This window comes from Camelus ferus, chromosome 30 (assembly GCF_009834535.1).
Source record: "Camelus ferus isolate YT-003-E chromosome 30, BCGSAC_Cfer_1.0, whole genome shotgun sequence".
Classification (NCBI taxonomy): domain Eukaryota; kingdom Metazoa; phylum Chordata; class Mammalia; order Artiodactyla; family Camelidae; genus Camelus; species Camelus ferus.
The window spans coordinates 23,362,508-23,434,596 of NC_045725.1; the positions used below are offsets into that span (position 1 = coordinate 23,362,508).

At 36.2% G+C, this 72,089-nt stretch overlaps 1 protein-coding gene across 1 annotated transcript; it reads left to right on the forward strand.

The window, feature by feature from the left end:
• Positions 1 to 2,366: 2,366 nt before the first annotated feature.
• Positions 2,367 to 25,400, forward strand: LOC102522812 (glutamate decarboxylase 1). Its single transcript, XM_006182805.2, has 14 exons — positions 2,367 to 2,436; positions 2,861 to 3,103; positions 5,635 to 5,725; positions 8,535 to 8,647; positions 8,961 to 9,076; positions 10,741 to 10,820; positions 12,878 to 12,932; positions 13,447 to 13,563; positions 14,367 to 14,431; positions 14,534 to 14,612; positions 17,163 to 17,312; positions 21,879 to 21,986; positions 23,303 to 23,392; positions 25,062 to 25,400. The coding sequence occupies exons 1-14, from the start codon at positions 2,367 to 2,369 to the stop codon at positions 25,233 to 25,235; spliced, it is 1,551 nt and encodes a 516-aa protein (XP_006182867.2). The 3' UTR covers positions 25,236 to 25,400.
• The last annotated feature ends 46,689 nt before the right edge of the window (positions 25,401 to 72,089 follow it).

A 72,089-nucleotide genomic window follows, 5' to 3' on the forward strand; every position in this document is an offset into this window, starting at 1 on the left:
TGTGCTCCTGGGAATGGGGTCAGAGGGGTTCAGAAATGATGATCATTATGTATTTTTGGATTATTTTAAATTTTAGAGTTTTCAATCCAAAAGCAAAAAAGTAATTCCTGTGTTACAGGGAAGTGAATCATACTATTAATATACCAATACATTTTATCATTTTTACCCTAGAATGTTAATGTACCTCACATTTCACTCTGTAGATAAAAGTTGTCACTGTTAAAGGGAAATTGAAACTCATTTATTTTTTACATTAAATCATTCTTTTAAAAAGCAAGTGATATTTAAACACAAATACACTACAATTATCTCTCAGTTAACTCTCTAAACAAATAAAAACATTGTATCCCTGCCCTTTTGACAAATAATGGAATTGCTCCAAATTCTATCATCAAAAAAAGGACCTTGAAAGAGTCTATGTTATAAATGACAGAAGTTACACATCTTTACTGGTCAAATTCTTTTTCATCACATACAAGCACACTGGCTGCAGGTATTCTCTTAAAGTAGGTATTATTTTTTCCACTGTACATGGATTTCAAGGAGTGTGGATATAGCCTGGCAAGTAAGTTGAAATTTTGTGAGAAGAAATGAAAATTAAAAGTGCAGACTCTCAAGTCTTTCTTATTTCCTGTGATCATTGATCATTAACATATTTTGACAGAAGCGTATTAGCAACGTTGTCTTACTTATGCATTTAAAGCAAGCATTTTGTTATTAAATATTAATTTAAAGGAGTTTAGGTTGTAGATCCAATGTGCAGTTGAACTGTTTATAGATTATAATTCTTATGCCAATATATCAGATCTTTTGGTTTCTACATTTCTTTATAAATGTTCTGTAATACTATTTCATGTATAGAATTTTTTTAATTTCATGTTTTCATGTGATTTTTGTTTGAACTAATTATTTAAAAGAAATAATGCTTCTGAAGCTTTAGTCACTTTAGAATTTATTTATCATCAATTATTACTCATTGTCTATAGCAGTGAAACTTAAAAAAAAGCAATTTTCCTCTAGAAAAAAATTTGTACAAAGAGTTAACCTAGTATGTATCTACTGGGTCAACATGCAGTATGGAAATTTGTTTTAAAATACACTGCATTCTTTGCTAATCATCTCACATTTCTGTAATTTATGCTGTCTTTTCTTATACACAATTTTTTCATGTATCAGGATTTTATGGAAAAAGCTGTAATAGAACATTTTATTTGTCATACAGAAACATTTAAAAATGCTTAAATGTTGTATCAGTGCTTAAAAATTAAATTAATCTTGCTACAGTCTTAACAAGTACAATCTGGATTACATAGGGAAACCGCTTATTTCGTTTTAAGAAAGATCCTGTGGAACTGGAAACAATATTACTGAGCTTATAAAATCAAGACTATGAAAATTTGCCACACATCATTCTGTGACTACTTTGTGTTTTCTCTATATGGCTACAGGCAAGCAAGTTGATTTTATAAATTATAGTTTGTACTTTCTTTTTTCCCCTGTATTGCCTAGAACAGAAAAGGATGCTCAACAATGACTTATTTGCTTGATTGGATATTTGGTTTAATACTTTTACTGAAAAAGACCTCAAGACATTATTTTCAAATATTAGTTTTTAAAGCGGATAGGTAACTTAATGGTCTTTGGGTTCAAACACTTGTCTATGAATTCTAGTTCTGCCATATAAAGCTATTTTTGTTAATAATAACAGTGTCTACATCATAAGCCTGTATGAAGATTGAATAGAATAATACATGTGAGATACAACAACGCCTGGGTCATAGTATGTGCTTAATAAGTGTTAATTATTGCTATTACTTAAATTCTTTAAATCTGTTCCTTTATCTTCATACTGGGAAAAATGTCCTAATACTGTAGGATTATTGTGAGGATTAAAATGTGTGTGGAGCATTTAGGATTCAATGTGTAGCAGACATTGTTAGATGTAATTAAATGTTACTATGTGTGCAAGGCACTTAAGGATCTTATCATGTAGTTGGCATTGCTATTTAGAGTTAAATATGATAGGTCTTAATTACTAAATTCCTAACCCTCTACACTAAACTGATATGAAACTAATAAGTAAGAATTGTATCATTTGCACTCCATGTGGTTATAAAAGAGCCTTGCATAATTTCAGTAGAATTATTGCTTCTCTCCAGCTTAGACCTATCCACCAGAGATCACATGTGAATGTAAACAAAAATTTCAGATGACATGAATTTCTCAGATGCATCTGATTACAGATAAAAGCAGTAAATACATATTATCAGCAAGTTTTGATGATCACAAATATTTCCTTTTTCAACTTAGACAGGAAACAGATGAGAAAAAAATCTGTTCATCCTTTTCAATCAACTGACAAAGATATGAAAAAAGATGCTCATACTGAGGATTTAATGACTAATTTACCAAATTTATCAAATGCTTATGCTTCAGGTATGTATACCATTAACAAATATTATTAGCTTTATTCTTTTTATAAAATTCTACATCATCTATGTATTTATTGAAGTAATTATCATTTCCTTAAAATCTGATCCTTTAACGTGCTTTTAAAAGCATAATTACCAGCTCATTTTTTGACAAGACTGTCAAATAAGTTCCCTCTGGGAGACCTTGAAGGGGCAATTCCTTGGTCCAATAGCATTAATCAAAAATGGCTTATTTTTCATGAAAACTGTTATCCAATGGGACTTTTAATGATTATTTGTAGGATTTGGACAAATGCTACTTCAGTTTGCTGTTTGACATAGCCTTTTAATGTCTTTAATTTTTAGTGTTCAAAACCTACCCCATGGTGATTTTCTTTGGCTCTTTAGTTACTGACCTCACTATTTATCTCTCTTTCTTCCCCCTCTAGATTTATTGCCGTCCAAGGATGGCAAAGATTTAACGAAATGCTTTCTGTTACAAGTGGTAAATATTCTTTTGCATTACATCGAAAAGACTTTTGATGTTAAGAGTAAAATATTGGACTTTCATCATCCTCATCAACTTCTTGAAGGCTTGGATGGGTTTGACTTAGAACTGTCTGACCACCCTGAACCTCTGGAGCAGTTGCTTGTTGACTGCACAGATACCTTAAAATACGGTGTTAAAACAGGTGATTTTCAAATTTTTGCACCCAAGCTGGAGACTGAATTAATAGCCTCGAGTTTACATTTGTGTTGAAAAAGACTCCAGTTTTATTCATTTTTATTTAAAACTTTTGTTTAGTTTAAGTTGGTGGTGTCACATATGAATTGCTCATTAATTAACAAAGAAAAGTAAATAAAATAATTTTGGGTCAGGGACTTATATCCCAATGGCAAATAATGTACAATTTTTATTTACTTCTTTTCCTTTATTTATTTGATTTGATCATATACATTATTGATGCTAAATTGGTTGTCTTTCTAAATCAATAACATAGAGTACTAAAATTATATATATGTATAATTTGTATATACATCCTATATTTTAGAAATTGTGTTTTCTGATTAAATTAACATTATTATAACTTGATTCTTAACCACTTAAAGCAATGACACTTCCAGGAGCAAATGGTATTTGAACAGGCTCTGTGAACTCATTTTTCTAAAATCTTTAACGTATCCCAGATAACACATTGGAAAGAACATGATCTTTGGGGAAAAAACAAACAAAAAAAGGCTCCAAATACGAACTATATCCCTGGGCTTATTATTTATTTCTTATAATATGATCTTGAAGAATATTTCATATATTATTTTAATAATTAGAAACTGTGTATGATGCCTTACCTTGTATTTAGCAGACATCAAATAAATGGACACTTACAGTAATGTATTTTTGACATCCCAGCAACTTCAAGCATCATAAATATTTTATCTTTAGACCAAACTGATCAACCAGATCAACAAACAAAAATGATTTATATTTGAGAATGCTTATTGCTGCCTTAGTTTTAATAAAAAACCAAAAGTGTCCTCATTTTGATATTTATCTTATATAAACATTTGAGAGGAATACTATGCAGTGGTATCATTTGAAGTCCTAGAAAAGTCATGGGAAATTTCTCATAGAATTATAATCATTATAAAAAGATATAACACAAAATAATGTGCTCAATATGATTTCAATTAGATTTAATTATATTTTAAATTCTATGTGGAACTATATACAAACATATAAAACTACCTATTTATAATCAATTCTTAAGTTGTATTTTGCAAATACATTTATTACAATATTGGAATAGATACATAGATCATCTCTATACATGTATATGAAAGTACTGTTCTGTATGTACTGGATTCTGTGCCTTTTTATAACATGTATTATATTTACAACCAAAAAGAAATTAAATAAGACAAAAAGAAAGGCTCATAAGATTCTAAAATAAAAGACATGTTTAAAGACTGAAATTCAGTTATATAAAGTAAATGTGAAGTTGAAATAAGTTTTAGTTAGAAATAAAAATTGCCAAAGGAAGTCCTGAAAAATAGGACAATTGGGAAGCATTTATTTGTTTTTGGGAGAAGCACTTCTGACAGATTTAAGTCAAGTGCTTTTTCCTTCCTTTAACCAGCATTGCAAATGTAGACAGGATTTATAGGGCCCATCTCCCAAATCTGTATTTCCTGATATCAAGTGCGAAGGGAAAAAGCAAAGATGCTATGAAAGTGAAAAGTAAATAATAAAAGGGAACACTTTGCTAACACAGTCACAATTTCCAGACATTGCATTCCGTCCAAGTCAATGAATATTTATTGAACCCCTACTTGTCAAGAAACTATGTAGGTTCTATGGGACTGGGGACGTTGAAACTGTGGGTAATTTGTTCTAGAGGCCAAAAGAGACTCACAAAGAGCTGTCATGCAGGTCATCTTTAAGATATGTTATAAAAGAAGTGCATTTTCGAGCTAAGGAAGGGAAGATTAACTTAAACTGAGTTGAATATAAATTGTTCAATTTGACAACCAGTTTGGTGATTCTTTCTTAATAGTAATCTCCAAAAGTCATTGTAAGAGGGACCTGATACTTGGTCCAAAAAATATATATAAGCAGCTTTTGAGGGAAAATTCTTCAATCTTTTAGGTGGTCCCTCTCCCGTTCACCCAGGTAGCTTTATATACCCCATCCTTGGCCTTTCGATTTTAACGGACCCTCACTCTGCCACACGAGCCCTTTCTCAGTTCAGTGTCTTCTCCTGAGCTGCGTGTCACACTCCGTAAGAGCCGCCTCCACTCTTTGGAAACAAACCTTAGATCTTCCCTGAAACATCACTTCTTCCATGACGCCTTCTCTGGTGTTTACCTCTCCTGCTCCCCTGACTGCCTTGGGTCCCCTAGGAGTGGTCTCATAATATCCTGATCTTTCCCCTTGTGGTGCTTTTTACTGTAACTAAACATATTTGTGTCATTATTTGATTTAATGTTTTTTCTTGCACCAGTCAGGGAGATCCACATGGTAGCAGCTTCTGTGCCCATGTGCCCCCAATCCGAGCACTGTCCCTGCATGTGACAGTTGCTCAATAATGTTAACTAAATGAAATAATTAAGATGTTCTTGATCCATGAATCCCTGTTAACTGAGAAACTGCTATAAAATTTAACCGCTTTTTAGCGCTATGTTTTAATTTTGACCCATTTGCAATTTTGTCTTTTTTTCCTAGGACATCCTCGCTATTTCAACCAGCTCTCCAGTGGGCTAGATGTGATTGGACTTGCAGGGGAATGGTTGACAGCCACTGCGAATACTAACATGTGAGTATCCTTCTGGGTCTGAGGAATATGAGACTATTAGACACAAAAGCCAGAGTGAAGATGTAAATTGTGGAAGTGACATTTTGCTGGATGTTTGCTATATCAGAAACAAATAGTTGATACCCAGAGAGAAATGCAAAGAAGCTGCTTCCCTGTTCCCTGGCTAACATTTTAAGATTTACCTGGTCCTCTGGATGGTCTCTGTCTGGAAACTGTCAGGATCTGAATTTCCTGGTAAGTAGTAAAGCTCAGCTGATTAGTCTGAATTATTAGTGTGCAGACTGGGAGTCCAGTTCTAGGACTGGAATCATTTCAACACTGCCCCAAACAGCCCGGAGCAAATACTCATCTAAAAGACACACACACAAGTATATGAAAAGTTGCCTGAATATAGATTAAAACTTCGATCTGCTTGAAGGTGAAGAAAGTAAACTAGTAAAGAAAAGTTAAATCAAACTCCAATGTGATTTCCTTAAAAATTTCGACCTTTGCCACAGCAAAACTTTTGGTTATACGAAAATTCGGTACGCTGCTGCAGTGTTTTGAATGAAAGTTAATTTTAGGACAACATATTTCCAGGTTAAAAGGAGTAGGGAAATGATTGGATATCAAATGGAAAGAAACAGTCTGTAGTCGGATGTTAATACAATTGAACTAGCAATCAAAAGAGATAGCCAGTAGAAATTTAAACTTTAAAACCAAGAACTAAACATTTATGAGGAGTGACTGCTTTGCTATGTGGAAAAACTGTGGTTTATTTTAACTGTTTAGTTATCATTGGGATTTTCATGATGCACAGGATTTTATAGATGTGAAATACATATAAAATAACCTGCATAGTTTACTGCTATTTTTAATTTTTATTACTTGATTATGGTCCTTTATTTAAACATACATAGAGCAATACTTTAAAAAAAAAACTATGTCTTTTGAGACAATATGTTATATTTTAAATGTTATATAAATTATTACAGAAAAATCAATTTATAAATCTAACTCCGTTGTTTGGAATCTCATTGTTAAGAGATAATCATTCTCTGTGTGAGGAAAACATAGATTCTTGGTTTAAACAGAGAAATAGTGGAAAGAACACATGGAAAATACAAAGAGAAAGGATTTAAAAGAGGATTCTTTACCTTCAAATTTTTCTGCTTTTAATGAATGGATATCTCTTACCATAATCTGAGATAGTGGAAAAGCATACGGGATGGAATTAAAGAGAATCAGATTCAAACCCTAATACTCTGCAGAGCCGTGGAGTTTAGTGAGTCTCTGCTGCCTGAAAATAACGTCTACTCCACGGAACTGAAATAGGATCAAACAGATACCGTGTGTCGAAGCTGAAGTTGACATAATCCATTCTGCCAGAAATGAGCATCATTGAAATGGACTTCTATGAAGGCCTGCTTCCTAAACTTTATTCCTCTTGGAACTAATAGGCAGTGGATTCTCTTTGTCTGGGTCTTTGTGCAGAGCCCTGGGCAAGGACTTGTGTATTACAGCCTTATTAGGGCATGTAGGCCAGAGAAGCAGGATGGAGGGAAACTGAAGGGAATCAGGACAGGGCAGAGCGTAACATGATGGGCATTTAAGACCTGGCTACCACTTAGTACAAGCAGAAGTGAGTGCATGATCTCCTGAGATGTAGGGTCCCGCCCTTAGTGACCCCCCCCCCTTGTAAATGGCTGCTTCTAGAATCAGTCCTTCTGTAGGAAGCAAGGGGGAAGAATTTATTCCCAGCCAGGTAGCTTGTGGCTGAAGGCCTGCACGGTAGAATATTAAGCTCCCCACACATCGGTTGGGCTTTCTTGGGACTCCCACCTGATTCCATGGCTCGTCATCCTAAGGGCAAAAGGAAGCCCCTAGGCTGGAGGTCAGTGACTGGACGTGTGAGTGGGAGGCGATTGGGCTGTGGGTGTGTCTGAGTGGTGGCTGGCCCTGAATAATGTCCAAAGACCTCAGAGACAGAGAAAGCCGAGAGCATTTGAAGTGACACATACATGGTGCCTGATACCAGTATCCACGTGTAATTATACCTAAAGAGGTCTTTAAATTTTTTTTTGAGGACTAATACAGACTTCTTGAGACTAACTGACCCCACTCTTTGCTTTCAGAGCCCATTGCAAATTCTTACTGTTTATTGCATAAGGTGTGTATAGAGAAAAGCTTAGAGCTGTCTCTTTTTAATCCTGGCTGCTTTCTGTGGAGCTGACTAACTTCACAGCGCAGCGTCCGCATCATGGTCCCCTCTGAGTTCTTTTCCACAGGTCCCACATTGATTGTCTTGTCCCATCCGCTTGCTTCAGGCTGTTATTGAAAGCATAATAGATTTTAGCCTTTTTGTTTGTTTTTGGTATGTTTGCTCACAGTACAACCTTTAAGTGAAAAACATTTATCAACCAGTTTTTACAAAAGGTTCTTCCCTTCTCTTGAAAACATTGTAGCTTTAGATGTCTGTCGTTCTAACTTGCCCTCTAGGAAATGTATGTATATTTTCTTGATCACTTGGCACTTTCTGTCCTTAACAGTATTGTGTGTGTGCCGAGTTGATGACGGTGGCTTTCAGATTCCTTTTGGTGGAAAAGAAATTCCCAGCTACTGCACAAAACAACGGAAGCCATGATACTTTCTTTGTAGAACTAGTAATTGATCTGGAAGGACAATTCAGAACATAGAAGATGTAACAATTTCTCTCACAGTCTACTGTGGGAGAATACAAAAATGTGTATAGTCTCATCTAGCACGTGCATTTATTTATCCTCTTCCATGTAACATAATTCACAGTAGAATTTCTATACGTGTATTATAGGTTTACATATGAAATAGCTCCAGTATTTACTGTCATGGAAACAGTTCTTCTCAAGAAAATGTGTGACATTATTGGCTGGGGAGAAACAGAAGCAGATGGAATATTTTCACCTGGTAAGAAAGCATTTTCTAAGCTAAAAGAAATATCAGAAGACAATCAAAATATATTTCAATGTGACTATTTTTGAGAGAGAATGCTCGTAAGCCATGGTGTTGGTTATAATTACAAACCGAGTTTTTAGAAATCTACAAGTGGTGAGTTGTGTTGTTTGAGCTTTCTCTCAAGACTTTCAAGGAAGGCTATTTTAACAATCACATCAGTAATTTGACACCACTTTAGTTTCAGAAAACACTCAAATTGTCATGACTTCAGTCAACAGTTCTGATTTTTGAAATTAGATTAACAGTCACTATTTCTCTTCCATAGGTGGGAGTATATCAAACCTCTATGGTATCCTAGTAGCCCGTTATAAGAAATATCCAGAGATAAAAACAAAAGGCATGACTTCACTTCCATGCATTATATTATTTGTTTCTGAACAAGTAAGTATCAAGTCTAGATTTTTCCAACTTTTAAGAATTTTCTCAGATATACTGATAAAGTAATTGAAATCGGAGAATATTTGCTTCATTTTTACACTAAATATATTTAGTAATCTCTGTGTCTGGATCTACATATTGATATGGAAAGGGGGAAAAAACCCAACTTTCCAGTCTATATAGACTCTACAGATTAGCAATAAAAATAATTCAAGATTAAAATTTTATTTCAATGTAGGAGAAACTAACAGAATAAATATGATTATAAATATAAAACATTCTGCTATCTTTACCAAGAGAAATCAAACCATAAGTATTTCAAAAATTTAATGATTCTCTTTAACACTGAATGAAGGAATAAGAATGTGATTAATGTTTTATTTTTCAAGTTAGGACCAAAGGAGTTGATTGAAAAGAAAGCTTTATTTTTATAGGTCCTCAGCCAAATATTTCTGATATTGACAATATATCCACCAATGTCTCCTTTAGTTTTAATGTTCCAACCTTGTGCACAGTATAAAAACTTCTTAAAAAAATCAGTTCCTTCCTCTAATAAATCTGATTTTTTTCTTTTCTACTGTGGTAACATTTATCATCTTGAAGTGTCACTGCAGTCCCAGCTTGAGATTTCTACCTAAAAGTACTTGGAGACACAGGGTTTTCTGTAAAATGTCCCTAGGTTTGTGATGTCCATCCTTCGCCAAACTCAAACTGGTGTTATATGGGTGCATATATCAAGCTGGAGACCGCTGCTGCGTGTTATTTACTATATGACGTTATTTAGTATAAATAACAGTAATGTTATTTATAACATTATGTCATTATAAATACTTATAATTATTATAATATAGCTATTATAAATAACTAGTAATACTATTTACTATAAAACGTAATATAATTGAAGATGTTTGTTTACAAATGTCACTTTCGCCATCATTTGCATATACTTTTTAAATATAATGAGCACAAGAAGCTGAAATTCCATAATGTAGGTTAAAAAAAATTGTTCCCTATTTAACCTGTGTATTCTCCACTGACATGAAAATGTGGTTGAGGTTTTAAATTTCTGTATTTTTTTCTCTCATATAGCTGGTATTTTCTTGGCAACTAAAAATAACTCAGGCCAAGTTCATCTTTTGAGCTGCTACAACCTCCATCTTATTGATACTGTTTATATTACGTAAATGTTACCAGGAGATACTAGCCACCAAGAAGGCAAGAAATCAGTTGATGTCAGAGTCAGAATTAAAAATTGGAAGCCTAAGAATTGACTCAGTTTTTCAGGCTTAACTCTGTAAAATACTCTGTAATGCAAGACTGAAAGCTGTCCATAATATGTAAGGGTTTACCTGGAGGTATAGTCACTGCATTTATAAATGACATGATTCATGTGTATACAGAGAACTGGAAGGTTCAGACTCCTCCTGCATGGGAAGAGCTGTGTTCTGTGACTGTGTGGTCTAGAAGGAGGTACTACAACCTTCTTCATCTCAGCAAATGTTGTATAAGGGTCTGGAAATATCCCTTGGGAGCTGTACTTACGTGTATGTACATATATCCCTGCACAAACTCATTCAAAGCTATGCGTAGTGCCAGTGATGCACTAGTGTAAATGGCGCTCTAATGCAGGAAAATTAATGCCTTTCCTGTTTTCACTTCTGCCCAAGGGTCATTATTCAGTAAAGAAAGCTGCAGCAATCCTTGGTATTGGAACTGATCACGTAATTGAAGTAAAATGTGATGAAAGGTATGTTTCTTAACACATTCTCCAATTGTTTTATTAGCATTATGCTTCATGTGAAGATTCAAATCTCCTGTTTCTCTTATTCCAACTTTTATCAAGAATACTCTCCCAGATTAGTTTCAATAATTTTAACTAGAGGCAATTATGACAGAAGCACCAAAGTTATCCTATTCTATTGTTAAGATTTTTTTTTTACTAGATATAGTCTTATACAAGTGAGATTGGTGCATATCTGTCCCTTGTTTTAGGTATATTGAAATATACCTAATGTATATGATATTTGGAGATGAAAAATTCAACTGCATTAGAAATCTACAGAGTGAAAATAAATTTCCATTTGTCTTGAATCCCGCTTTTCATAAGTAAACTATTTAAAATACATATATTCTGGAAGATCACTTTGATGCATATCAAATTTATTCATACAATTATGCCTATCAAATTCTATCTTGTAATCTGTAACTTATTCTTTTAATTTTTTTGGCTTTAGAATATATCATAGAAATCTTATTCCATGAATTCATACAGACTCTTCTTATTCTTTTTGAATTTCTTCAGAGTTATCCGTTTTATAAATGTAACATAATTTCACAAACCTTATTTAAAAGGATTTTCATATTTTAATTTTTATTTTTTAAATAATTTTAAATATTTTAATATTTAAGGACAGTACTTAAATGAATATAATTACATAAATATATCTGAGTGTCTGAATATTTCTCACATGAATTCCTAGGGATTGAATCATTTGTTCAAATAATATCTGCATTTACAGTTTCACAAAGATTTTTATTTGCCCTTTGAATATTTTTGAGGCAAATGATGCTCTTATCTACCATGTGAAACCTGAAAATTGTCAGTAGTTCTATATTTGAAAATTCTAATGACAAAAATGATGTTTAGTTGTTTGGAACAATGAACATCGAATATACTGACCAGCCAATTGTGTATGATTACCATGATCTGTCTGTTCATGGGCTTTGCCTGTTTTTTATTAGTAGTTTATTATTTATTGGCTTGGGAAAAAATCTCTATATATTGAGAAGTTCTGAACTACAAAATACATGAATATAAAATATCTTGCAAATGTGTTTTATGAGTCTGTTATTCAATACTTTATCTCAGTTGTTTGATTTTCTTTATATATTTCCTGAGAATTCCTCCCCCACATATTTTACATATTTTTTACTATTATGAATAAGATATTTTCTATTATTTATTCACAACAATTAGTTTAAAAAATAGAAACCTAGTTTACTTTTGTAATCACCCCGTTGCTCAACAATCTTATTATTTTCAAAAGTTTTTCAATAAACAGTTTTAGGTATTCCAAGGCATGCACACACAACCATATGTACTCAAATTAAGGGTTTGTGTTTTTTTTTCCTATTTTAATTTCTTTCTATCTAGCTGGCTAGCTATCATCTATCTGTCATCATCATCATCATCTAGCTAGCTAATAGATTATTACCTTAGAAAATGGTACTATAATACTGGTGGTAGTGAGCATCCTTATCTTATTCCTGACTTTAATAGGCATGCTTTCAGTGAGTCATTAATAGATATGCTGACTTTTAGTCCAGTAGCTGGACAGAGTAGGAAAATATTGGCTTTTTTTTCCCTCAGAAATTTGCTGTGAAGAAATGTGAGGCCAACTGAATTTGTGCCACCATTCCCCCCACCCCAATTTAGATACTTGACTTTTCTACCTTGATGTCAAGAAGTCTTAACTTTATAATTTAAAGTTAATAAGGAGAGAGTGAGAAAGAGATTATTATTCTGTATCTTTCTTAGAAAGACCAGATACCTTCTGATTTGTAAGTAATGCAGATTTTAAGGTGACTGAACAGTAAACTAAGCATTCTTTAACTCAAATAATGTGATATTTAACATTGGTTTTAGGTAACTGAACATTTACTTAAACCTGTGTTTATACCTATAAATACCTTTGGGAGACACTAAAAACTAATTTTAAATCTTGAATATTATTTTTCTTCTAATTGGTAGAATTAGTATGTCTGTTCACTCATAATAAATCAATATGTATTTGCATTTTTAAGGGGAAAGATGATTCCAGCTGAGTTAGAGAAAAATATATTACAAGCCAAAAGAAAGGTATGTTTTGCAGTTATATATTTAACAAGCAAAAGCATCTTAATTTTTTAAACCTATTTTTATTAGTGGAAAACACTTGATAAGGTAATTACTAAAGGAAATAAAATAATCCTTAAATGTAGGACATTTCTTCCAAAATTGAAATATTTAAGTAACATTGCAGTATTTCTCTGATAATTTTGTTTCTGTTAAGTATCCAAAAAAAGCTATCAAGATATTTACTCATAAAGGAATTTGGTCATCTGCATTGTTGTGGTACAATTTTTGGAAAATAAATTCGGAAAGAAATAATAAATAAGACTCAGAGGCAGTGCTCTTTGTTCATCTAATGGTTAAGCTACTTTCTCCTGTACTGGAAAAATCTCCAAATATTTGAAATTATTAGGTGCTTAATACTCTTAGTCAAAGTTGCCCAGCTTCCTGATGTCCAGCAGTGTAAGGCTTAGATAACAATATTAGCATCCCTGTGGACTTCATGAAATTGTGAGAATGATACAACTTTTGTCATCACCAGGGCCAGACTCCTTTCTGTGTCGCTGCCACCGCCGGCAGCACAGTGTTCGGGGCCTTCGACCCCCTCCACGACATCGCAGACATTTGTAAGGTGCACAGACTCTGGATGCATGTAGATGTAAGTCACATCCATCAGTCTGGACCATGATTTCCCTTTTTAAAAAGTGTATCCTGGGAACAGTCCTTACAATTTTCTGACTGGCATTTCAGGCAAGATGAAAATTTCTCTGTAAACCCAATTTTTATAATGAATAGATATCAAGAAAGAATAGTCTTACTTCCCTAAATGATCTTAAAATAGACTTAATATATTATGGAAAGAGCTACAAATATATCAGGTGTTTAAAAAAAAAGTCTAAACCTATATCAATATTCAGCTAGCAATTTAGAAAATCAATTCAAAGAAACAGTTGAAACCTGATTTTAAATAAAAAAGACTTAGCCCGTTACTTTAATATACATTTCTTAATTAATAGCTATTAAGGAAATTAAAAGTTTGATGTTCTTAGTTTAGTACAGTGACTTTGGGCAAAAATGTCTTTGGCTTTGATTAAGAGTTGGACAAATTTTAAATTTACATCTTTAGGTAGATATTTTCATTTTTCTATAGTATTGCCAAGTTTGATGCCAACTTTAAAAAAAAATCTTGTCTCTGGAAATTATACAGCAGGTGTCTCTTTCATTTAATTAGAAACCTAAAACTTTACTATGTCATGAATAGACAATGAGAATTCAAAGGAGGAGATTTTAAAATGCATTGTTCTTCTAAGTAGGGTAATTATAGCCAAGTTTATAATTATCCAGCGTAGCAATTAAATCTTCATCAACTTTTGAAATAAATTTAACATAGGCAAAAGCAGTCGGTGCTATTTAAAAAGAAAGAATCAATATAAGAACACATATCCTTTGTGTCTGTTGTAGGCAGCCTGGGGAGGCGGACTGCTGCTGTCCAGAAACCACTCCTATAAACTCAGTGGCATTGAAAGGTGAGACCTGGCCCATTGCTTGTACCAACAAAAGAATGTATTTAGGCTTCTGTTTTCTGTTGCTAGAGTGTGAGCTCTAATTGGAGCTGTTTTCTCACCTAGGGCTGACTCTGTGACCTGGAACCCACATAAACTCATGGGTGTCCCCCTGCAGTGTTCTGCTGTCCTGGTCCGGGAAAAAGTAAATGATTTCAATCTTTAAGTAGTGATGTGATGGATATCTTGGTAATGACTAGCTTCCCTGTGAATGTTTAAAACCAAAATAGTTAAGGCCTCATGGGATTAGCATAGTGCAGTGCAATTTGCCCTACTGAGGAAACCTTCCCCCTTGATCTGTAAGTAGCAGCCACTGCATAATTAAAGTGCCATAAAATCAGATGACTATAGGACAAGTAGTGAGTCAGCATGTGGGTAAGACATGGGATGAGACCATAGACTGCGATGAGGTCTCTAGAAACCCTGGGCATTCACGTCCCACCTTTTTAAAAACACCACGAACAAAACAAAATATCTCTTTGGGGTCAAATATGGTCCCCTGGCTGATTTGTTATCTCAAGAGTGTAGGGCCAAAACAGGACTCATTTTAAGTGTGGATAACTATGAGTAACTGTGATATATTTTTAGCAGATAAAGCACAAAGTTATGGGTTGGATAAAATTATTTTCTGCTTATATATTTGTGTATTTTATCTCCATCAACAGTAAATGCAACTCTATACAAGGAGATAAGCCCATGATCTCCTCCAAGGGGAGATACAGTGATGAAGTTCAGCTTGAGTATTCCCATCTCTGCTGAGTTGTCAGAAGTGCAGACGCACTTTATGTAGCTCTCATTTATGGCTTTGTTTTCTTTCTCTCTTATTCACAAGCAATTCAGTGGGTTTGGGTTTAAAGATAAAAGTGTTTGTCTTCCCATTATAAACTGCCTGAGCTGGCATTCCTCACTTACTCTTGAGTATTAAATACCTACCTCATCTCCTCTCGTTCTAAAAGAGTCTTTGTTCTCTCCCAGCCTAAGTCATACTCAGAGCAAGTCAGGCTGGAACTGTTACCTCTGCTTCAGACTCTGCTCAGTTGACCCCATGGCAACAAGACCCCATCGATAAAATGGCAGCTGCCATGAGTTGGAAACCCGCAGGTTCACAGGCTCAGTTTTCCTGTCTGTTGGTGTGTGTTCAGTACCTAGAAATTACAGTGTGGCCACATTTTTTTTTCCCTTTAAGAAGCTTTTGAGTTTGCTTCCCCTCCCTGTTGCTGACAGATCTATGTTCAACTTTCAGATTCCTGATTCTTTAATGTTTAGGGCTCAAATACAAATTTTTTGCAATCTCCCCTGATTTCTTCTCCCACAATGAGTGTGTGAAAGTTACCCCGCCCTCACCCCCCGCCTCCGTCTCCTGCAACCCAGATTGTAAATTCCATCAAGGCAGAGATTTTCCCACCCTTTTCGGTATCACAAATCCACTGTCCCAGTGCATGACAGGTTGTATGCATTAGAAATATCTGTTGTATTAATGACTAACTATTGCTTACCTTCACATCAGAACCAGTAGTTAAAGCTCATATTGACTATACTGTTTTAAAATATTTTAAATAGTCTCCAACTCTTATCTAACAAACAATTGAAGTGGGAGTTTCAAGTAAACTAAAGAGAAAATATTTTCATTTGTAAATAGGACACTCAAAATATACATACGTAAAGTCCTCTCCTTTGCAAGGTATCATTTCTATTCCATTTCCCCCAAATGCTTCAATAGTTACCTCCACATCGTGGTCCTCTCCCTACATCCATAAGCCTCTCCTAAAAAAGAGTATGAGTTTTCTTCCTTTAGAAACTGAATTTCCACAAACTCTAAGACAAGCTGCCCTCTTGTTAGCTCCCAAATTTATCACTGTAAAGATATACGGTCTTGAAAACTAGTTACCATGCTCAAGTTTCAGTTTCTTCAATCTATAAAAATGATGTACGAACAGTACCTATGTCATAAGTCTTCCGTGAGGATCAAATGATACAATATTTGTGAATTGTCCAGCATAGAATAAGCACATTGTTATGTGTTTCTTATTCAAAAAATTGTATTTGGTATATATTTAAACTATATCCTGTCAGTGCACACAGATTTAGCCTTTGTTACGCTTAGCAACACACACCTTTTGAGAAAAGACTGTTTTTAACCTGGTAATGGAAAACGTTTCTTTTCTCCAGTGATTTTTTTTTAACCATCCAAAGCGAATATTTCTCGATTCATCAACACTAAGGAGGAATGTTTTCAACATCTTTTATATGAGAGGAAATGGCTAGGAAAGTACCAAATTAAATAAATGGATTATTTTACTCTCTACCTTTTGTGGCCATCAGAGCAGTTTATTTTACTGGCACCTGTATGGTTGATTCATGAGAGAGTTTACTGGTGAACTAGTCACTCATTAATAACTTCAATGCATGATAGTCACATAATTTCAGAAGAGCAGCAAAGCTTCAAGGCTTTTAAGAAAAGTTAAAAGAAAAATAGATAGGTAGTAATTCAGTTACACCATCTACTGTTCCAGAGAAATCCAAAGAACAACTGAAGCCACTAAAATACTAAGGAAGTAACATATTTTTATACAAAACAAACAAAAATTCTACTTATATGTGCATGTAAAGCAGAAATGTGAAGTGAATTGAAATAGTTGTGGTTTCTTATTGAAATGTGTATGACTTACATAGTAGCTATGTTATTCCTTTTCAGGGCCTCCTGGCAGCATGCAACCAGATGCGAGCTAGATACCTTTTCCAGCCTGATAAACTCTACAACGTTGACTATGACACTGGGGATAAAGCTATTCAGTGTGGCCGACACGTTGATAGCTTTAAGCTGTGGTTAATGTGGAAGGCAAAGGTAGGGATTTGCCACCTCTTTTATTAGGTCCTATTAATTTGGATACACAGTATAAACAATTCCATTTTTTAGAACTTTATTTGGGTGTCTTTTCCCAAATTATTTTCTTAAGCATCTCTCGAGGAAACTGCTCTATTTTTAATTGCAGATGGCAAGCTTGGTTTCTCAGGTCAGAATTCTAACTGAGGTGGAAAATTTGTTGGCCTTTTCTACCATTACTACGTATTCTACCAAATGGCAGAAATTAAAATCTGTTAGGAATATTAAATTGTTTGTTGCTTTTTAAAAACTGTGATTTTTTTCCTTCTACTAATTGGAATTGGAAATAGGTCAAGCTACTTGAAGTCAATATAGATTCCGAGATGTGAACATTCTATTGCCTGAATGTTCACTCTACCTTAGAGCCAAGGGCAGCAGATACAGTCTCTCCAAAGATCATGACCAGTGTAGGATGTGTTCTGCACCCTCCTTATTTACAATTTTTAACTTAATCAATTGACATGCTTTTAGGAAGCTGTTTCTATCGTGCCTTCCCAGTCCTTCGTAGGAAGACGGACATTAGGTTCTGTGCAGGTAAAAGCTTTGACATGAACTAACAGCATCTTTAATGCATTGGGGTCCCAGTCCTCTACAGCATATCTCCCCCTCTGTGGATCCTAAGGGACTCTTCTCAGCTGTCAGTTTCAGGGGTAGTCATACTTCTCCAGAACAATTGGTTAGGTTTTTATTTGGTGGATATGGAATTGCTAGCATGAAACTCAAATAGACAAACAGGTTCTGTAACATGAATCACAGAGGCAGATTCATGATCCTTCTTTAGTTTGTCTGTAATCTGTTGGCAACATTTTCTCTTCTAACTTTAACTCTTTTTTATCACCTGCTTTTTCCTAACCTTATACTAACCTTGTTCAAGATAAGCATTAAAATACCACCTCAAATACTGTATATACATTAGTAACTCACCTTCAATCCTTTCAATAATAAGGCATTGAAATAATGAATACATCAGTTCAACAATAATGGATCTACCATTTGTTGAACATGTATTAGGCTAGAAAGCTTTAAATGTTATTAAGCTTATGTTTCCCAACCTTTGTGCTGAGTGAGTGTCATTAAATAGGTAAAGAAATTAACTTGCTGATGGATAAAGAGAATTAAATCTTTGGCTGTGGGTTCTGTCCGGCAGAAGTCCCACCAAGACGGAAGGAATTACTCGAGGATTTGTGGAAAGTCAAGAGAGCTAGAGGGCTTCAGAGACCAACTCTTTGAGCCTCTCAAACACGCCCATGTTTATTGTGCACAATCAAAGAAAAGAGCATAAACAGTTGTGTCATGGAATGCAGGAGCTTAAGGAAAAACAGGATCAGGAAGAGATCAGAAATTCCACAGTGGGCACAAAGGCTTAATGTATCCTCAGGGCAGTCATGGGGAGAGGGGAACAAGGTACATTCTTCAGACATGAGACATAAGCAGACCACCAGAAAACCAGTTCCTTGTCTTGGGAGTTACAGACTATCTAAACAGCAGAAAGCATGCCCAGCGTGTATAGCTGAGGGCATGGTCCTCGCTTTGCAATGAGCAGAGTAAACCCTGAACTAGGGACCTGTGCTTCAAACAAGCCATGTCCTATGTTTATAGCAAGGGACACACTATGGCTATGCCACTGCGGAAGCAGCCCTAGGCTAAAACCTCAACTATGCAAGCAAGACATTGTCTCTGCTTTTTACAGCAAGGAGACAGGCGTGCAGATGCACAGACGCCTGCCAGCAAAGCACATTTGTTCTTCCTAAAGGTCACAAGTGGCTGGGGTCTATTAGAATTTATTAACCCAATCATGGGCTCCCACAGCTGGCATTTCACCTAAATCCAAAATCTATTTTTTTCCCCACAAATCCACATCGTCTTTCTTAATATAAAATTCACGTAGGGTAGTGATGAAGAAACAAACTCATCATCTTTTGCATATGGAGATGACTTCATAAAAGTGGTGCATAAACAGTTGTTATATTAGCAGAGCCATTCCTGTAGGAGTAGGAAACGAAATCTCAGTGTACCAGGGGAAGGGAATTCTTTTCCCATTAAAGATCATTTCTTATACACTAGAAGTCAGGTTCAGGTAAATATCCACGGTGGACTTGAAAGGGAGTGGAAGTGCAAGTTTGTAGCGTGATTTCCAACTATTAAACATTTAAATATTTGATCTGTGAGCCTCCATCAGTACTCTTGACAAAACGATGGGCATTAAGAGCAAAGTCTAGAGATATAAATGAAAAAATTGATATTTTTTCTCACTTGTGATAATTATATAATGAATACGTCATTGATGGTAGAGGTGAAATTTTTATTGAAATGCAAATTTCTTAAAAATAAAATTAATTACATAAAATACTGTAATAGGTTATAAAGATAAGTAAGATCTACAAACATCAGTTATTCTTCAAGAGTAACTATAATGTGAAATATTTAGATGGATTTTCTTTTTGGATGGATTTTCTACATGGATTAGACTGGTTTTATATTCATAAAATGACTGTTTTGGCCGGGAGAATGCTATAGGAAGCTGAATTGTCCAAGAGCCCCATCTGCTCCTCTTAAATTAATAATTGCATTTGCCCTGAGAAACCTTTGCTTCCCAAAGGTTTCTCCCAGTCCATGACTGATTGAAAATGGCAGGGATTCTAAGGCATTCCCATTCCTGAGGGACAGGAGGCTCTCCTTGATGGCTGAGTTGGTGAAAAGGGTTCCCAAGGGCCTTTCGGAACCTCACTTAGTCATCTAGGGCGCTTCCACCTCGCCTTTCCCCACCTTCTGCTTTCACTTAAGAATCAGACTTCTTCACAATCTGAAAGCTCTCCCGGTCTAGCTGGCTCCTTCCCTCTGTCTTTCACACAGGTTCTTCCACTATTAAAATCCTTGCACCTTTAACCCCATCTTGGTGTCTGCCCTTTGGAGGACCTGGGCTAACAGTCCAATTAAGTTCAGAATGGAAGTGCCTTTGTCTTTACTATTCAGTCTTAGTAGATTTTTTTTTTTCCAAGAAACTTAAAGATATATTTACAATGAGGATACACATCCTGATATTCTTCATTGCCAATTTAATATGCACTGAAGGCCACTGAAAGTTCTGTATGGAAAACTTCTAGAGAGTAATACATTCTATGTCAAGCATTTCAATGGTCTTTGGTCCTGTTTCTTCAGAATCCAGAGTAGGAATATTCTTCATCAATAATTTCTATTACATTTTCTGCCGTATTTTCTTCTTTTAACTACTTACAGCTTCCTCCCTAACCAGATTGTTCTCAAAGGAAAAATCTGACACAATAGCAAATGATAAAGTGGCTAGCACAAGAAATTAGCCCATTGATATTTAATCATTTCTATTCTTAAGCATTTCAAAGACTAACAATGCCTTTTCCAAACTAATATTTGTTCAGAAGAGAGTTGGAGCATTTAGACCATATGTTCATATAATCAAAGCTTCTCACATATTTGATTCGTATCTATCTATCTATCTATCTATCTATCTATCTATCTATCTATCTATTATCTATCTATCTATCTATCTATCTATCTATCTATCTATCTATCTATCTATCTATCTTTCTTATGGAGAAAAATAAGGCTTTGGAAAAGGATAAAAAAGTGAAAGAATGCCAGGGGTGAGTATTCAAAATTTTAAGTAGTATGTTAATTGTCGATAGGAAGGTTACATTTGAGCAAAAATCTGAAACAAGTGAAGAGGAGATCATGCTGATATTTAGAAGTGTAGCAAGAGGGAATGTCAGTTGAAAATCTTTGCGGCTGAAGTATGCCTGTTGTGTCGAAGACACAGCAAGGAGACCACCGCGGCTAAAGTGGAGTGAGCTGGTTAATTACAGGGAAGTAATGTGAGTAAGATAGGATGTGGGAGAGTTCCTCTATCCTTATCATTCTTAGAACGCCAGTGCCTTCTGTCTCTGTTGAAAACAAGTTCTGATTTAACTAGAAAGTGTGGCCTCTTGGGGCTCCTAGCATCCCTTCTTACTCAGTTGTAGGTGCAGCATCCTCACTTTGGACTATTTGCATTGAGTGTCACTGAGCTCCCACATATCACAGGACCAGTGGAATTCTGTGCTCACTGTGCATTGCAAAGGCTACATGTGAATGGGAGGCAGGGAGTAGCAGGCATGTATTTCCTGTATCTCCTTAGCTCACAGGCATGATCCATTGTCCCACTGGACTTCACTTACAAAACACAAGACCGAAATAAAATTTTAAAGAGTTTCAGGACAGCAAAACTCCTCTGAGGATGGGAAACTCTTCTGAGTATGGGACCCTGTATGACTGCACAAAACTGTATGTCCATGAAACCAGCTCTGATCACAAAGGCTTCGGTGTGAGGATCCACTGAAGTACCACTTCATGTGGTTGTGAAGGATCTACACCACACAAGCCTGGAATAAGTATGAATGTGTTAAATAAATACATTTAAATAAAATTTAATACATTCTAGGAACTTCTTCAATGTAATCTAAAGGTACTTCCTTGAATGAAGTTTTTACTTTGAATTTTTTTTTTAAATTACAGGGAACCTATGGCTTTGAGGCACAGATCAACAGATATATGGAACTTGCAAAATACTTGTACAAAGTTTTAAAGAAAAAAGATAACTTTAAGCTTGTGTTTGATGCAGAGGTAAGGATTCTTTTAGTGGGCTTTTTTTTTGGAGAGTCCTTAATGGATGTATACTTTCTTTGCTGAGGATTTTGTACTTGAAACTATTACTTGTCTAATACTTTGAGATAATTTAAAATTAAGATATATTACATATAACTATCATACATATTTTATCTTACCTAAATGCAAAACATTGAGGCTTTAAAAATGTTTCCATTTAAGTTCTCTGTCATGCAGGCCAAGGGTCCAAAAGACTTAATTTGATGACTATATTCAATTTTTTAATTTTAAAGACAAAACTATTCGGTTATAATTGCTTTTCTGATTTTGATGGCATTGAATCAAGAGTAATTTCATTGTTCCTAGCTTTTTTTCTTGTATGTGAAGTATGCAGTTGGGTTTCTGGATAGTAGATGACGTAAGAGAAAGTGGGCTTTAAATTATATAATAATCCTTAGTTGGTCACTATTAAGGTAATAAGTAGATATTAATGAAAAAATTGAGAGTTTTTAGTATTATATCCATTTCCCTCTTCAAGACCTGGTCAGCCATCCAATGGCTTGCATGAAGTCACGCTAGTGAGTCATTATTAGGAAAGGAAGGTGCTTGTCTCCCTCTGCTTGTATTAACTTTAATTTTTGGTAGTCTCCCTCAGTCAACTAGACGTAAAGAAGTTTGTTTATTTGTTTGTTTTTAATACTACCCGTTCCCTGATAGTTTGTTTTCCTCTCTGAAATCAGAGCTTTCACAGTTGATTTAAGTAAAGTTCTCTTCTATCCTTTATCTCTGTAAAAGAGATCCAGTCACTGAAGCCAGACACCTTGAGTTCATCTTGAAAGCCTAGCAAAGATCAGTTCTATCTTTTGAAGATGTTGGAGATGGAAACCCTCCTATTTAACCCACAGCCTTTGCTTTAGCGAAGCTTTCTTCATTCTCTCCTGAATCACTGCAACATTTTAGTTACTAATATTCTCCTCTCTCCAATGGTGCTCTCCTCTAATCGACTGTCTGTACCACAACCTGAATGACCTTACTCATGGAAAACACTGGCACTATCATCAACATACTTAATATATTTTGAGGACTGGGCATGGGATGGGTGGCTGAAGACTGAGCTCTCTGTGAGGACAGCAACTGTTTCTTTTACCTCTGTATTTGGTGCCTGACTTAGACCCTCGAAAGCTATTTTTAAATATATTAAAATTAAATTAAATTAATTAAAATACTTCTGGAATAATTAAGGATTTAGGTAGTGCTTTAAAGATACTTATAAAATCACCAAGGAATTAGGTAATGCTTTAAGAACATGTGTAAAATTTTTCTTTTTGGTTTAGCCTGAGTTCACCAATGTCTGCTTCTGGTACTTCCCACCAAGACTTAAACATATCCCAAAAGGTTTTGAAAGAGATCAAGAACTGCACAAGGTAAGTCTGTGTGTGTATGGGGTGGTGTTTTTAATTTTAATATTGCCTTTTAAATAATGTGTCTGCATTCGTTTGGTTGGTGGATGGTGGTCATGTGGTCCTAAGCCATTGGTTTAATACTCATATGGAGCCAAGTGAAATCTCAACCCATCAGTCATTTTGCAGATTAATCCAGTCATCATTTATATAATTGAAAACTATTTATTGAGTGCTTAATATTCAGTTATCTGAGTTTCTTACCCTTTGTTCAATTCATTCATCAGTTAATATTTGCCAGGTGTTCCATAGGAGTTAGAGGTATGAAATGAAAAAGACAGAATCCCAGTCCTAGGTGGGCTGGAAGGCTTAGTGTGGAGAAGTCAAGAATATAAATAATTACAGTTCCTAAGAGCAATAGAAGAGGTACTTGGAGAAGCGTGATCACATTTGAAATACTTATTACAAGGTCATCTGAGTAAGAATCTGAGAGAGATTTTTTTTATGGATCAATGATCAACACTGAAAAAAACTGAATATCATAACAGTGGGGAGATTTAATATTTACCTTAATGATGTATGTTATAATAGAGAGGATTGCCACCATTATGTGCTGTTTAGCACATACATTTATTGTAAGCTTTTAACCTATCTTAAGCACACATCATATACTTTATAATAGTAGTACCACCACTTTTGAGTTGACCAACATCACAACCACTTATGTTAGGTAATGCTGAGTACCCTAGGATAAGTTGAACACAAACTCTCTGACGTTCAAGGGCATCAACTTTTTATACCATCAGAAAATTTCACTGGACTAGTAAATTCCAAGACAAAACAGAGATTTTGTTTGTTTGTTTAAGGGCAAATACTAATGTCTTTTATTCTGTGGTCATGTTGATTAATTGAAATGTTAAATAACGAAGGACATTAAATGAAATGTCTACTAAAGGAGACACACACACACACACATATATATAGTTGCTTCTGCACTGCCATTATATAAACACTTACGGGAAAGTTAAGTCATGGATGGCGTGTGTAGCATTTTAAAGTTAAACTATGTGCAGAAGCAGAAGTTCTGAGAAGAGGAGCGTGTTGAGAATGCCCTCTTCCTACTTTCCTGAGCCTCCGTGACACTTTGTTCTATAATAGTAACCCAAGAGCTTAATGTGATCTCATGTCACATGCATGGTGGTGTTTTAGGAGCTGTACAAGACAGTTAAAGAGGCAGACTTCCTCTCTGTGAAATTTACAAAGAAACTGTGTTTTGCTGCCAAACAGTAACCTTGTAGGAAAACTCGAGATGTATTGTCATTATTCAGATAGTAGACCAAAACATACTACTGCTTTTCCATTCCCTATCTCATTTTACCTCTTTCCCAGATACTTTGAATTGCCTGATAAATATGAACAAAATGTCACTCCACCTTCTCTAATGTATTCTTGCACACTTGCATTATTTTGTGAGTTTGGTAGTTGTGAATCGGGGAGCAACAAGAGCTGCAGTATGAATTTAGAAAGTGCTGCTTTTTTTTTCTGTGCTAAGCTGTTTCTTAAAAATTATTCCTGATGGTTTTAAATCGCCTGCAATTTCCTTCAAGCTAATGATAGTTATGTAGTCATCTAGAATGTGGGACAGTGTTTACTTGTAAAATTTCTTTTTAATGATATTTGCATTTACTCACAGATTGCTCCAAAGATTAAAGCACAGATGATAGAGGAAGGTACAGCCTTGATAAGCTACCAGCCATGTGGGGACAGAGTAAATTTTTTTCGAATGGTCTTTTCTAATCCTGCCACCAGACAAGCAGATGTTGACTATCTTCTTGATGAAATTCAAAGGCTTGGGAAAGACTTATGATATGTCAGTATGAACTTGAATACCAAATGTAGACATCAATTTAAAAGCGTCTACTGCTGAAGATAACAAGAAAGGAATATTTGAAGTGATACCCTCTCTTTTGGAACGTTAAGAAGATGAAAAAGGAATGGGTTCGTGGAAGGTAGATAGATGTAGGTAGATAGATTCAACTTTGTTCATGTATTTGTTGTTTTTACTAATTCAACAAAAATTATTGAACATCTATTAAATGTCAGGGGCTTTTCTTGGTGTGCTTAGAATACGTCAGTAAATGAGAAAGACAAACATTCCTCCTCTTGTAAAGAAAGAAATTCTACTGTGAACATTCAGTAAGTTAACATATATTTACTTGCTTGAATTAATTGCATGGGCTTCCTGAGTTGAAATCGTTTTCAATATCATACAGCAGCATTCTGTATCTGTAAAAAAGAAAATAATGCATAGGATGTTTTTCTATTTCAGCTAAATTGGATAAATAGAATTTTCTGCATTTTGGAGCAGAGAGTCAGGAAAGGGAATGACAGGGGCTGATATATTTGCCTTTTGATACTTGCATTTTTATTTAAAAGGGACTGTGGCTTCCACCAAGCTTCTATGCAGTGATTTAATTCATTTTTTTCTTGCAACACCATTTTGAATGTTCCTAAAGATCAAGACCTTTAACAATTCTCCAAAAGTATATTAGCCATATTTCACAAAATGGTATTAGGTAGCTCCGTATTGATGGTGAAATTAGCGTTTTTCAGCTCCCTTTTCTGAGATAATAGAGTTAACGTTAATTGAGCACTTACTGTGTATCAGATGGTATGCTAAGGATCTTAACTTACATGGTCTCATTTATTTCTCTATTAATATTACACTTAAAGTGCTTTATTATCTCCGTTTTGTGAATGAGTGACTAAGATTTAAAGAGTTTAACTAATGTGTCTAACAGCATGCTGCTGATGAGTAATAAACCCCAAATTCAAAGCTAGCCAGGCTTTTTCTCAAGTGTGTATGACAGAGAGCCTGCCAGACACCTTGCTCCAATTCACTCACACTACCTACCAGTAGAGCCATTTGTCAAATCGCTTGATATATGCACGTCTCTTTCCTTTCCTCTGAAATAGGAATGATAATGGTGCCTGTACCACAGCGATGCTGTTTGAATAACATCAAATGATTATATCAAATATTTTTTAAAAATTGAATCATTCTCTATGTGTTAGCTTTTTCTTTCATGATGTATGCATAAATCAAATCATCACAATATACACTTTAAATATCTTACAGTTGTAATTGTTAATTATACCTCAATAAAGCTGAAAAAATAAAAAAGATGTTTTCTCAGTATATAAAAAAATCAAATAACTTCAAAGGAAGTAGGGATGTTAAGAATTAGTGTTGCATGAGGAGAAAAGTAGAGGGAAATACAGGATTGAATGTAGAGAGAAATATGAAGAGGGAAAGAATTTGATATAGTATACTGTGTTAACTCCTCATTTCTAGCCCATTAACAGTCACTTCCCACCAACAGGCAAAGAGGAAGGTGGACCCAGTAAGAGACCTGGGGTACTGGCGATGTATAGGCTCAGTGCGTAATTAATTAGTTTTGCTTATTTAATTTTTTATTATGTCAAATAGAGCCAGAGATTTTAAAAAATATATTAGGTACAAATAATGCTCCATAGCATTGCTTTTATTTTTATTAATCATTCAGGATACGACCAAATATTGTCATGATTCTTTATGGCAGAGGACATTGTACCCTCTGTTTTCCAAGCTGTTGCATTCATTCAAGTTAAAATGCCTGTAAACTTTTATATTTTAGAGATAAAAACACAAGAATTAGGGATAGAGATTCTTTCTTTTTTAATTGAGGGCTAGTTGCTTTACAATGTTGTATTAGTTTGTGGTATGCAACAGAGTGATTCAGTTATACATACATATTCTTTTTCATGTTCTTTTTTATTATATGTTATTATAAGACATTGAATATAGTTCCCAGTGCTGTATAGTAGGACCTCATTGTTTATCTATTTTATATGTAGTAGTTTGTATCTACTAATCCAAAACTCCTAATTTATGCCTCCCTTTTCCTCTTTGGTAACCATAACTTTATTTTCTGTGTCTTTGAGTCTCTTTCTGTTTTGTAAATAAGTTCATTTGTATCATTTTTTAGATTCCACATATAAGTGATATCATATGATATTTGTATTTCTGTGTCTGACTTACTTCGCATAATCTGATAATCTCTAGGTCCATCCATTTTGCTGCAAATGGCATTATTTTATTCTTGTTTATGACTGAGTAATATTCCATTATATATATTATATATGTGTATATATATATATATATATATATATATATATATATATATATATGGCACATCTAAACTAGTTCAAATCATGGTTTCTTCCAATATCAATTCTATGAATTAAGCGAATGTATTTTTGTAGAGTTTCTAGAAATCTGCAATCTGGTCTATTCAGTAGTGTCCTGTTAATAATGAGGAACCTAATAAAAATTGTTCTCTATCATTTTGAGGTATACAACATTTTCAGTTATTTGAATATCTACTTTACATGTTGTTGAAAACTCGTAATGTTTAAATTAAAGAAAGGGTAATACTCGTTAACCTGTGTCACCTCTCCACCCTTGAACTTGGAGTATTTTTAATTTCATGGCCAGTCAAAATTATTTTCGCCATAGAACGTTTAACTAGTGTTCCCATTGCTGTATTCTCTCAACCAAGCATCTGACATAGACCTTGAATTACATGAAATAATGCATGAATTTGCCCTCTATAACTTATAGGAATTCTATGAAAAGAGATTCCTTTCTTGCTGCTAAGAGACTTAGTTCAACATAAATTTCTTAAAGGGGTATTACTAAGTTAATTTTTTTCTTTTGAACTTTTTCCAAATATACTGCAATATGTTTTAACATAATGAATAACACTGGTGTAACCAACAGAGATGACTGCCAGAGAGACTGTGTCTCCAGAACTTAGGGTAGAGGAGGGTAGACCAAAAAGTGAAAATAATTTGTTTTTAAGAAATTTATTTTCAGTTCAAAGTGCGACTATAGGATTGTGCACAACATATAGAGAAAACTTGAAACATAAAAGAACCAACATCCAAATGGGGTTCTGAAATACAGATCTTACCAGGCAGATAATATGGAGTGATGATAATCAGAGTTATGTGGAAAATAAAAAATCGTTTCGATAAACACTTTGATATTGCTGGAGTAGAGTATAAGATACAGAGTTCTGCTACAAACAACTAGGAAATTATAGGTCCTTAACGTTAGTATTGTGACAACGTGAAAACAAAGTGAATTAAATACGGGGTAGTATAATGAAACTTGTCTCGAAGAAGGGGAAAAAAAGACAGTGATTTTGATGGCAGTTTCAAGGACAGCTTAGAGGAGGAACAAGTCTGGAGGTCAGAACATGAGTTTTAAAGGCTGTTGCAATAATCCAAGAAAGGATGAGAGCTTTGCAGCACAAGGCAATAGGGGGTCAAAGGCTATTTAGGAAGTAAAATTTCCAAAGTGCACTGGAAAGATTAAAAAAAAAAAGTTTGGAGAATCTGAGGTTTCTAATTTGAGAGACAGCTTAGATCTCAGTAGCTCGATCTAAAAGGGAAAGCCACATTAGCACAATGTCATGGTCCTAGTTAGCTTACATACAGTAAACAGACTGAGATGTATGGATTTATAGGGCTTAGCTCTCTGGAGAACATCACACAAGCTATGTAGCTATCGAGTATATAACAGAGATGTTTCATGACTGAAAAAGCTCCCTTCTGTGTAATTAATGTAACATCTTACGTTACTTACAGGCTTCCTAAGTTAGTGTAGTCTGAGCCAGCAAGAAAGGACCTGGGGAACTGTTGACAATCTCACTCCTCTCTCTACTTTGTGCTTCACAGCTACTTGTATCCTAGAAGCTTTCAGTAAAGCTTCATACTGAATGTGACCTCTGGTTCATTTGAGTCTGATTTAACAGTTGGATCCTTTGTAATAACTCAATGATTATCTGATCCAGGAGTCTGAGAAGGAATGTTTGAAGACACTGGTCTAAATTAATTCCTTCAATATTTCCAATGCAGCCCTATAGAAATAGGTCTGGAATGGAGAAAAGTCATCACCACACTGGATTGACTCTAAACAGTCTCATTTTTTGTTGAATCATAATAGCTCTATGTTCTTCAGTTGTTCAGTTTTTTGTTGGGCTTTTGTCTCAGCTCATTTGGTCCCTTAATTCCTTTTGATTGCAAAGTCAGTTTTGTTTTGTTTTGTTTTTTGCTTGTTTGTTTGGTTTTGTTTTCCCTCTGCTGTCTGGCTTTCATATTAGTCCTCCATTCAGGGCACAACTTTTAATGTTTATTCTGCCCAGCCAGCCCCTTACTTTCCCCACGGGCTGCTCGCCCAGCCCATAGCAAGAGACTTAGGAATATTGGCTCCAGCCAGAGGCCATGCCTCACTTGCCACTTTTGTTTGCTGTAATTCGAATGGTATCCAACTCTTCCCATCTAAAATGTCCATCTAAATATGTCTGTTTTTTTCCTACTCTAAGACCCCAGTGTAGAATGTAGGCACAAATTCTATAGATATTTTATGATAATATTGGAATTTATTAAAATAAAAAAAGTGTGACAAACAGGTTTAAGAGCACAGATGCCTGGGGTCGAATCCTAGCTCTGACCCTCGCTAGCAGGTTCCCTGATCTATCTCCCTGTGTTCACTTTCCCCATGTCTGTAATAAATAGTACTCATGCTTCCTCACTGGTAAATGAATTGGTTTGTGTATATAAAGTTCTTTACACAGTGCCTGGAATTTAGTAGGGCTTCAATTTGTGTTGATATTATTAATACTACAGACTTTAAAAATGGTTTTTGAGGTAGGTTTTTGAACTCACTGTTCAAAACTCATATTCTGTCTGGTTTGTCATTCTGCCTTTCCACACGCAAAGACTTGTGTTAGAGGCACGATGTGGAACAAATGGGCTATAGATGGGCCTGGAAGTGTGAGTAGACATCCCAGGTGGCAGCATCAAGAAAGATATGATCTGGAACTATGTGAAGTAGAAAGATGTAAAGATTACGAATCTGTTACTTAAGTAAAAGGTATTTCAAATAATTTGACAAAACCCAAAAAATGGAAACATTTTTCAGCTGTACTGTGGTTTTATAGTTTTATTTCCTGAGTGCCAAGAACACCACCTTTCTGATAGAATGACCAGATTTTATCAGAAAATGTAACAGTAATGTAGAAGGAAGAGATATAACTTTATTAAGAAAAGCAGTTATGTTTAAATTTTATTCCTGAATTACCCTGGACCCCTGGTCAGTTTTCCTGTCTGTCTCCTACACTTACCGTACCTCACGGGCTCAGTGTCTACTAGGCTGAGATACAGCAAGAATCAAGGTTATTTTTGTGACTCCTACTCCCCATGTTGACCAGTATAAAAAGATATATGGAGAAATATATGAGTTAGAAATTTTTGAGACAGCAAGCAACAGAATGAATGAAAACAATGAGTGTTCCATTTGCTGAAGTTGGTTCTCTATTCCCAGTTCGCCCAAATAATCTTGGTTGCAGACATCTCACGTACATTTGGAACTTGTACTTGGAACTGACCCGTGATTTCAGATTATCTCTCGGCCACCCTGCAGTCCTGTCTGAGAGCATTTTACCACTGTGGTCCCTTGGGAACATTTTAGGATGCATTTAATCTTCCATGGATAGTAAACACAGTATTTCCAAGTCTCAGCTCCCCTGTTCCCATTTGTCAAATCATTTAAACGTACATAGGAATACAAATGAAGGCGTACATACCCAGTTATCCTTGATTTAGTCATGAGCTAGAGGTATGACATAATGCATAGTTTATGTTAATTCCCTTTGCCCGGATCACATAGCTCAGGGAATAATTGGCGTAATTAAAAGTACAGCTTCGCTCAACGGTCTAACTTTAGCACTTGTGCTTTGTTTCAATGATTTATGGGTAACTTTGAAAATCAACGTTACTCAGCCCTTCTCAAATCCTATGGATTGATCCTTGTATAATCACAGCAAATGCATTCAGTAACTGTGTTATAAATTAAAATTTCCTTTGAACAGCTCATTTATTGTGATCATTCAACAGTGCTGGATTTTTGTTACAATGACTGTATTGAAAAAGTTAATGCCTCTTGGAAATAAGATGATGAAAATGTGAAAATGCCAACTATATAGATTTGTTTTATAGCTTTGTTAAATTTGGTTTCTACTTTTTCCTTGATTTCTAAAGTGAAGAACATTTCTGCAGGGTTTTTTTTTCCCCCTTTACATAAAAGGAGCAGCTTTGAATCATTTTGCTTTCAATTTTATGCTTACTTTTTCTTCTTAGCCACCTAACTCCAAGGCCATTAAAGGCAGAGGTCTTCCTAATTGAGCATTGTGAGGCAGGGGTCAGTCTAGGATCTGGTCCAGGAACCAAAGGTGCTGGATTATTTGGTTATTGATTCACACACTCACAAGTCCTCACAATAATGCACACCCAAATGAGATCACGTACAAGTAAAGATAGTTTTGTGGACCTGGCTAAATGTTACTACCTATTTGTGACATTTAGAACTTACTTGTCATGGAACTCACAGAAATTTGTTTCTGTTTCCTAAGAATCGTTCATGCTTCATAGTTACGTGCTCTAAAATTGGCGTAGGAAAAGTATATGTCAAAATATTAGAGACATTTCATTCAAATGAACTAATGTTTACTTATTGCTTTCTTAATATCTTTAAAAAATTCTTTGTATTATTATAATTCACACAAAAGCCTGGCATACAGGGCTACTGAGGCAATACCTGTTTGAAAGAAGACTGAAGATTTAAAAGTGTTTAAAGGCAATACAAGATCAAAATACAATTTCATGTCTATACACTAGTAATTAACAATCAGAAAATAAAATTAAGAAAAAAATTCTGTTTACAATAGCATCAAAACTAAAATCTCTAGGGATAAATTTAACAAGAAATTCAAGACAAATGTACGGAAGTTTTAAAATATCCTTGAAAGAAATTAAAGACCTAAATCAATAGATATATGACTTGCAAACATTTTCTCCCATATCATGGGTTGTCTTTTGACTTTCTGGAAGACCAAGAAACACAAAAATTTAAACTGACATGATCCAATTTATGTTTTTCTTTTAAAATTTTGTCCCATGTGCTTTTGGTGTCTTTTCTCAGAAACCGTTGCCTAAACTGAGGTCACAAAGAGTTACTCTTATGTTTTCCTCTAAGAGTTTGATAGTTTTAACTCCTATACTTAGGGGATTTTTCTACTTAAAATTCTATTTAAAAATTTTTTTTTATTGACGTATAGTCAGTTTACAATGTTATGTTAATTTCTGGTGTACAGCAGAGTGATTCAGTTACATATATATGTAAAATATATATATATATATATATATATATATATATATATTATATATTCCTTTTCACAGTCTTTCTCATTATAAGCTATTCCAAGGTATTGAGTGTAGTTCCCTGTGCTAGGCAGCAAGACCTTGCTATTTGCCTATTTTATGTACAGTAGTCAGTATAGTAGTTTGGGATTTGCAGATACTAGCTACTGTACTTAGGTTTTTGATCCAGCATTAGTTAATTTTTGTATATGATGTGTGGTAGGAGCCTAACTTTATTTTTCTCTGTGTGGATGTCCACTTGTCTCAGCATCATTTGTTGAAAAGAAATCGTTTCGCTGTGCTTTTCAAAAATCAACTGATCGTCAATGTAAGTATTTATTTCTGACTCTTAGTTCTATTCCAGTGTATACTCTCAGTAAGAAAGACAATCAATTCATTCCTGTAACGATGTAGATGACTCAAAATGCATTTTGCTAAGTGAAAGAAATTATGCACAGATTGTAGAAAAAGGCAAAATTACAGAGACAGAGATCAGATGAATGGTTCCCAGGGTTGCAGGTCCAAGGGGTAGGCTGTCTTTAGAAGGGCAGGCAAGGAATTTGGGATGTGATGAACTATTTTGTGTCATGACTATAATGGTGGATACATTACTCTATGCCTTTGTGTTTTTTTAATTTAAATTATTTTTTACTAAGGGGGGGATTAGGTTTATTTGTTTATTTTTAGAGGAGGTACTGGGGATTGAACCCAAGACCCTATGCATGCTAAGCACATGCTCTACCATGTGAGCTATATCCTCCCCTCTGTGCCTTTGTTAAAACCCACAGAACTATACACCACAAAAAGTAAATTTTACTGTTTGTAATTTCTAAAATAAAAAATAATGGTTTGGAAAGTTAAAGTAAAATAATGATCACTTTGTTCTAGATTGCACTCTTCCTTCCTCTGAGTAATACAGTGATTTGATTCAATGGCTAGAGAGTCAATTGAAGACAAATAGGAATTAGAGAATTCCACACACCAGTAAATATTTCAAAAATGCTATTCTGCTCCTATACTACTAAAATTTAGGGATTCACCATGTTTGTTAGAGGCTTCTTATCAAGTGTATTAATTGGTGTAGCTTATAACATGGATGAACTTTATTTGTATTTTGTTCTGTAGTTAGAAACTTCAAGAAGCAAAAATGTTAGAATGAAAAAATGCATGAGGGAGTCAACCAAGAAGTAATACTAATTTCAGTTGCCATTTCCATAGTGTTTGGGGCAAAGATGCCTGTAATTGCTTCTGTTGCTGAAAATGAAGTTTGCAATGATCTATTGATAGCTATTCCTTCATAGCAGAATCACTCATGATAAGATACATGGAGACAAAGAACTCACTTGAATATATTCATTAGACATAAATCAAGGAGAGAGAGAGAACAGTTTTACAAATATAATTAAAAGAGCCTATATTTTACAAGTAGAGGCACATGAAAATTTTCTACTTTGGCAGAAAATCTTAACATCTACTTTGACAGATGATCTGAAGTCTGAAAATAATAGTGAGTCACAAAATTTTGGGAGAAATCAGTGTTTAATAGGATCCCATTTAATGGGCTTCTGACTGCTTCTTCTCAAGCAAAAGAAAATAGAGAAGTTTATATTAGAATTTCTCTCCTTCATTTCAGATGACTGATCACTCAGTGGGTCTTCTACATTTGTTGCCATGACAACAGAGATGGGGAAACAGAGAAACTATTAACTATGTCTCTCTAGATACTCAATTATATGTTTGATAGGATGATGTGCTTAATAAAAAGTGACAGCACAACATATTGCTCCACAGACTCAATCTGGGTTCTCCTTTAGTGCAAGCTGTCTTCCAAACCGTCCCATCAGTTTTTATGATATGAAACCGTGGTAAACCATTTGCTTTTGATCCAGTGATCCTCCTAGGCTATTGCTTCTTCCGACTACATACATTTCCACCATATTCTCCACTGAAGAAGCTACTGTTGTGCCCAGTGTTCAGTTATTACCAGTTTGATGGTTTTCCTGATGCTTGTTCATCTGCAACAGAAGAGAAAGTTCTTGCTCAGCTGGCCTGTGGACACAGTGTATTGAGCTATGAATCTTAACCCTGTCTTTATATATATATCCCACTCATAAGAAGTTTTTTCCCAAATAATAATGCCTCCTTTTAGAATAGATACTTCTTATACTCAGATGATTAGCTCTTCAAGAATAGGGACTGTCTATGGGATACACTGGGTAACCTGTGTCAATGACGTGAGGGTCAAGAATACACTTAATATATGTTTAGCTGTACAAGGGTGATGCTTCAGTCCACCATAGGACGGGGGAATTTAGAATTGTTGTTCTCAATGTTATAATGTGTCTCTTCTCATTCTCTGGTCACAGTAGAGAAATAGTAGAGAGGGAGTACAGAATAATTTAATACGAAGAATATATATTACAGGGGGGAGGGTATAGCTCAAGTGGTAGAGTGCATGCTTAGCATGCTTTAGGTCCTGGGTTCAATCCCCGGTACCTCCTCTAAAAATAAAATAAAACCTAATTACCTCCCCCTGCCAAGTAAGAACATATACTACATAAACCACACACATATAAAAGTTACATAAAATCAGGAGCAATTACATAAAACAAAAGTTAATTCTTTCATTATTATACATGGTCCTAAACAGATCATTAATATCCTGAATTCCAAAGTTTATGTGGGTGTATCATGAGGAAGCAAAACTAGAATTTAAAAACTATAGTGACATTATCTGATTACTTTTTCACACATTACCTTGCCAAGGTTTTTATGGCATCTTCTCAGTCATTAAGTAGTTTTCTATAGTGTTCCATTAAAGAAAGATTACTTGGCTGGAATTCAGTGCTTTGTGTTTAAACGTTACTTTGCCTCTGGGTTCTTTAACCCCAGGGCATGACTCCTGGCCCAATCCAGTGGTTCTCTAGGGGAGCTTTTTAAAAAAGATACAAATGCATGGAACCCACCCAGACAAATTAAATCAGAACTTCTGAGATTGTGATCAGAGTTGTTTTTTTTTAAGCATCCCCAGTGATTGTTTAAAAAAAAAAAAAAAACAGTTACAGTTAACTCACTGGATTATTAGCCAGTAAAGTTAAATAGAAAAAAGTCTGACCTCACTAGTTCCGTCTCAGAACAGCCATCGAGAAATTGGCTAGTTTCTCGAGAGAATGAAGGTACACACTCACATTACACAGCATTTTGCTCTACCACATTTGATGAAAGAACATATATTCGCTTTGAGCGTAAGTGTCCAGCTGGCCCAAAGGGCTCATTGTCTGAGCATTTAGTATGTTAACAGTATGATCTATGATATTTGGTTTGATGTTCTAAGTAGAAAAATGCGAGATTGTTGAAGAAGGCCTTATGATATTGAGAGAAGCAAGTCTTCATTGTGGAATGGAAGTAGCTGAATCTATTTTAATCATATCTCTCCCTAAATCAGAAGGAGTCACGTAATTTGTAAAACTATAGAATGTAAGTGAGAATTATCTTACAGCTACACAAGGTCTAGTGTCAGTGACTTCCAGTTCAGTTAAAGGGGTTGTTTACAGATGACCTATTTTATTTCTCCATAATCTACTGTGTATCCACTAAACTGAAACAACTTAAAACCAACTACATTAAAAAAAGAAAGAGATTGATTTATTTAAGCCCAGGGAAAGGAGAGGAGAGTGGCAACAACTCCTCCTCTTCTCTCTGATTTATTCACCACGTGAGGTTGCCTCAGGACTGTTTTTGCTCTCCCTCTGGGGAGACGAGACTTTCCACCAAGGAAGAGGTGAGGACTTCTAGACTCGGCTGTGAGGGGGCCGACTTTCTGTCTGGGAAGAGCTGAAGGAGTGGGTGGGCTCTCCTGGGGTTATCATCATCTCCAGCAGCTGCTGTTCTAGTGACGACTGAAAACATTGTTTTTAACGGTTCTCGCGTTCTTTGCTCCTCTTATACACAGCAGCGCCTCGTGACTCGTGGACTCATTGTATCCATTAGGTGGCACCCAATCTGTGTGGCAGGTGTGGGAGCGACAGCTCTTTTCAGGATCTGACATAATTTTGGGTCAACTGCTTGGTTGCACTTAGAAAAATAACTGTGTTGTTAAAAAACAACCATCGTTATGGCCTCTTCATTCTGACCCATGTAAATCAATGTGATTCTCTAAATGATCTGAACCAAAATGTACTTAATATCTTAATGTAAGTATTTCTTATTTCACCAATTTTACACTATTTGCCTTCACCGTTCATCTGGAAGTTTCCTTCACATAGGCTAACAGATGCTATCTTTCTCATTTTCCATGGCAGAAAGCTTTGCAGTGTGCCCATAAATATGTTAATACACAAGTAACTTAATTTTCATAAACTCGAACTGTGGCTGTATATCAAAGAAGAAGTAACATGCTAACATGGTTATGAAGAATTTCCATTTGCCTTTTTCTGAATTTTCTTTTCAACAGTGCTGATTCTTAGAGCTTTAAGTCTTGCCAAATTCCCCACATAAAAAAATTTGTGTTTATATGCCTTTTGAGATTAGCATAGCCATGTAACTTGTCTAGGTGAACAAACATGAGTGAAAGTGATGTGAAACTCCTGTGATTGATCTCTTTCTGCTACCGCAGTGATCCGCATTAGAGTTGGTGGTTGCTCTGTCCGCCTAGGGCTCAGAACAAGACACTGTAGACTAGACACCCAGATAATCTGCAAGTGTAGTTAAAAGCCACTAAGGTTTGGGGGTTATTTGTTACCATTGCGTAATCATTCCTGACTGCTCTCACCATGTAATTCCCAGGAATTTCAGTGTGCTTTGAATTTTAGCTGAATTTATCAGTTAGCCTGTATTGTCACATAGGTGACTACAGTTCTTAACTCCTCCTGCTTCATCCTCAGGGGAGGCAATTATGGTGATATCATCACTGTAAGGCACTAACTGGCTTTTAATGTTTATCATTTCCAAGTCCTTCTCCACCTAATTATGACGAACGCCAGTGAATTCAAATATCCCCATGGGAAAACAGTAAATGTATACTCGATTCCATCCAAAAGCATGCAGGCTGAGCCTGGCTCAGTTGAAAAGAAGGCCCTCGCTAGTCTGGGAGGGCAAACAGGTTTCTGCCGAGCTCTCTGACCTCTTTCTTGTTCAGTCTTTTCCACGTTCGACCCAGCCGAAGCCACCAGAGACACCCTGTGCTCCTGACCTCCAGGGTGTCTGCTTTGCACACTGACCGGTCAAGACTGTTAAGAGGGGATTTAGTAAGAAACAGTACTCCTGCTTCAGCCACTGTCTTAACAAGGGTGGTGATCTCTTGCCGCCCTCCGGGCAGTTCTAAAAGTTGTCCTTTCGTGTGGCCAGTTGGAACTGGGCAAAGGGCGGACTTGGACAGCAGCCCACGTGAAAAGGGCCCGGCCAACAGGACCAAGCACGCATTGTATCCATCCCATTCATGCGCGTGGGAAGAGCCCAACCCATAGCTCTCCACCCTCCCAACACAGAAGCTCCTCACTCTCCCTCCCCTTTCTCATTGGGCCTCTCACAACAGCATCGCTGTCCTGTCCGCAGTCTCACTGTGCCTCAAGCACTCACGCCTGCTGGGAAAACTAAGCATTTGCAAAAAACGGCTCCTTGGCTGCTCCACTCCTATTGTTTCGTAAGATCCCCGTCAGGGGGTGGATGACTGGATGAGCAGGGCATCGGCTTTTAATTGTTTTCAGATTTGACCACTTTGACTAAGACAGTGGACTCATTTCTGGTTCAAATATTTTTCATTCCAAACTGAGGTCCTTGCAGATGAATCTGAATTCCTCAAGGCCTCAGAGGCATAAGGAGAATAGATTATATCGTCTTCATTGATAGTTGTGTTTGGAAAGGACTTAGGTCACCGGAGTTACATTTGATTTGTCAGGCTTGGTTTTATTCTTTATCATGGCAGATCTGTTTCAGTTTTTATCTTAGTCCTAGGGCGCAGGTCCTTTATTTTGGAGCTTCGCCCTTAGTTGGAAAGCCTGGTTTGTCTAGAGTGTCCCCTGAGTGTCCCAGGCACTCGGCAAGGCCTCTTCCCTCCTCCAGGACTGGAGCTCCCAGGGGCAGTTAACCAGTCTGCCAGCTGCTCTCTGCTGCGCTGCACGGAACCTCCCAGTGTTCACGCGTAACCCGGCCCGGGAGACCCACGGTGAACCCCCACTCCAGCCTCCCTCTGCACGGCAGCCGCTTCTCTGACGCTGCCGGATGGGTGAACCCCGGCTGCTGCAGCACTCAGAGCTTCAGCTCTGCCTTCTCAGCTCAGCGAGACCCATCCTCCTGGGCTCCACCTCCGGGCACCACAGCACGTAAGTCCTCCAGGCAGAACGGGTGATCCGTGTGCTTCCTGGTTCTTCTTCTTTCAGGGATGATGGTCTTGCGCTGCCTTTGTTCGATGCCGGGAGACTGTTGCTTCAGGTGTTGTTGTCCACTTGTATAGTTACTTACGACTGGGGGACAAGCGCGGCGCCAGTTACTCCATCAGGCCTGAGCGTGGACACCTGATTGTCTTTATTTCCAGGAAGGCTTTTTTCTGTTCGTGTTTGTTTGTAATAGCCAGATAAGTATATTTTCATAAACGGGCCAGCAGGTGTCAGTAAAAGGCAAAGCAGTGACATGTGAGTTTTGTATTGGGCTGTCAGATATTTAATTATCAGAGTCAGAGCTTAGCAAATAAATCCGTCTTTTAAATGTAATAACTCTACGCATAATCCTCTTTTTTTTGGTGGCGGGGGTGGACAGGTGGTAGCAAGAAGAGGCATTGGTTTGATTTTCCAAGGGAGCAGTAGGACCGCCAGACACTCAGCTGTTCTGGCCAATCATAAGGCCTTGAGAAATCCCACTCAGAAGGTTTTCACAAAGAAATCTCACACCTCCCAGGGGCCAGTGCCCCTGATCAAGCTGGCCTTAAGGTTTTCTTTAGTTTGGTTAAACTTTAGACAGACTTCTTCCTGATTCTCAGCCAGACCCATGACCTTCAACTTCCTAAAACATTTTTTTTTTTTTTTAGAAAACTTGTAAAAATCTTCCTCTATCACTTTGAGATGTAAAGCTTTTAAATTAAACTTCTTGCCTGTTTTATAACCCAAGAACGTCTTTCTGAAGGACCTGGAAGCCATGCCTTTGAAATGTCATCATCAAGTAAGATGGTGCCTCCATCTCCCAGTTTCAGTGTGGGGAGAGGGGGCAGGAGACTTTGATGGACACCTCGCTCCAAGGTGTAAAACTAGCTCACGTCAGGAAGATAGGAGCGTGTTTATTTTTCGTCTGGGTAAGGTCAGTTAGCAAACACAGATGCCTGAAGATCTCATTACTCCAGCTCTTAAGACTCTCTTTGTTTCAGCAGAGTTGAGCTCAGACTGAGTTCTGGACTCTCTCCCCTAATGCGGTTGCTCTGAATAACATCTTCTTTGTGTGCTTGACTTTGTCCAGTGCAGTTTCTGCTTTGACCTACGAAACCGGAATTTATGTAAAAATCTCTAAGTTATCCTTCACATTTTAAACAAGTATTTTATTCACCATACTTAGTGTGATGTAGACATTCAAATACACGCTCAGGGTTTTTGAATGTAAAGTACTTGTATGTGAGAGACTATTATATGAGAGTTTTGTTTCCTGAAAAAAAAATTTCGTACGTCTGTAAAGATGGTTACACATATCTGCCAATGTACTGAAATCCACTGAATTGTTCATTTTTAAATGGATGAATGGTATGGTGTGTGGGCTGATTCAATAACACTGTAAGCTTCCAGCGAGTATAGTGCTTGTCAGCCAAAGTGGAACCTAAAAAAGACAAGAATTCTTCTAGTGTTAGCAAGTTCATCGTTTGTATTGGTGTCTCACGCATTGAAGAATTCTTTGTCATTAAGATGTTTCAAATGCGTTAGAAACAGAGTTCAGAAAATTATACAACTCATAAAACAGTGATTATTACGAAATTTAAGAATAACTGAAATTGAATGAGTTGGTTATGCATCTAAGCATAGAAAGCTTACTAGACCTTTATTTAAAGTTGTATTATTTAAAACTATAAAAAGTCATAACTTCAGTAGCTTTTCAGAAGGGTCCTTGAACTCCCCGAAACCTGAGTAAAAATAGTATTTCCCTTATTAATAATTGCTAGATGTATGTAACTTTAAAATATATATTTGCTGAAAGTTGGCTAAGTGAATTTTGTTGGCTACATGCAGGAATGCAGTATTAACGTACACTGTTAGTCTCATAATAGAAATAAGCTTGTAATATGAGTAAGACTTTATATAATAACCACTTTATAAAATAGGATTCTTCCATGTGGGATATAGCCAAATATAGCTCTTTTATTAAAGTATATCTATTAAAAGCATGCTAGAATAAAAACAAAAGTTATGCAGAGAAACTCATGCAAATACGTCATATATAAAGTTGCTCTCTTAAATTTTCGCTTTGAAATCAAAGTTTGAATGGTTGGCAATATATTAATTTCCTCACTAGACCCTGCACAGAGCAAAAAGTACTGTTTGTGTGAGTCCGTGTTTAACTTTGAGCTCAGTAGTGTTCCCAGATTATTTAAGTACCTTAAATCGTATCATACTTACGCTATAAAATGAGTTTTAAGCAATTTATTGTCTCTGTTTCTGTAGCTGTGAAGACAGTACCCTTGATCCTTCTCACACTCACATAATGCACTTGAAATTAGACATATCTTTAAGGGAAAAGTTTTTATACACTAATTAGTCTGTTATATGATCATGATGAATATGAGATGGCTAAATTATTCTTCAGGAAATTTTTATTTAAAATTTTTGAAAAATAATTATTAAAATAATGTTTTATTACAGAATGCCGAATTATAAAGACTCTCAAATAAGCCACTCTTCCATAGAAAGGATATTCCTATATTAAATATAAATATCTAAGATTTTAGTTTTAATTTGTCTATGTAAGTGACTGAGCAATGTATAAATTCATACCAAATAATGGCAAAAAAGACTTCCTTAATAATGCCGCTAAGAACGTTCAGCTGGTATAAGAGTTTGATTGAGAACACAATATTTCCTTAAGTCAGTTAAAAGTTATTTAATAACCTATTTAAATAGATGAAACCAAAATACTCTCTTTTTACCAATGTTGAGTTCTATTCCAAGGGTCATGAATTTGAGAAGATAGTTGTGCTTGAAAACTGTGATAACCAGGTTAGCAAGTAATTACGACTAAAAAGAGCATCTAATTCTATGTGGATAAAAATGACATTCCATCAGTGTGAAACCAGCCACTTTGTACAAATGGCAAAATAATGCTTGTGGGAATAAAAATATCAAGTACAACCCGATATGGGCTATTAGTTAAATTTCTAATGGTCAACTCAGAATAATTTATTTCTTTAATGTATTTAACCTACAAGTTTCCCAGGGGAAAAATGAGTGGAAAAGCTAACCAATTTGAACCACTAACTTAGATGAATGGCAGAAGAGAGAATTTCTTCTTGCTTCTCGAGACAACTCAGTATCCCTGCTATTATTTAAATTTCTAATGGTCAAATCAAAATAAAAAGAGAGAGGGAAGGGTCTGAGGGGTTACGGTACCTGGAACCTAACAGAAGGGTGGAGCCTAGTAAGCGGATATGCACGGAGACGGTCTTACGGCGGAGGCTGGCCAGTGAGTTTACCGGAGCAGTGGTGTTTGACATGCAATTTAAAATTGTCCTAATCTGTAATGTAATTTTTCACTCCGAGCCAAAATATTTTCAGTAAAAATCTGATACAAACAAAAGCCTTGGCTACTGGAGTTTGGGACATGAAAAGAAGATAATCACAGTTTTCTACAAGAGAACAGCAACACAGCAAGCAATGCTTAACCGGCGTGTTTTAACTCCAGTGTGCATTGTCTCAGGAGTGGATGGGGGACTATCAACTTACTCCCAGTAAGAAATCCTGCTGAAGGGACATCCCACTTTGGGAGGTTTGCAGACTCCTAAGAAAATACCAGTTAATAACAGAATGTCGAATATTCGATAAAACAACTTGGTTTAGCCTCTTAAAAAAAAAAGTCAAGGTTGTTAATACAAAGAAGGAGATGAGAAGGAATGAAAGACTTCTCTATATTATTGCCGCACAGCAGGGAAACAGGCTCCTCAAAACCTTGCTTTGAGGCAATTGAGCAGGCAAAGGATTTTGTAAGGTTTGGGGGATGGAGCTACTGCGAACACAGCAGGTGGCTGAGATGTTGAGAAGACCCAAAGCGGATTTCCAGGCACTCTGGCCTGTACATTTTCCAAACAGACACCTGGTTAATGTGAGCAAGAGAAAAAGACCCTGCCCTTTCTCTGAGAAAGATGTGAGTGATGGCAAAAAAGGAAGAACAGAGTAGATACGAAATTATACGAACAAAGGAATCAGAATTACAGTGTTCCCGTAATCTTGGCTACAGCAGTCGCTTGCAGGGACCACCTTGAGAAAGGAGTCCACCTGAGACTGAATTATGTGACAGAGCCACTGTGTTTTGTAGCAATTTAGGAAAAAAAGTTGAATGAATAAAATTAGAAATTTGGGGGAAAATGATGTAGAAAACCATGAAATACAAAGGATACTCTTTGATTGGTTCAAAAATATTATTTATCTAAATTTTGTGTATCTAAATTTTGAAACGGATTATTATTATTCCAATCAAATTTTTCCTTAGGTTGATTCCTAAACAGAATATTTTGTTTCAAGCTAAGACAGAATTTATGTTAAATTTCTTATCTATGAAGAGCAGGTGGGGAAAAGGCATGTATTGCCATATTGAAAACACAGAGTGTATTTCTGCACATAAAATAATACAAAAGGAAAGCACTTTAAACATAAAAGAAATGTATGAGTGAAATTAATATTTTTTAGAAACGCAATTTTATGTTAATTAAATTATTTGTAATTCAGCTTTCAAGTACAACTAATTAGCAAAATGGGAGTGTCAGGCTAAAATTCAGCAATATTTAAATTATTTATGGTATTATTTATGGTATTTCATCTTAAAATTCTTTTAACTCTGGATTTAGTTCTCTGACCACATACAATCTAATTAGTAATATCCATAATGTTCTTTATGTATCTAAGCAATGCTCATTTTCTTAAATTTAATCTTCTATCTTACTGATTAAATTTGCTCTTTAATCTGCAAAAGCACAAAATAGATTTATTTTTGAAGCTCTAGAGCATTTGGCTGATTCAACATTGGAAAAACAATTAATATTGCTGAATCTTTACGCAGGGTTCAAATGATGGTTTAGGGCAGTGCAGCTGAACGGTGCATCTGCCCTGTGCACCGAGCAAGGAGTCCACCCTGAGGGTGAGGAGGAAAGAGCCCACAACACGGGTTCCACCTACTCCACTGGCCTCAAAAGCCCGGCTCAGGCCAGAGCAAATAGCAGTTTCCCACTCTTCTCTTTACCCTTCTTTTTCTCACGATGTCATCTCTTCCCTAGAGACCTTCATCCTGGCTTCATATTCTGTGTCTAAACGGAGATCGTATCTGATTTGGTGATGTATTTGTGTATAGAATTTTGTGTATGTAAAAATCGAATGCAATAGGAATCGTTTTCTACTTCTAATAATTTCAAAGGAAACAAGATGGTGGGGGGGTTTTTTGTGCCATTAACCAAATTTCTAATAAATGAAATAATATTCAAAGAGTTGATGAACTGGAAGGATTAACTGCTGTAGAATGCCTAATTTGTTTCAAGCCACAGAATTTGATTTCTCACTTTTAAAAAATGAGAATATTAATCTATGCCTCACAGTGTTCTCTTGTGAAAATTAACTGGTATTATGAATGTAAATTAACTGAGGCTCAGAGAAATTAAACAATTTGCTGCATAAATGACAGGTGAAGGATCTAGTTCCAGTTAGTAGAACTTGTTAGATGCATTTGGGAAGAAGTTGGATCCCATGACTCTTAGAAACTGATCTTTTTTTATACGTTCAGTTGAATATGCCACTTTACTGAACTATAATTCACTATAATCCCTTTACTCCTTTCCTGATGGAAAACACACACGTACCAAGAAACCTTCCTTGCATTTACTAATTTGCCCACCGGATGGCAGTATCAGTCCACAGGCTGTCGAACAGTCCAGTAAAAGTTCTTGTAAAACTTTGACATCCTTTATTTGTGCGAAGCTAAGTAAACCTAGGCTTGACCACATTTGTTCCCCGATGTGTTGATATTATTCTTACCATTCGCAAATGAAACACTGCTGAAAAGTCCCACATGGACGTTGTTTTGCCGCATTACCGTGAGTGAGGCCTGATGGGGCCAGTCGCGGTTCAAGGGTCACCAGAGGCAGGAACTGTTGATGGTCTGGTTACTCCCAGCTGCCCCGGAGAACCCGGCACATCACGCGGGGCCGCTCAGGGGCGACACCAGGGTGATCACCAGGCGCGGGGGCGGGCGGACGTGGGCTCTGGACAGGTGCCTTTATTGTAGTTTCTGTGGAAAAGAAAGGAGAAAGGAAAGCAGGTTTAGGCTTGGCTAATGAGAATATCAGCAGGCTCTGGAGGTGGGGGCCGTCCCTGGTTGCCTGGTACCCGGCCCTGGGGCAGTGAGGGGGGTCCTTTGGGATGGGGACTTACTCTTCTGCTCTGGAAGAACTGACAGCCTCGAAACTGGGTCAAGACACCCCCCCACACACACACACACGCACACACACACACCTCCCTGTCTTGTATAAGTTTCCTTTAAATTTTGTGGCAAGTCGCTTCCTATTTCATACGGATCAAAGTCCTTTCTATCTTGTTGAAAATGATGACTCTTTACTGTGTTAAGTCATAGTTAGTGGAAATCAGTTAAACAATCATGTATTATGTAATAGAAAGCAAATTGTGGCTCCTGATAGCAAAATGATTAAAAAGCGGGGAAGGCACATAAAAATTCAGATGGAAAGGATAAATTCAGGGTAAGAGTGGCACATACATTAAAACATGAAAATTGAAAGCCTGGAGGGATTGGCCTAAGTTTATATCAGCACCCCTAGCCCTTCCTCATCCCTCTCCAAATCAGAAGAGGCCTCTACGCCATGCAAAAGTAAATGATCATCTGGCAAGAGGACCTTCCCCAAGGCTCTCCACTCTGGTAAAGAGGTGATGGAGGGGGAGTGCTCAAATTTATACCCACCTGTGACTCTGGCCATGCAAGTTATCACAGTGATTATGACCAGAGAAGCCCTTTCTACAGCAGCTCTCAGGAATACTGCTCATCTGCTTGATGCAGGAGAAATGGAAGTGGGGCGCAAGAAGGGCCATGTCCCAGGCTTTGGTTGAGCCCCTGAGACGTGCCCTGCCAGGTGTGGGTCCTTGGCTTCGTGCGAGAAAGAATCCAAAAGCGAGCCACAGTTGAGTAAAGGTAGATTTATTCAGAGAGATATGTTGAAGGGCAAGAGAAAGGCCACTAGGTGTGGGGGTTGAGTGCTCAGATTAAAAGTAGGTACACACTCCATAGACTGGTGGGCTGTCTCTGAATGGAGGGAGGGAGAGAGAGACAGAGAGACAGAGAGAGAGAGGCTGCCGCCCTGAGGGGCAGTGCTGCCCATTTTTATGGGCTTTGGTAGCTTCATATGCAAGTAAGTGGCAGGACCAGTCTAACTAGCCTGAGGAAGGGGCTGGGATTCCCAGGAAGCTGGCCATTTCCCCATCTTTGACCTTTTGTGGCTAGACTTGGGACTGCCTTGGTGCCTGTGGGCGTGTTATTCACCATGTTAATATATTACAGTGGGCATATAATGAAGCTCAAGGTCTACTAGAAGTTAAATCTCCCACCATCTTGAGCCTCAAGGCCTCCTGGGGGTTGAATCTTGCACCATTTTGATGTTAATTGCTGTAGCATTCCTTGAACGGCTGTGCCCTGCCCTCTTCCTGTCTCCTGCTCTTGGATTTACCTGAGGCACATCAGTCAGGGAGGGAGACTGACCAATTCAATATGACTTGAAAAGAAAGAATAGACTCATTTTAGAGATAGTATTGTAGCGGGAGATACACAGCATTTAATCGAAAGGGTAGATTTCTACCTTATTTCTAATATTTTTTCACATTCACTTTTTAATTATGTCCCACAATTTGCAGTTCAATATTGAAATTTTCAAGTCATTTAAAATAGTTCATTGTGATTGCAGATTTTGGTTCTGGTTTTGATTTTTATTTTACCTTTTCTATTCAGTTACCTTGTGATTTGAAATCATGTAGAATGTATTTTCCTGGTGTGGCTAAGTCTGCGTTGACAAGGCTTTCTCAATGAGTGTGGTAGGTTTTCTGGACACGGACGCACCATCCTGCTCCTGTGGTAGTCACCCAAACGAGGCAAAGGAAACTGTATAACAAACTATATCTAAGCTTTCTGAAGGCAAGGATGCTTGTCTGTTTTGTTTATTTCCTGTGTGCGCTGCTCAGAATTGAGCATGACACTATTAGATCTTTGATGCTTTTATTTCCTTGAATGCATTGGAACCAATTTCACTTGTCTATAAATTGCTGTTTTGAAGAAAAGGGAAAAAAAATCAAGATTGAGTCAGAGGAGAGTCTCAAGAGGAAAATGTATGCAGCTTCAAATTACATACAAAAATAGTATTTAGAGGGTGAAAAGGATAGACTGGAAGCTGCAGTGTAAGAGTTGTTACTGAGTCGAGGCTCCTACTTTGTGCCACACCGTGGGCTGGTAAATCATGAGATGAGTTGTTGGGACAAGGAATAGTGACTTTATTTGGAAAGCCAGCAGACAGAGAAGATGGTGGACTAGTGTCTCAAAGAGCCATCTTACTTGAGTTAGAATTCACGCTTCTTTTATACTAACAGGGGACAGAGGGGCATGGCTGGTTGTTGCAAACTTCTTGGTGCTAGGACCCTTTGTTCTTAGCGCTGTCCAGGGACGTCTGTTCACAAGGTTCCTATAAACCTCCAAGGAGACAAATGTTATTCTATGTTCTGCAACTTTTTAATATGCATATGGTTAGAAAAGGGTTACACCTTTTAAAGGTCAGAGCCTTGTGAATGGGCTATCCTGAATGTTTCAGGCCATAGGCAACATTCTTGTACAAGTAGTGTGGGGCCAGCATGACGAAGCGCAGGCAACAGAGCACAGAGGTCAGAGCTAAAGGAATGATCCAATATGGAGTCAGGTGTGTTCTCCTCCGTTGCAGAATGACTTGCAGTCAACTCTAAAAAAAGGATAAAGATAACTGAACTGGTGCAGAATTTGGTAAGGATAGTTTTGCTGAAAGAGTGGAACATAAATTTCTTTTAAAAAAAGGCACTTGGCTGTTTGTTTCCTTTTTGTTTCCGCAGTGCCTGGAACAGTGCAGAACCTGTGGTTCACGTACAGTAATTAAGTGTCTCCTACGAGATTAAGGAAGGAGAGATAGAGAACACTGTTCTGAAAACAAATAGTTGAGTTCATAGTTTGGAACTCACTGACAATAACAAGAGAATGAGCCCAATAATGAAAAGGAGTGTGAAAACGTTGGTCAATGGGCATATTTTTAAAATAATAATAATAAAAACCATCAAGGATATTGATCAATTGGGAAGAGCCAAGAAAGGCTAGCCTGGATAATGTGGATCTCTAATTTATGACATAAATTCCTTGGGTTTTTAAAATCAGCTCTGATAGCAATTTATACTTCATTACTGTTTTCCTTCTAGATCTGGGTATTTCTGTATCTATCTTCCCCCATTATTGTGTACTGCTTTTCTCTGTGGGCAAAGCCAAGTTATACTTGCATCTTTGAAGAGACAGTAATTCTGTAGTTGCAGAGTAATTACTTTTCTAACTTCCATAGTAAATTTTCTCTTAAAACACTACCTACAGTGTGAAATTGAGTAGATATCTGATGGAGCTCAGCCCATTTATTTCTCCCCTCAAAATCATTAAGTTTGAGTCACATTGAAAGCTATACTGACATTAAATAATGCATTCTATTGCTTTCAATTGCTTTTCTACCTACTCATTATCCAGGGAGAAAAGCACCTCACAGTCCTTCACGTTTGGAGCCTGTGTGTTTTAAATACACACACACACACACATATACACATTCTTATACTATTTTATAATTAATAAGTAATAGCAACACAAAGAAGAGAACAGCTTGACTTATTGGGCTCTTGGGTTACAATAAGTAATTCTTGTGATCAGGGATGTTATTAGCAATTGGGTTTTTTGAGTGTTATTTAATTTGGCACTAATTTTCCATCACAAGTGCTTGCTACATTATAATTTATTTTGCCTTTCATAAAATTGTCTTAATTATACAGAAAATGTTAGCACTATGGTTGGCTTTTAATTAGCATATTCCAAGAAGAGAACTGAATCCAAGCTGGGATATACAGGTATTGATTTTCTGCCTTCTATGCCACAGGGTCAAATATAATGTGCATGTTGTTTGTATTAATATATATTCCTACCAATGGCATTGAAATCTGTCACTCTTATTGATTCCTGTTCTAAAATAGCCAGTGCCTATTGATTTAGGCAGAAAAATTATTGGGATGGGTTTAGCACTTACTTGCCATGACTTACAGTCAATACCTGACCTATTGAGCAGACATTCATAATATTGCACTTTATGCATACCCACCGAAGTACAAAGCACGCAGAAAGATACAGTGGATGGGTACATTCAAGGTGGCCTGTAGACCAGCTGTCCTTGTGGGTTGTTTTCTGAATGGATCTCCAGCAGGGCTGGAGGGAAATTGTGTACAGTTGCGAGGGTGTCTAGCAAAGTGTGTGTAGCAGGAGCTACGGTACTGAAATATTATCCTGGAAGTGTCTGGAATTTATAAGAAAATCCCCACACTAAGACCACTGGATATAAGGGACTTTCTGGGTTCCAGCTGACAATACAGGTAGGATATGGCTAGATGTGAAAACTCAGCAGACATGCATCTAAAAACTTCTTGGGTGATAAAATCTATTTCCTATTTCTCAACAAATATTAGATTTTATCCATTATTCTGAAATTACCCCACTCTCAGATAAATGCAGAGCTAGAAAGCAGGAATACCATACCTTATGAACTCTCTGGAACCAGAACCACTCAGAGTTAGTCCTGTTCTAGCTCGACCTTTATATTTGTTTAATTCTGACCGGACCTCAGATTTTCAGATTTAGCCTTTTGTCTTGTATCCACTAGTGCATTGCATTCCATGGCCTTGGAACTAACTAATATTTTTTGGCTGGTCTCTATTTTCTGATGTTAACCCTGATAATTTTACATAGCTTCTCCTGGTTATGGCCTGTCTGATGCCCATAAGAACCTGATTTTACAACTTCCCATGATTTTGCACAAGGAAGAGAAGAAAACATACTTTCCATCTTCAGTAAAGCACCTGAAGGTGATTCTGGGGCAATGAGCAAACTTCAAATATGAAACTTTCGTTTCCAGAACTCCTACAATTTTTCTTGTTTCTTGAGAGAAGTGTAATTGGGAAGGAAAATTAGTTAATCTTGAGCAAGTCTGTCACTTAAGGTTCATTTCACTAATTTGTGTAACGATCTTGATTTAAAGTTTTAAAGTTATACTAATCTGTAAAATCTCTATCTAACTACATTAGTAATTGAATCAAATTTTATTATGAATTAGGATTTTCAGGCCTGTGGTTGTAGGCAGTTTGGTATCTGTGAAACACTTGGGTAACTGGTGGATAGATAATAGAGTCTGGGTTGAATCTTAATGCATCATATTCTCAAATATTTAAGAATGTTGAATTTAGTTGTTCTTGGGTGAATTTCACTGTGTACATCCCCAAAGTAAGAATCTTCCTGGTGTCATCCTTTTAAACATGATTCTCTCTTTTTTGAAAAAAATCACAAAAATGTGGGAGCATTGATCAAAAGCCAGTCTTTGGAGGTAAATAACCTTGCTTTAACTTGATTCCACCAGTTAGTGACTCTGAACTTTGACAAGTCATTCAGTTTTTCTAAGGATATTTCCTCAGTGTCATCAGGGACTGCAAATCAAAACCACAATGAGATACCACGTCAGATCTCTTAGGACCACTATTATTTAAAAAACAAATGATACTGAGTGTTGGAGAGGATGCGGAGAAAAGGGAATCTTGGTACACAAATGATGGGTATGTAAATTGGTACAGCCTTTATGGAAAACTACAGAGTTTCCTCAAAAACTTAAAAATAGAAATACCATATGATACAGCAATCCTATTTCTGGGTATTTATGCAAAGAACTGAAATCAGTATTTCAGAGAGATACCCTGCACTCCCATGATCATTGCAGCATTATTCACAATAGCCAAGATACGAAAACAATCTCAATATCCATCAGCAGACTAATGGATAAATGCAATGTGATATATACAGACAATAGAGTATTACTCAGCCTTAAAAAAAGAAATTCTTCCATTTGCTATACACTAGGTGGACCTGGAGGAGACTATGCTAAGTAAAATAAGCCAGGCATAGAAAGACAAATACTGTATGATCTCAGACTCACAGAAACAAGGAATAGAATGGTGATTTCCAGAGGCTGGGGGCAGGGGAAGTGGGGAAATGATGGTCAAGGGTACAAAATGTCAGTTATGTAAGACAAATTCTGACATCCACTATACAGCTTAGTGTCTACAGCTAATACTTAAATACAGTTATGTATAACTAGACATAGCTATGCAGTTATAACTATATATAGTTATGTATTACATGTGCATATACAGTTATATGTTGTACTTAAAATTTGTTAAGATGGTAGATCTTACGTCAAATATTCCTAACCACAGAAATAATTAAATTACAAAGTTACAAATCAAGCTTACACACCCATAAGCAAAAGTATATTTGTGGATGGAATATTTATTGATTCAAGACATTCCTTGCAGTCTGCATGACATTTAAAATGTTTTAATATTTGTTAATAAAAACAAAAATAAAAAAATAACTGCATGCCAGAAAAGGAACATTTCCACCATGCATAGTAGCTTTTTTGAACATTTCAGGTACCCAGATGTCACTGAAGACCAACAGCTATTAAAAGATGCTGTGAGAGATAACAAAAACATTGTCCACCTTGTGTCCAGCATCTGTGTCCCTTGGGGCTATTCAGTTGTGAATTTTGAAGTCTTTATTAACATTTCCCCTAAGGGCCAGAGCAAGAGATTAAGTAAAATATAGAGCAAAGTGATTTTTAATCCCACAATTGGCCCTAAGAAATTGTATTTAAACTTACCTAGAAGCAATGAATCTTTTTAACCTCTTTACAAAAATTACTCCACAGTTTGCTTAGTCATTTGTTAGGGTAATTTAGTTTATAATCTATAAGCAAAATTCTGTTTGCATAAGCATACACATACTCATACATGCACACACATATTTCTACTGTATGATCAGATTAAATACATCATTAATTACATAACGGATAGAGAAAATAGCCAAGTCGCAGGTCTTATCCAAGGATGGATGTGTCATTATCGTGCTGCTGACCCCACACACTCGCTGTTGTCCGTCTCTGCCAGACACGAGTCCCAGTGCCAGCGAGCCAGTTCTCCGCCGAACTCAAGAAGTGATCATCATCCTGTGTAGACGCATCTTCTCCCATCTGGGTCTCAATGAAATTTGATAATTGTGTTACTTTTTTTGGTGAGAGAAAGCCATTTCACAGCATCACGTGAAGGAAGCAGTGCATTCACACTTTCAGATGCTGATCACTTGGCAGCATTTCCTCTTGGGCTATGAGGCAAGTATCCTTGGGTACCAGAGTGCTTATTATGGGCTTTCTGATTGCACTGCATTCCTAGACACAAAGTTTCATTTAAGATATCAGGTCAGATGTCTTCTGTGCTCCAGCAGCTTTTTTTCAGGACTGTTCACGAAATGGAAAGTTATTTCAATGTCACGTTTTACAAGAAAAAAAAGCTTTATAAATAGAATTTATTTTCCTGCAGGAGAATAATCACTTAAAAATGGTAATTATCTAAAACACTGAAAAATTCAGCCATCACTGAACAGGTTTCAGTCTTTTGATATTAAATACATGGACAGGCTCTTAATAGCATTAGAAATAATGAAAAATTTCATAATTGGCATAACATTTTTTGTTGTATCAGTATTTCAGATTCTACAAAAGATTACCAAAATCAAAATAACAATTTATGAATGATTAAGCTTAAAAAAAATAAATATTGCATATCCATAATAATGGGGATTAAAATGAAGGTCATTTTATGTATTTACACAACATTCTTTGTTCTCTGGGTTTTACACATCATCAAAATCAGAATAAAAAGTAAAGAACATTTCTGATCATTGCCAAGAATTGCTTTAAGATTTCCAATTCTCTTGTTGGTTTTATTATAAGAAGTAAAAAAAATCTGTGCTATTTCTTAAAGTCTAAAAGTTGTTCTTAACCAGATATACGCTACAGCGTTTACAACAAAAAGTCTATAGTTTCTTTATCAAATATGCAGATGTTTATTTTAATTTAATGTGGTGTTTTCGATTCAATTAAGAGTTTCCCTCAAGGGTGAACTGTTTTATGAATCAGTTCTGATGCTTGCCCACTTCTTACTATTTTTGATCTCACTATGTCCTTTAAAACCTGATGTATAACCATGTAGAAAATTTGTGTTGCATGTACCATTTGGGTCACAGTAGTCTTACTGTGTTTTTTTTTTTTTTCTCTCCTAGAAATGCTTTGATGTTATGATGATATTTATGTGGATCTATGGGTCATCCCCCTTGATAACAGACAATAAATAACAAGAATAATATAAACAATTTCAGCAGATCTATGTCCTAACTGAATTCATAGACTTCAATTAAGGAACCTCAGTTTATTTTTTCCCGTGTGTGGTGAATAGGCTTTACGCAAACAGGAAAACAGGTGAGCTGTTGCCTTTGAAGTGGATGATGGCCTCACCGGCTGGCACCTCAGTCTCCTCTTTGGCAAAATGAGGTGACTGAATGAGATGATCTTGGACTCCATTCCACCTCTGACGGTTTATAATTAAATGTAACTGTTATAGTGATGTTGATAATAATTTCTCTGAAACAATCCACTTCAAACTGTGCTCTTCAAGCCATAGGAGTATTAGAAGGTGCTTAAGAGTTGTCACAAGGTTATTAATCAATTAACTGGATTTAAGACTGCTCAGAACAGTTCCTCTCAAACTTGCTTAATATATTAATGCATTCATGTGTGAGTACATTTAAAGAATATAGAGACAGAACACATATGTACGTGTGGATGTTTGCATGTGTGTCTACGCATGCTGTCCAGTATGGCAGCCGTTAGCCACCTGAGGCTGCTGAGCTCTTGAAATGTGACCAGTGAGACTGAGGAACTGAATTTTTATTTAATTTAATTTTAATTTAGATTATTTTCTAAGATGTTGGACAGGACAGCAATAGGATTTTTTGAGCTAAATAAACTGGCCACAATTTCTTATTATAAGCCATTTCTTTTCTTTTAAGTTTTAGTCCCCAATTTACTTTTTATTTATACTCATTCTATTTACTTATTAAGATATAATTCACATATAACATATATTAGTTTTAGGGGTACAACATAATGATTTGATATTTGTATATATTGCAAAATGATCACAATATAAAATGCTAAATAAGTCCTGGGGGATGTAATGTGCAGCATGATGACTATGGTTAATAATACTGTACTGCAAATTTAAAAGTTGCTAACATAATAGATCTTAAAAGTTCTTATTATTAGCAATCTTTAAACATTAGCTGAAGACTAATTAAAAGAGTTACTTTATAGGCAATTTAAGCATCAAATGAATAATTGTACTGGGTAACTGAATTCCACTTCATACTTAAAATCCTGAAATTCTTTTGCTCAGATTATGAAACGAGCACAGACGTTAAATCAGACAAATCCTGCTTGAATTCTAGCTTTCCAGCTTGGTAGCAGAGGGTCATATCTACAGGTGAGTTACTAACATCTGTAACCCTCAGCTTCTTTGGTCAAGTGAGGACAAAAATTCCAATCTCACAGGACTGCTGTGTAGATTAAGGAAAATAATACATATGGAATCCCTGATGCAGTGCCTCATGAAATCGATTTTCTACAGATGTTATTTCACCTTTCTATGAGTTATAGAACATGTAACTGAGGCATGTTTAATTCATCTTTTCAAATGTATAGGTAAATTACATCTTTAACTAGCGTTGAGGATGGAAAAAATAAAAATGATAAAAATCTGTTAAACTAGAGTTTTACTTCTCCAGTTGTGACTTCTAATTTGATGACTAATTGTCCAGGTATATCCCAAGACTGGGGAAACAAGGAAATGGAGAACAAAGATCTCCTGTTGCAGTTTAATATAAAGAGTACAGATTTGAATCTTGTAAGTATATCCACTGCCACTAGCCATAATGCAGCTGCCAAGCCTAGAAGATGCTTGTCATTGAGTCTTTGAAGGCTTGCGCATATGCTGTTGTGGGTACACAATTCCTTTCTCCACTTGGCCTCTTCTCCAGCAGGTATATATCAACTTTAGTGGTGGCAAACTGACATCTCAGGAAGAGAGTTCAGGTAAACAGCACTGTGACGGGTGCTGTCCAGAATCGACCATAGGCGGACAGTCTTTTTAAATTAGAAAGCTACTTCTTGAGCAAAATTCTGAGTAAGGAACACTGAAAGGGGACTCTATTTTCTATTACCTATTAAATTTAATGCTCTAAGCATGCCCTGATATCCACAAATGTGAGACCTGAACACAAATTTATAGGTTATGTATATTTTCCACTTATTCTTGATACTAAATTCCAGTTCACAGACTTGTACCCTAAATGCTTAAGAAAAAACAGTTCAGAAATTTTACTCTAGGTGATATATTCCTGTGTTCCACAAAAAAACTGAATTTCCTTGTAGTTGAAAATCAGGAGTATAAAATATAATTTTGTTTTATAGTACCTGGTTATATACTTCTTCCTTTGGAAAGGACTGTTATTTCTATATTTCTTCGGATAACTTCAAAACCTAAGTGCTAAACTCGTCCCTTGGGACTCTCTTTGAAACCATTAGGCATAAAACAGATTTGTTCAATGAATCTCAATAGACTCACAAAACATTTTACTAGGTCAACAAAAAGTAATATTTTTATGCTGGAGGAACAGTGCCTCTCAGAGGACTAATAAAGGTCCAGACTTGTTTTACCACTAAAGATGTATTAGTAATTAGTGGCCTGTTTACAGAGGGAGACTTGCACTGACATTTGGGAAGGTGTGTCTAAGAAGACAGTTCCAATTGACTTCCAAATGCAAAATGGCCCCACGGTAAACTGCTGATTTACCAAGATGACTTGTATGTAAACATCCTGGGCATCTTCTGAGGCGGCCTGACCTGTAGAGAACCTGTCTGTCTAATTCTGAGGCTCTGCAAAACTACACAATGCAAAGGCCCCTGCTTATTCTAAAAACAGTGAGTATAATTAGTCTTGAAAATCAATGTTTCCATTTATCAGGATGACAAAATAACTTGTTAAAATAGTATGCTTAATTTACATATCCAAGAGGCAACAAAAGCTTCATCTACCATTTATTTGATTATATCCTTTTAGGAGAAAAAAATGCAGTTCATTGGCCGTCTGCCATGCTCTAAAATATAGGACGTAATTAGAACCATACTGTTGTCATGTTTTCATAGCAAAATACAATCTGCTTTCAGACTGAATACACCATTATCTTATCTGGAGCTGCTTTATTCATAATTATTATGATATTTATGCCTATGGGTGAAATTAATAAAATATGAATTAATTGAAAATGAATTTCACATATAGCATCTTATTTAGAAATACAACAAAAATGTTTAGAAATTAGACAACAAAATGTTTAGAAATCAAAAATGTTCAAAAATTAAAATAAATATTATATGTACATATGCATATATGTAAAAATCCTTTACTTTTTTGTATAGGGCAAAAATAATATGCAACAGTAAATGTTATTTTTTAACATAATTAATGCCAGTGACATATCCATAACTAACTTTTTCAAGTGATATGAAACAATAGTAATTTAAAGAATTTTACTCCAAATTATAGTAATTCAATTTCCCCACCTACAAAAGATTTTACTGGAATTATACCATTATTAAAATATTTTGAGGGCTAAAAGCAAAAACCTAACCAACTAATGAGAAAATATGAAAAATTTAAAGAAAGGTATGAACTTATGTGTCTATTGCTACATTATTTCTACATTTCATCTTTGGATGTAGGTTACACTTTTTTTTCATTTTAAAACAAAGTTCCTATGCCATTTGTTTATTCTCCTAAGACACAAAGTAATACTAATCTGTTTAGTTTTCAATCATCATATCATGTTCAATTCACTCAGATCCTTTGTGGATACTAATTCTGCCTCAATCATCTGATTCCCCAAACCAAAAATGTTGCAAGCCTTTAAAATTTTTTCCAGTAATAGGTGAATTTGTCAAGAAACTGGAATATTTGAAATCACTGACACCAGTGCATTCTTTCCTGGTAGACAGACCTACCTGGGAAGAAGCTTACTACAAGAAATTAGCTTTAGTAGCATGACCTTAGAATCAAGGATGGTAATTTTTGGCATCAGGATAAAATAGCATCATAATATGGTGCTATTTATAATGGAAAATGAGAATTTAATTACATTTCAAATCAATAAATACTTATTGAATAGATGCATTGAGCTGGTCTCCTGTCTTCCAGACACTATTTTAAGAGCTGAAAAACCAATAATGAATAAGACCTAAATGGTCACCTTCCTTACAAAGTTTGCATCTTCACAAGGAAGAGAAAACCAGAAATTTATAAATAATTTACTACCAGGGAAATGCAAATCAAAACCACAATGAGAGATCACCTCACACCTGTCAGAATGGCTATCATCAAAAAGAACACAAATAACAAATATTGGCGAGGATGTGGAGAAGAGGGAACCCTCCTACTCTGTTGCTGGGAATGTAATTTGGTACAGCAGCCACTGTGGAAAACAGTAGGGAGTTTTCTCAAAAAACTAAAAATAGAACCACTGTATGACCCAGCAATACCACTCCTGGGTGTAGATCCCAAAAAACCCAAAAACACTAAATCAAAAAGACAGATGCACTTCAACATTCATAGCAGCATTATTTACCATTGCCAAGATATGGAAACAATCTAAGTGTCCATCAACAGATAACTAGATAAAGAAGATGTGGTGTGTAATACACACACACACACACACACACACACACACACACACACACACACAATGGAATACTACTCAGCCATAAAAAAGTCTGAAAATTTGCCGTTTGCGGCAACAAGGATGGACTTGGAGGACATTATGCTTAGTGAAATAAGTCAGAGAAAGGTAAATACTGTATGATATTGCTTATATGTGGAATCTAAAAAGATACATCAAATAGTGACTATAATAAAAAAGAAGCAGACCCACAGATACAGAGAACAATCTAGTGGTTACCAGTGGGGAGATGGGGGAGGGGCAACATCGGGGTGGGAGAGTGGGCGGTACAAACTACTGGCTGTACGACAGGCTCTAGGAAGTATTGTACCACGCAGGGAATATAACCAATATTAACTTCAAATAGAAAGTAATCTTTCAAAATCATATAAAGAATTAAAAAAATTTAAAAATGAAACATGAAAAAAATGACTACGGGGGAGTAGAGTACTTTGAAAATACCTACTAGGAGGCGCTGGGTTTTCCCAGAGGTGCTTTACATTTTCTCTGAGGATATTAAATATGAGCTAAAATCTGAAGGATTAGGAGTTTAAGAAAAAAACTTATTTTGCTCTTGCTTTTTCTTGGTTTGGTTGATTTTAGAAATGTTTTAGGTTAAAATGTCACATTATTTTATGTTTAAGTTAAATTACTATTGTAATTTACACTAATTACTATATTACACTAATTACTATTTAGCCTACTTGATAATATTAATGGTTTAAAAATACTTTTGGAGTATTTGAATTGACTAATTAAACATGATAAAATGTATTTAATATCTGATGTTCGGAGACTGCATCAGTCTTTCTAAACAGAATGTGTACAGTACAACACTCTCACATCTTACACGTTAAGTACCTGAAAGAAAAGAAAAAAGAATCAAATCACTTAGGAAGTAATTTATCTACAGTGAGCCTATCCCAGAACCTATAGCCTCAGGCTAAAATACCACGAAGACAAATGTTATTTTTATAAATGTACATATAGAACATACATATCTAATTTATGTAATTATATATTATAAATTTACAATTAATAAACACAAACATTCTTTTTATTTTACAGGCAGTTTGCCTAGATCACACAGGTGGGAACTGGAAGAAACAGGCTCAAGGACACGAGGACCAATTTTCCATTTCCAGGTAAGCAGTCAACTACATCAAACGTGGAGTTTTTCACTACACACATGGTTCTATACTAAATTTTACAAAAATTAAAATTGTTACAAATCCATTTTTCTGTATATTCTACTTGTGATTATCCTTGTATTATAATTATGTTGATTAATTTGTCAAAACATTAGCTTCTACCTACTTTGTGGTAGGCTTGACATACAACGGATCTAAGCCCTAATACAGTCCATGAAGAGCCCTAGAAGAGGCAGACACTTAGCGATTATGTATTTAGTTAAGGAATGAGTGAAAATTCCTGTATTTGTAAATTCATTTGATCCTGAAAGAAAAATTCGATAAATAAAGATGTATTTTTAAGCGCATTAATTTTAAAAGGGAAGGTTAAATGACTTCCCTACTCCATGCATTTTGTAAACTACAGAAGTGGGTCATGTGGCCACAGATTACAGGAACTCATAAAGCTAAATAAAATCCACTTGAATTAGGTCCAAAAATCAGAATAAAATAAATACAGAATTTGTAGCTAACATTTTTATCTAGATAATGGTCCCTCAGGCAGCTTCTCCCGATTTCCCACTGAAAAACAATAAAGAAATGGAAGAGCGATGAACACTGTCGACGAGTGGCAGTTAGCCATTGCTAACATCTGGGGCTGGAGGAGAAATTCATTGATTATAAGATGTGTGGATCCCAATTAACAATCATAATCAGAAGTTATCCTTCCTTCATTGTTAAATGTTTACTGTGAGCCAGACGTTTAGTTCTTTCTTGAAAGAGAGGTAATGATACGACGTAGCTTTTTTGCCCCACTGTTCTGGGTTTAAAAAAATAACAACATCTATGCTGAGCAGAAAACTGGGCAGCTAAGTCCTTCTTCCTGAAATGGCCAATACGAATAGTCATTTTCAACCTTCCAGAGATTGCCACCACCCAAAACCAGAAGGGCAGAGAGTATGAACGTTTGTCAAGCGCATTGTTGAGGGAGCGAAGAAATGGCTACTAACCCCCACACGGAAGCTGTGATTCTAGAAATAAAGCAGATGAAAGCAGAAAAAAAAGTGAGGCATTTTTTGGCTTGTTTCTGTTCTCTGCTATTCCATATCATCTTAAAAATAAGCACTAATACAAGCATTTAATAATAGATACTATTTCTGTCCAGCAATGATTAACATATTATATACTTGTTCATCTAATTCAGGCCACATATGTGGGAATGCCACACAGTCTAGCTCTACTATTACAAAAAAAAAAAATTAGCCCAGGTTCAGAAACATCCCTCTTTCTATTACAAAATGCTTGCCCAATTCTAGTAACACCCGAGTAGGTATGAGCAGGGACAAGGAGAATTTATATGCTGTGAATGTACCACATCTTAACAGATTGCTTCTTACTCTAGAGTAAATAAACATATAAAAACACTGTGAGTTCTGCTTCTGCTTAAGATGCAGAAAGCTTCAAGAGAATATCATTTTCAAACTAACAATGAGAGAAAAAAAGCCAGCTTATCTACAAAATCATTACTTTGTATTGAGCTCATCAGAAGGTTAAAGTCGCAAGTCAAGTAAACTACATCCCTGAGAGAGAGAATCCTTTTCAGTGAGACACAGGACACAGGAACTGTTTTATCTCAGAGAACAGAAGAAAGATGTGAATGCCGTATAAACAAGTAAGAAAAAAATTGGCTAGAATTACATATAACCCATTCTGAAAGAACAAATATGGGCTAGCCTCAGATCAGAAGAGCTAACATCCTTGGATCAACGGAGTTCATGCTCATTTACAATCTCTTTTGAGTAGCTCTCCATCGGTGCTCAAGAGAAAGACGAGGTGCATGGTAGGAGACGAGAGGGGCCCCCTTTCGTGGTGCAGGGATGGGTGGAGGTGACTGCTGCTGGGGCACAGACAGAAAATCCTGCCAAATTTCCTTGACTGTTCTCTGCTATGAAGCATGAACTTTAAAACTCTAGGATATAGGTAGCAATCACTGAACTCCCAGGGCTGATTAAAAATTAATTATGAGAAATAAATAGAAGCAAAACCCCTTCTGTCTTTGGATGAGGGTAAAAAGAGCTCTTACTCAGGATACAGGCAAAGATCAATGGCTTAGAGAAAACCTCCTGCCCCTGGAAGGGGGACCCAGAACCATGGTGGGTTCAGGATTCTGCATCCATTTCCAGCAGGGGTCTGCTAACACTGGAGGAGGAACAGGAGCCTCAGGCACGTCACCGATCCACATCTGAGCACGCTGACAAAGTTTCATCCCCAAGAGCCAGCCAGGTAAGCAGAACCTGCCTAAAATGGAGGCCGACCAGGTAAGAAAAATGGTTCTGAGTGAAAATGGGGAAGGAGAAAAAGCATGAGGAGAGAACCCCTATGCGGCACAGGTGCGCAGGGACTGCCGAAAGCCGTGGAGCAGGAAAACAGAAAACCCGTCTACACCAAGCCCTGCGCTCAGCACAGGTGAGAGCGGCACTGGACGTCTAAGTGTGCAGCGCCGTGAACAGGACAGTGGCAACAGTGAAACCCAAACCCAGATCAACTCCCGATTCCTTTGAACTGGATCTCTGTATGTAATATATTTCTGGCTGATTTTAGTATCTGTTATTTGTTGTTGGTTTTCAAGAGTTTGACTATATAATTGTCTCTGGGTATCTGCGGGGGGATTAGTTCCAGGACCCCCATGGATACCAAAAGCCGCGGATGCTCAAGTCCCTGATCTCAAGTTGTGTGGTACAGTCAGCCTTTGGTATCCACGGATTCCGCATCCGTGGACTCAACAACCAGTGGATCGAATTCTGCGGCTGGCTGCCTGTCGAGGTTTTTGTTTTGTTTTGAATTCTGATCAGAATTTGCTGAGATTCTTGGATCTGTGGATCAGTATTTTTTCTCTATTTCAGAACATCCTCAGCCATTTTCTTTTCAAATATGTGTAACTTATTTTCTCCCTTTTAATCTGGGAATCCAATTACTAAGAATCTTAGACCAAAAGTACTGACAAGTATCAATGCTTTTTTTCTGTGCTTTTGAACTCTTTTTTTTCACTTTGTGTTTTAGTTTGGATTGACCCATATTCAAGTACGCTGATTCTAAGCAGTCTTCTATTTAATCCACCAGATAAATTCTTCAGATCTGATACTATATATCTTATTTCTTGCATTTCTATATGGTTCCTTTGTAGAGCTGCCACACTCCTGAAATCACCATCTCTTCAGGAATGTTATCCCTTCTTCCAATAGATCCTTTGGCACTTTTCATAGTTGTTTAAAACCACTGTTATAATTTCAGCAACTGAGCATCTCCAAGTCTCTTTCTTTAGACTATTTATTATCTCGTCTGTATGTCACATTTTCTATTTGTGTGTGCGTGTATTTTGTAATTGTGGTTGCATGCTGGCGTTTGCATATAAAAATGTAGACAGTAAATCAAATGACATTTACTTTCTGCACGTCCATCGGATCTGCAGTTCATCTGGGTCGGGCGTTGCTGCTTATTGTATTTGAGTCAGTTCACCACTGACTTCAGACCTTCGGGGATTTGGATGGAGACTTCCCCATCTGCACGGTCTGGGGCCAAGGCGGGACTTAGCCAGTCTTGTGTGTGCTTCAAAGCTGAGCCGCCCGCGAGATCTCTTGCTACTTCACAGCCTGGCTGTGAAGTGTCTGGGTCACCGGAGTGTTCTCTTTGCTGCCCAGTCCTTCCTCTTGGTTTCTGTGCCTACAGGAGATCCCCACAGTCCAGCTGTCTCTTCCTTCAGAAGGCAGCCTCCCTGCACTCTGTGATGGCTCAGAATGTTTCCACATTTCTCTCAGTTCTACTCTGTGCCTCCAGGCTTTGGTTTCTGAAATTGTGGAGGGTGTCTGGGATTTCTCACAGTTCTCTCACCCCACCTCAAGACTCTGGTGATTAGAAGCCCTGATTCTGTTAGGTGGCCCCCTCAGTCTGCTGGTCCAACTCAGTTTTTGGCAGTTGAAAATCTGGGGGACTCGGAAGGATGTTATCTGATCATGCCCTCCTCTTTTCATAGCAACCCCCCAGCACATCTTTGCTAGAAGTCTACCTGATCCCCTGCCCTCCCACCACTTTCTGTAGGTGACTGCTCTGTATGGGGAGGAGGCCAGTGTGCCCTAGGGTGACTCTCCCAGGTCTCCTTCTGTGTCCCAGCTGCTGACACACTTCTCCCAAGTATTTGGTGAAGGTTTGTGGAAAAACGGTGGTGTCTGAGGGCAGACGTGCTTTGTGGTGGGAACCCTTGTAATTCTAACATGACTTGCCAGCCCGCACGTTGCTGTTACTTTTTTTAAACTTTAGCTGTTTTCACCTTATCATCGTCTATGACAGGTTCCTTTTCCACCTGTTCTTTGGCCAGTGGAAAGCTCAGCCGTGGGTCTTCCATTGCCTGCGAAAGACGTACCACTTTGTGGACTTAGGTCGTTTTGGTTTCTTTGAGGCCTCAGCAAACTGCTGCTCTGTCTCTTGTGCTGTTTAACTGTGAACAGCTTCTTCACATTAGATCTTTTACATCTATAGGCATTTACTAGAAAGTAACAGTTATTACTAGTTGGTGACCCTTAAATGATTCCCCACGCTTCACCACCACAAGCGGTTACTTCTCCTCACATGCCATATTCCATGACCCTACTTAAAACATTTTTTTTTTCAGTCTTCTCACTGTGTGAACTCAAGTTATTACACATTTGCCTACTTGTTTATTGTCTGGGTTTCTCCCCTGAAATGTATGAGGGTAGGAACTTGGATTGTTCACATTGGCAGCTTTATTCCAGTATCCAGAAGAATGCCTGGCCCAGGACAGACACCCAAGAAACAGATATTGAACAAGTGAATGAATAAATTTGGTTGACCAGAGTTTGGTTAGTGAAATATGCCCTCTTTACACACACCTCTGTATGCATGTATGATACGGTATCCAACACACCTGCTTATAGTCATGGTTAGTATACGCTGGGTGGTCCCCAAGGCCACCCTCAGATTCAGTAAGTCATCAGAAGAACTCACAGATCTCAGCAGAGCTGTTATACTCGTGGTAACGGTTTATTAGAGCAAAAGGATATACATTAAGATCAGTGATGGGAAAAGATACCTAAGAGCAGGGTCCAGCAGAGACCCGGAGTGGAGATACCTATTGTCCTATTGTCCTCTCTCAGTCTGAGAAATCTCGTGCTTATTTCTCCCATCAGTAATGGGTGACACTATGAAACACTGGTTAGAGTACTGCCAACCAGGGAAGCTCACCTGATTTTTACTTACCTGAGATTTTAGGGGCGGTTGGTCACATAGATATGGCTGACTGCCCACGGGACTGAACCTTAGTTCCAGCCCTTTCAGAAGTCATGGTGAACCACTGTTAGCACAGGCAATCTGGTGTAGCCTGCAGTCCCCAGGTAAACAAAGACATTTCTCTCAGGACATTCCAGGAATTTAGAGGTTACCTCCCAGGAGCTTGGGGCAAAGGGCCAAACTTTTCTTTGGGCAAGGTTAATCCTTTAATGCACAGCTCTGTATCGGCATCTATCCAGTTGTGCATTACATGGACATACATGCTATTTCTCCATTTTTCCTTTGCATGCTGATCCAGTGGCCTGTAATACACAGCAATAACAAAAATTCATTACAGAAATACGGCAAGTTGACACAATAGCTTCCTGCTTTTTGGAACAATTTACTGTTTCATTCCCTCATTCTTTTAATTTTCTTGCAGTGGTTTCAAGCTTTCAACTAATCAAATGCAATTTTCATAAAATGTAATTTTAATAAAATTTCAGTTTTAGTAAAATGTTTACCTTATTACTTGAAAGCTTGAAACCACCTCAGAAAAACACACTGGTAACCAACATTTAAGGGAAATTTTGCAGAACAAATAATAACAAATGATACTTAGAATTCATTTAGGCATAGGTTTCTTATCTGAGGAGTCAAGCAAAGAAATCCATTATTTTTACCACTTTTCCAATTTGCATTAGGACTATTATTTACGGCAATTAGAAGATAATGCATTTTAAATATATACAAATCATAGAAAAGATAATAAAATATTTTATATCGGTGTCATTACCACTTTATATCCCCTAATTCAGTTACAGCCAGCTTTATTAGCAGATATTTTGGAATTTGGTGTCTAATATTTAATCATGAAGCACATTTTCTCAACTGTGAGCATTTTCCTATTATTTGTATTTTATTTTGTACACTTTACTCTGTGAAGAGACATTTGAAATGAGAAATAACCAGATAACCAGAAAAAGGCTGTATCAAAGATAAGGAGATGTCGCTAGGCTAGTTAACAAAGCCATTTCTAGTTTGATTTTCTTCCAAGTTTACTAATGTGCTGTGTGAGTGTAAATGTATAATGTCTCATTTGGATATAGCATCACACAATTCAGGAATGAATTTCAGCATGCAGTTTCACTCCATAAGAGCTTTCAAGTTACTCTTCTAAGAGTAAGAGTTTCTTCAATTAATGAAAAGAAATGCTTAATCGATACTGCTTCCTACAGTAGGTGATAAACCTAGTCTAAGGGACAGCCAGTTATAAACAGCTGAAAAGGTCAGGGAACCAGGCGGACAGGCAATAAAAGGCAAGAAGTACATTTAGACAGATCATGATTTTGAAAGAGAAAATTGTTCTAATGGATCCACAACTGGAAATAGAGGGGAACGATTATCCTCAGAATGCTTTTCTGGACTAGAGGCTGAAACTAATTTGCACGTGAATTTGATCTGCGTTCTGAGTTGATTCAACCTATGTTTATGATTTAATTTGTAAATATTCTAGGCCATTCTTATAAGAACAGCTTTCACTCTCTCAAGTGGCACCAGTCTAAGCTCAGAACTAGCAGGTATTTAAAAGTATTAACGGTGAAGCACAGATTCCCTTTGGATGAATAATCTAGAGAAACGGTATTTTGGAAAATAAATTCTATTATCTAAATAATACAAAATTTTAAAATTCCATTTTTAAACAACAAAGATGGGCATATCGTCAATGCAAGATCATTGGGGTAAAAGTCTAACATATGGGGGTTGGGGGACCATCTCCATGGCACAAAATCCATGGTACAAAACCTAGTACTCATCATCAATCACAGAAATTCCAGTTCTGTTTAGAAGAAGTTCCCAGACAACATCTTTACCAAAAAATGGATATCCTAACAACTGCTTGAATAAAAGAAACCATAACCTAGCATTTGTAAGAGTTTTTGCTGTTGCAGAATTCTCAATGTAATGACACTTCTCACCATTGATTCAGATTTGCATGCATTATGTTCTTGTATGCAGAGGATGATGTTTTTGGTGACATAAAAAGGAATCAATTAATAGATCTGAGTCTTCTGGTGATAGTAGTCTGAGATCAGTAATTCTAATGTTAACAGATGTGGAAAGGATTACCTGAACATGAGCAAACATAAAATACCACCAAAACCTCATTAATTTGGTTTTACCCTTCAGAATTTATCATTATTTGAATAGAATGCATTAATGCTTACTTTTGTTGAATACATTTTTTTTTCACACAGTTATGTGTATAAACTAAATACTGAAGGGAATATTGTGTTTACAACATAAAATTTTAGACACACTAATTTACATACGTGGTACACTTAAGAATAGTTAATCCACAAGAATTTTTAAATAAGAAACTAACTTTTTTTTTCTGCTCTGAAAATGTTCAGATTTTTTTCAATATTAAAATAACCACCCTTAATCTTATAATATCCTTTTGAATATATCTTATTTCAACATCAGAAGAACTTTTGAGCTCTGTAGTTCTATTGTTTTCCTATTGGAGAACCAATACAACACTACACAAGAACTTATGTACAGGATTTTATATAAAAGGAGAAGAATTGAAGGAGTCAGGAGAATGAGATTATCAAAATTATCAGATTATGTAATTTTAAAAAGCATGTTCAAAATAAGAACAATTTCAGACAAATTAGGAAAAGAAATTCACCTGTTTAACTTGTAGAAGGTTTTTCCCCAAATTATTTTATTTTATACTACCAAATATTGGAATATAAACTAAATACTAATAAATATTTTCTAAAATAATAGACCAAACAGAACCTTACTAGCAAAGGCCAGGCAATTAAGGGCACTTTCATCCTAACACTGTAATAATGTACATAAAATTATGTATTATTGGGGTAAAATATTTTCCAAACCTGCCTTTATTTAGGAAATTCTATTTTTTTCAAATAAAAGCCTAACTTGTCAAAAGATCTAAACATCTGAAAGAGAGTTTAATTTTATGCACCTTTAACCTGTAAGTTAGCAAGCAACATTTACATAAAAATGTTATTTCAAGAAGAATCCATTATTTAAGTTCATGTATTTGTACATTTCATGGGTGGATTAGATTAAAAAAAAAAATCTCTGTGGCAATACCTGCTTCAGAGAGAATGATATATTTATATCTGGGGAACAAGCTTCCAAATGCAGTACAAACATCTATGAGTTTTTCTCAAAAAATGATTGAAAATATTCATCTTTTTTTGTAGAATCAAACAAGATTTAAGAAATATAAGAACCTTAAATATACAGAGGAAGTTGCAGCTGTACCTAAGAGAAATTATTAATCACTCTTAGGCAGTTTTTGACAAATATGCAAAGTAAAATTTTTTAAACTGTCATTGGATTCTTGGCCATATGATCAACTTTTATTCAAAACATAATTCTAAAGTCATCCATAGAATTGTCAAGATAATGTGTGTGTATTTTGAAATTATAAAATGTAGGTTATAAAATGAATGTACAGGTATGTCCCTTAAGATGCCATCAAAGGCTAGTTTTCCTATAAAGTTTCTGTGATTCCAGGAAGTAGTGAGAATTTGATACTTATAAGACAATGCCTAGAGATACACTGAAACAGATCGCCACAGTTAAGAATCATGAAGTCCACTAGGAACCCACCTCTGTCTCTCGTTGCTTTCAATCCTGGGTGATGGATAAACTAGCACCATTCACCATGGAGTAGCCCACACACCTGACCCAGGACTCCTCGAATCTAAAAGAAGAAATCGGGTGGACGCTGTAAAAGCTCGGGGTCCAGCACCTGCCCCACACCAGCTTTCGGCTTGTATACAGGAGCTCTTTTACTTCTGCCTTCCAGCTATTGTACAGATTTCTCCCTGTGGTCAACCTTAACCCAGAATCATATATAAGGGGAATACTATGAAAAAAGAGTTTCAACGTAGCTAATTTGACAGGACAAATCTACCGCAGTGTCTACCTCATGGGGATTCCCAACATCTTCCTCACAAACATTTACATTTGATTTTCCTCTATTTTATCCTATAGTTGTCAAGAAAAATTTGAAATTTTTAATGTCTGAAGAAAATGTCAGAAAATTAAGCACGTTGAGAAAACGAGGTTTATGTGACCTCATTTGCATACTTTCTCTAATACTTAGCATGCCCAAGAGTTCTGCAAATAGTAACAGGACTTCATTTAGACTGAGATTCAGAAAAGGAGGCGTTCCACATAAGAAAATAAATTCAGATCTATCGAGGTTACTCCATTAAACTCATAGAAATTATCCTTTGTTTAATGAGGGTGCCCTTATTTTAGTGGTCAGTTCATATTATAGTTATTGATGCCCCCAAAAGAGCATACAGTCATTTCCCCTTACCAGTCAGTAATGGTGGGTACTTCTGAAGTAAAGTCCAAGTGGGTGAAATTATTTAGTTAAAAATTATTTCTCTACAGCTACTTAGAAACTTATTGAAAAAAAGAACAGAAAATAAGTGATACCTAAACTGGCCAAGAAATAGTTTTAATGTTATTAGGAAAGGACACATTTGCTGATCTCTGCTTTCCACAATATAGGAACAACTAAAAACAAGAATGAACATCTGAAAACAAGCACTGTGTTCACCTTATTAAATTTATATTTTTATCATGCATTGCAGATTGCTTCCTTAAAATGCATTTTAATGATCTCAATTCTATTTTCGTCACTTTCTTTTCATTCCATTAGTGGTGAACAGTCATCTACAATTTTTGCTGCAGTCAGTAAGTCTGCTTTTATGGGTTCTCCCTTAGTACCTTCAGTGTAAATCTGTAGGTGGGGAAATTTAATTACTATAATTTGGAGGAAGATTAGCCAGGCTTATTAATAAACACCTAATGACAATGTAAAGGACTTTTTTGTGATGGATTTTGTCACGTGTATCTGTGTGTTCAGATATATTTCACTTGTTTCCTCTTTCTGTGTTCTGATTTATCTGTGTTTACCTTCCCAGATAAATTACCTCTGGATAAGCAAGGAATTAGGTTATTCAGATATGTGGAATTTATGCATAATTACATAAAATATCACTAGTAATTTTACTGTCTTGATTTCTGTCATTATCTATAACAATTCCAAATCCTTTTATCACCAATCATCAAAAGAGCTATTTGGAATATACTTCAATGATAGCATTGACAAAACACGATGAGACATAACTTCCAATTCAGTGTTTAATTTCTCACATCTTAGTTCATTCTTCCTGAGGTGAATACCATTTTTCTCCATTCACAATCCTATTCATGATGAAATATTTCCTAAGATTACAGCAAACATTTTAATTTAAGTCATCTTTTTGAGGGTGATGAACAAATATTTTTGATATTTCTAATTACTGATAAGACTATTTCATGGAATTTATTCAGTGTCGATAATATGTCTTCTCCTGAATCCTGCTAAAGTCGGCACTAATTTCACCTTCTTAATTCCATTTGTTTAATCATTTTCACCTTTTATTTATCTAAATTCATGTTTTTATAACCCTAATTACAACCAGTGATGTTTTAATTGTAAAATAACTATTTATTGAGCATTTATGCTTGTCACTAATCATAAAGTATCTTAAGGCCTCATAACAACTAAGCAAAGTAATTGTTATTATGCCCTTTTATATCTACAAAGAAACTGAGGTTTAAAAAAATTAACTTTCTATAGATCACACAGCTATATGAGTCAGAGCTAGTAATTGAATCTACTTCGTTCTGAATCCAGGACCTGTGCTCTTATCTCTACAGTATATTGCCTTTCTTTTTTTTTTTTTTTTTTTTTTTTTTTTTTTGGCAAAAAAAGAAATTTGTCTAAGAGAACATAATCTATATGTTTTTGTATAGATGCATACATGCACCAAATAACATGTAAATGGGAAGACTTATTATGCAAAGGAGACATAATAGTTATTTGATTTGTATCACAAGGGCTTTGTGAACTTAGCATATGCAATCTGTTTTGCATTTTGTAAAAAGTTATATAAATAGGACTTAAAACCAATTTAAGGAATTTTAAATAAATGGAAGCCTCAAAGTTATTTAGCTGTAAAAGGGAGAATAAACTGGTGGAAAAGAACACAGGCTTTTATTATATTTGTGGTTTCCTAGTTAAAAAGAAATAAAGGGGAAAATCAGAGACATAAACTATATAACACATAGATTGTTGGAATAACATATAGTTGTATAAAAAATAAAGTTTACTAAATATCAAATAATGATTCCAAAATGTCAAAAAGTTGTATTTTAATCTATGGGACACATCTATAAGATGAATACATCCATGTAGTATCTTTTCAGAGCACAGGTATATTATGCAAATTTGGGCATATCCGATTTTTTTCCCAGTTCTCCAATACTTTGCCATTTAACTGATGATACCACTTACAATTCAGAGTCACATATTTTAGTGATATCTGTAAATAAATAAATTCACAACTATTGATTTTTTTATTCTTCCTTACCTTCATTCCCCAAATTTCCATTTTCATTTTTATTATTTCTTCTGTTCCTATCAGAATAATTTAAATTGTTGCTAACTCTGCTCAAAGTATCAGGATAAAGATTAAAATATTATAGAAGTTCTTGGAATTTCCTTAAATCCTTTGTACTGCTTGTTAGGTAGAAACATATTGAATAATACATGCAATCAAAATATGTATACAGGGGGAGGGTACAGTTCAAGTGGTAGAGTGCATGCTTATCATGTATGAGGTCCTGTGTTTGATCCCCAGTACTTGCTCTAAAAATAAATAAATAAATAAATAAATAAATAAATAAATAAATAAATAAATAAACTTAATTAACTACCCCCCAAAACTAAAATATATATATTGGAGAAAGTGTAATAATCTTTGATGTTTGGATTTGAATTGAAAGGATCTGTCAACTCGTGATTATCAATCTATAAATGTAAAATATATTTGTGTGAGTTTGTGTGTATGTGTATGTGTATATATGTCTGTGTACGTGTGTGTGTGCTTACTTGGCTTTGTTTATTGAGAGGGTTTGAGAATTGCAGCACCCTAGCAATAAAGAGCACGTCTGGCACCAAGATCTCCCTTTCTGAATTCCACTTTCCAAGAAAAGGAAACAAGACTCCTTTAGAGAAATGACTAAGTCTAGGGGCAGACTAGCAAAGTACAAGATGAGCCTGAAACATGTTATTGTGGCAGAAAGTAGGGAAATCCTTGAAAGCTGATGGAAATCTGTCAAAAAGAAGGGAACTTAGCTTGAATGGACCCATACTTGCCAAAATCTGATATAATTTGAGCATCAAACTGAGTAATAATGATGGATTTTTATCACAATAAATATTTAGCAATATTTAGTAATCTATGAAATTATATTGATATATCAGTAAAGGAGTAAGTGAATAAGAGAAAGCTCTTAGAATACTAACAAATATAGAAAGAATGAGATAATTATGAAAATCATCATTTAGTAGCCACCATAATGATACAATTTTCAGGCAGCATTCTTCAGTGAACTGCTGGTTGAACTCTGATGAGCTAGTAGGTGAAATCAGGATACAGGGTGAGATATTTATATAGTATAAAAGTATCTCCACATACTCATTAATTACACATGGAAAAAGAGAAATTTTACAGTGAAGAAACTGACAGACATCACCTTATTTCACTGCTTAAAGTTAACATGAGTAGTAATGGAACACAGTGAAACCCTAGATCTCCAAAGGGGCATAAGAAGAACACAGAATCACTGGGATAGTCCTGCCAGAAGTGCAAAGCCTGGATCTAATCATGAGGAGAATTCAGACAAACCCAAACGGAGGCTCA

What these genes read in the sequence shown, in the direction of transcription:
- LOC102522812 (XM_006182805.2), top strand. Translation starts at nt 2,367, where the DNA reads ATGAAAAAAGATGCTCATACTGAGGATTTAATGACTAATTTACCAAAT. An exon ending in TATTACAAGCCAAAAGAAAG is followed by an intron (nt 12,933 to 13,446) that starts GTATGTTTTGCA and finishes TGTCATCACCAG; the next exon opens with GGCCAGACTCCTTTCTGTGT. An exon ending in GAGATCAAGAACTGCACAAG is followed by an intron (nt 23,393 to 25,061) that starts GTAAGTCTGTGT and finishes ATTTACTCACAG; the next exon opens with ATTGCTCCAAAGATTAAAGC.